Source organism: Heterodontus francisci, unplaced genomic scaffold, assembly GCF_036365525.1.
Source record: "Heterodontus francisci isolate sHetFra1 unplaced genomic scaffold, sHetFra1.hap1 HAP1_SCAFFOLD_58, whole genome shotgun sequence".
Lineage (NCBI taxonomy): Eukaryota > Metazoa > Chordata > Chondrichthyes > Heterodontiformes > Heterodontidae > Heterodontus > Heterodontus francisci.
This window is the reverse complement of record NW_027142006.1, coordinates 4,965,687-5,037,775: the sequence shown is the minus strand read 5'-3', so window position 1 is coordinate 5,037,775 and position 72,089 is coordinate 4,965,687. Positions and strand designations below refer to the sequence as shown.

At 45.9% G+C, this 72,089-nt stretch overlaps 3 protein-coding genes and 1 pseudogene across 3 annotated transcripts; 2 read left to right on the top strand and 2 right to left on the bottom strand.

Moving 5' to 3' along the window:
* Positions 1-2,417: 2,417 nt before the first annotated feature.
* LOC137365915 (U4 spliceosomal RNA) lies at positions 2,418-2,474 on the top strand (annotated as a pseudogene).
* Positions 2,475-30,040: 27,566 nt separating this feature from the next.
* Positions 30,041-30,415, top strand: LOC137365849 (histone H2B 1/2-like). The gene has a single exon (XM_068028091.1). The coding sequence runs from the start codon at positions 30,041-30,043 to the stop codon at positions 30,413-30,415; it is 375 nt and encodes a 124-aa protein (XP_067884192.1).
* Positions 30,416-30,926: 511 nt separating this feature from the next.
* LOC137365870 (histone H3-like) lies at positions 30,927-34,871 on the bottom strand. The gene is made up of 2 exons (XM_068028113.1): positions 34,404-34,871; positions 30,927-31,142 (listed from the first exon to the last, which is right to left on the bottom strand). The coding sequence occupies exons 1-2, from the start codon at positions 34,833-34,835 to the stop codon at positions 30,927-30,929; spliced, it is 648 nt and encodes a 215-aa protein (XP_067884214.1). The 5' UTR covers positions 34,836-34,871.
* A 1,003-nt stretch (positions 34,872-35,874) lies between these two features.
* On the bottom strand, positions 35,875-36,228 carry LOC137365903 (histone H2B 5-like; the record flags this gene model as incomplete). The annotated part of the gene is made up of 1 exon (XM_068028147.1): positions 35,875-36,228. A coding segment is annotated over one exon (354 nt), but the record flags the coding sequence as incomplete, so codon positions are not given.
* Positions 36,229-72,089: the final 35,861 nt, after the last annotated feature.

Genomic DNA, 72,089 nt, shown 5'->3' with positions numbered 1-72,089 from the left:
TTTCCAATATTCATACCATTCTCTCTTGCCTTGTCTCTACTCTTTGATTTACCATTGTCTTCCCAAAGTTGATCCCTTGCCCCTACTATTCCGTTTAACGCCCTCTCTACCTCCCTAGTTATGTGGCTAGTTATGTCAAGGGATACGGAGATAGTGGGGAAAAATAGTGTAGAGGTAGTTGATCAGCCACGATCTGTTTGAATGGCGGAGCAGGTGCGATGGGCCGATTGGCCTCCTGCCCCTATTTCCTATGATCCTACGAATCTCAATAATGTACGTCAGATGTTAGACCGAGCTACACATTACATAGCAGTCAAAAAGTCCCACAAAGATTAAGACTGAAAGATAAAGTATCAATTCCATTACTACAAAGTGAAGGACTTGGAGCTTGCATAGCAGCCCATGCATAAGATTGAAAGTTAAGTTTTCATTCACAATCGTTTTCACAGAGCTAAATATTGAATACCAATCCACAACTCACAATGTACAGCTATAAAATAGAGAGAGAGAGACAGAGAGATCACTCAGACAGCAGGAAGCAGCGTGAGTGGAGCAGACAGGAGCCCAGGCCATCGGAGTTTGAAAACAAAGTGAACTGTGACATAACAGGAAAGCTGCAAGGTGATTGGTTGTGAGTAACTGCTGTTAGGGATTATCAATAAATCGTTAATACACCACCGTTCGGGTGGGTGCATAAATAGTTGGGTTATAGCGTCTCAACTCTGGCAGACTAAAAAAAAAACAGTATAAATTCAATATTCATAATAATGAACAAGTGAGTAGCTGAGTGTTATTTTTTGAGTAAGGTTTATTTTAACTGGTGAACTGTATTGATTTTTAGTAGGATTTATCAGTACTGGTAAGGTTTTATTAATAATTCTAAGGTGTTGTAGTATTGGTAAGGTTTTTTTTAAGCAGTAGCAAAGGGTCAACTAATAAATAAATGAATGGTAGGGGTGCTTCAGCTTCGAGAGTGCACCTCCTGTGCTATGTGGGAGCTCCAGGATCCTTCCCGTATCCTGGAGAACCATTTGTGCAGGAAGTGTGGTCAATTGCGGCAGCTTGAGCTCTGGGTTTTGGAACTTATGCAGCAGCTGGCGACACTGCGGTTCACTTGAAAGGATGAGAGCTGCATGGATAGCATGTTCATAGATGTAGTCACCCCACAGCTTAACAGTAAGCAGGGAGAGAGGGAATGGGTGACCACCAAGCAGTCAAAAAGAATCAGGCAGGTACTGCAGGACACTGAGTGCATCTCACTCTCCAACTGGTATTCAGTTCTGAATATGGAGGACAATGATGCTTCCCTGGGGAGAGCAGTCAGAACCAAGTCATGGCACCATGGGTGGCTCAGCTGTAAAGGGGAGTACAGGGAAGACTGGAAAAGCCATAGTGATAGGCGACTCAATAGTCAAGGAAAAATGAGGCATTCCTGTGGCCGCAGATGTGAATCCAGGAATGGAGTGTTGCCTTCCTGGTGCCAGGGTCAAGGATGTCATTGAGCATCTACAGAGCATCCTGAAGGGGGAGGATGAACAGCCAGCAGTTGTGGTCCACATTGGACCCATCGACATAGTTAGAAAGAAGGATGTTGTCCTGCAGTCAGAACTTAGGCAGCTCGGTAAGAAATCAGCAAACTTGCCATCAAAAGTAGTAATCTCCAGATTATTCCCAGTGCCACGTGCAAATGAGTACAGGAATAGAAGGGTAACACAGATGAATGTGTGGCTGGAAAGATGGTGCAGGAGGGAGGGCTTCAGATTCTTGGGACAGATCGGATGGGTTGCACCTGAACAGAGCTGGGACTGAGTTCCTTGCGGGACATTTTGTCAGTGCTGTTGGAGAGGGTTTAAACTAGTTTGGCAGGGGGATGGGGACCTGAGGGTAGACTCAGATGGGACAAAAGCTGAAATGAAAATGGAAGGCAGAAAATTAATGTCTGGAAGACAGAGGAAACAAAGGTTAGAAAATTAAAAAAAAAAGTTTGGCAGTGCTCAAGGGTATCTATTTTAATGCAAGGAGTAGAGCAAATAAAGCAGATGAGCTGAAGGCACGGAGAGACACATGGCAGTATGATATCATAGCTATTACAGAAACATGGCTTAAGGAGGGACAGGAATAGCAGCTCAATGTTCCTGTTTACAGGGTTTTCAGACGCGATAGGGAGGGGGATAAGAAAGGAGGGGGAGTGGCAATTTTGGCCAAAGAAACTATTACAGCTGTGAGGAGGGATGATATGTTGTAAGGTTTATCAGATGAGACTATATGGATCGAGCTAAGGAACAAAAAAAGTGGCAATCATAGTACACTGAGTGTACTATGGACCCCCAAACAGTCAGTGGGAGATAGAACAGCAGATATGTAGGCAAATCTCTGAGAAGTGCAAGAACAATAGAGCAGTAATAGTAGGGGATTTGAGTTTTGCGCAGTGGCAATATCGTAGCTAATGAGGTTTAACCGAAGCGTGATTATGGGGAAGCTTTGAGTAAAATGGCTATAACCAATTTTCGAGCTTCGGGCCAGGGAGTGCGCAACACAGTTCGGGTGTTCGTGACGGACAAGGAAGGAGATGCACCGGTCGATCGCACCTTCTTCATCAAGAAAATTCTCTTCGATTGCTGCGGATTTCAAGCGACGGACGTCTTCTGCCTGCAGGATTTCCCCAGCAGTGGATACTTCGAAGTGACGTTCCGGAACGTGGCGGGATGCATCAAGTTCCTGAAGGCGTTCAAGGAGAAAGGGGACCGGGCTCCACTGTCGATCCTCACAGCGGAGCCGCTCTTCACGCTTCCGTCACAACGGGACCGGGTGGTGACGATTCACCTCTGCAACCCCCATGTTCCGGTGGTGGATGTACTCACCTTTCTCGCCAGGTACGTCGAGGTGGCCGGCAGCAGCACCGATGTCAAGGACCCCTTTGGGATCTGGACCAGCAAGCGGCAGGTCAAGGTGACCTTGAAGGTAGATCCCAGTGGAGCCATCATCCACCCTCCCTCCAGCTTTGCTATCGGGGGAAGTCAAGGCTTCTTGGTCTACGCTGGGCAGCCCAGAGTTTGCCGCACCTGTGGCAAATCTGGTCACATGGCAGCCAACTGCAGCACGGTTGTTTGCAAGAACTGCAAGGAGGAAGGCCATCAGACCAAGGACTGTAAGCAGACGAAGTGTTGCAACTTGTGCGGTGCGGCAGGCCATCTCTACAAGACCTGCCCCAAACGCTGTCTCAGCTATGCTCAGGCGGCAAGGTCCAAGGAATGGCCGGGCGAAGGTTCGACGAAGGCGTCCGCTGTCCGAAAGGAGACCAGCAACCTTCTCCGCAGTGAGGAACTTCAGCCTGAGAAGGAAGGGGAGGCAGCTGAAACCAACGACCCAGCACCTATCCAGCGACCGGAAACCCCTCCTCCACAGACAGAATCAATGGAGGAGGAGGCAGCAGATGGACAAACAGGTCAGTGGCAAGTGGTCCAGAGGAAAACCACAAAGAAAAAACATCCCAAAGCCACCACCCAAACCAGTGGCAAGAGGAGGCTCTCTTCTGAATCAGACTGCAACAACTCCTCTTCACTGGACGGGGAAATGCTGGAACGACAGCCCCTTCAAAAGAGGCAGCAGAACTCCGAGATGGATGATAAAGCATCCCAGCCCCCGGGCACTGGAAGCTGTGATGGGCCCAGCGTGCCCCAACCCCAATGCCCGACACGTAACGAAGAGGCCAACGCATCTCAGCTCTGCGACACCGGGAGCAAAGACACGTCTGGCACACCTGAGCTCCGGGAGACCGGGAGCTGTGATGTTTTCGAGGAGGAACAGATGGAAGCAGCTGAGGACAACCCAATCCTCTCTGCCTACAAGACCCCCCCCCCCCGATGTCACCCGAGCGGCACAAACCCTGCATGAAAAATCAGGAGGGGTTTCTGAGCCCAACCAACGTGAAACTGCTTGCGCATACGATGGGTATGCAGGAACATCCCGAAGGGGAAGGACTGGGACTAGCGAGGACAAATGGTATGGGAAGCAACAACTAATTTTTAGTAAAAAATGGGTGTAAGAATTGCTTCCATTAATGTGCGTCGCATTAAATCGACTACGCGATGTGTTTCAACCTTGGATTACCTTGCCAAGGTCAAAGCTGACCTACTGTTTCTGCAGGAGTGTGGAATACCACACCTCAGCACCTACAGGCAGTGGTCGCGATGGTGGTCCCACGGGCCATCGATCTGGTCGGGGGGTAATGACTGCCGTTCCTCCGGCCTGGGTATTCTGCTGCGGGGTGGTAACTTCACCATCTCCGAAGTTAAGGAGGTGGTGGGCGGCCGCCTCCTCGTAGCAGACGTGATGTACAACAACGCTCCGCTCCGGTTGATCAACGTGTACGCCCCGGTACAACACAGCGAGCGGCTGACCGTCTTCCAGCAGCTCCCACTGCTGCTGGCGACGTCCAGGCCGGTCATCCTAGGCGGTGACTTCAACTGCATCATCGATGCGGCTGGACGATCCGGCAGTGACGACAGCAAACTGGACGCTACGTCCAGATTCCTAGTAGAAACAATTAAGGATGCCAAACTGCACAACGTCTTCAGCAAACCTGCAGACGGAGCGCAGCGCAGATACACATGGTCAAGATCGGACGGGTCTGCCCGTTCCAGGATTGACTTCCTGTTTGTGTCCCGTGCTGTCACGGTCGGATCCACCGACGTCAAGCCGGTATTCTTCTCCGACCACTGCCTCTTACTGGCCGACTGTCACTTACAGGACGACCAGCGGGTTGGCAGAGGGACGTGGAAGCTCAATGCGACACTGCTGACCCCAGAGAACGTTGAGGAACTCAAAAGGGATTACAAAGGTTGGAGGACGGTGAAACCCCTCTTTGAGTCTCCAGTTCACTGGTGGGAAGCGATAAAGGAGAACATCAAGAGGTTCTTCATCCACAAAGGTGTTCAGAAGGCGAGAGAGAGACAGAGGGAACTGTCCCGACTCCAGAAAATTATGCAAAATCTACTCCGGTTGCAGTCAATGGGGGTCGAGGTCAAGGAGGACCTCCAAGAGGTGAAGAGCCAGCAGGCCTCGCTCTTTGCCAAGGAGGCCTCCAAGATCATCTTCCGGTCCAGAGTCCGCTCCATCGAGCAGGATGAGACGTGCTCGCGTTACTTCTTCCAAAAGGTACACAGAGAGAGCTCTGTTATCAGCAGCCTGAAGGAAGAAGATGGCTCGGTAACGACTTCGCAGTCCGACATACTAAGGATCAGCAAATCCTTTTATGCTGGGCTGTATGACGCGAAGCCCACAGACAGCAGAGCCTCCCAGTCCTTCCTGTCATCTATCACAGAGGTCCTAGATGACAGCAGGAGGGAGAGACTGGACAAGCCGCTAATTCTGGACGAGCTGACAAAGGCCGTCGAGTCTTTCGAGACGAGTAAAACCCCCGGGAGCGACGGCTTACCGGTCGAGTTGTACTCGGCCCTGTGGGACTGGGTCGGCCCGGACCTGCTGGAAGTATACGAGAGTATGCTCCTGGCCGGCAGCATGTCAGAGACCATGAGAGAAGGCATCATCACCCTCATTTACAAGCAGAAGGGTGAGAGGGCAGAAATCAGAAATTGGCGGCCCATCTCACTGCTTAATGTTGATTACAAGATTCTGTCCAAAGTCATAGCCAGTCGAGTCAAGTCTGCTCTGGAGTTGGTGATTCACCCCGATCAGACCTGTACTGTACCCAGCAGGAAGATCTCTGATAGTCTCGCGCTACTCAGGGATCCGATCGCCTACGTACGGGACAGGAGGGTGGACACCTGCCTCATCAGCCTGGACCAGGAGAAGGCTTTTGACAGGATATCGCACACCTACATGATGGACGTGCTTTCCAAAATGGGGTTTGGGGAGGGAATCTGCAATTGGATCCAACTGCTCTACACAAACATCAGTAGCGCAGTGTCAATCAACGGGTGGGAATTGGAAAGTTTCCCGATCAAATCTGGAATCAGACAGGGCTGCCCTCTGTCCCCGGTCTTGTTTGTTTGCTGTATTGAACCCTTTGCTGAGTCTATTAGGAAGGATGCGAGCATAAGAGGGGTGACAATCCCAGGCAGCGGAGGCACTCAGGTCAAAACCTCCCTGTACATGGATGACGTCGCCGTCTTCTGCTCGGATCCGCTGTCCGTGCGCAGACTGATGAGCATCTGCGACCAGTTCGAACTGGCCTCGGGAGCCAAAGTTAACCACGGCAAGAGCGAGGCCATGTTCTTTGGGAACTGGGCTGAACGATCCTTTGTCCACTTCACCGTCAGGTCAGATTACCTGAAGGTGCTGGGGAAATGGTTCGGAAGTGCCGGGGCGTGCACCAAAACATGGGAGGAGCGAGTAGCCAAGGAACGACAAAAGTTGGGCATGTGGGGGCAGCGATCTCTCTCCATTGTGGGTAAGAACCTGGTCATCAGGTGCGAGGCGCTCACGTTGTTGCTCTACGTGGCGCAGGTCTGGCCCATACCTCACTCCTGCGCCATGGCAGTCACCCGAGCCATTTTCCGCTTCGTCTGGGGATCTAAAATGGACCGGGTCCGGAGGGACACGATGTTCAAATCTCTGGACATGGGCGGGAAAAATGTACCCAACGTGGCCCTATCTGTCCCCGGTGTTGCGAAGGATGGGCCTGGTCACATTGCCGCGGAACGCACCATGCAGTTGGGCGGCGCCGTACCACCTATCCTTCGTGGAGCAGTTTCTGCGGAAAAACACCTTTGACCACCGGTCCATCAGGCAGTGGTCTGCACGGAATGCCCTCAAGGGCCTACGGGAAAAGGAAACGGTGGATCCTGTCGGATGGTTCCCCGAGCAGACCGTCAAAGTCATTTGGCGGAATGCCTCATCACCAGAACTTTCAAACAAGCACCAAGACGTAGCTTGGCTGGTGGTGAGAAGGGCCCTCCCCGTCAGATCCTTCATGCACACCCGAAATCTCGCCCCCTCCGCACAGTGCCCCCGCGTTGGCTGTGGTGGGGAAGAGACGGTCGCCCACCTCCTCCTGGAATGTGCCTTTGCAAAGCAGGTGTGGAAAGAGATGCAGTGGTTTTTGTTAAGGTTCATCCCAATCAGCTCTGCAGCACAGGAGTCTGTGCTCTACGGGCTGTTCCCAGGGACGCACACCGAGACAAACATCAATTGCTGCTGGAGGACTATCAATTCGGTGAAAGACGCCCTTTGGTCTGCCCGAAACTTGCTGGTCTTCCAGCGCAAAGAGTTGTCCACCACCGAATGTTGCAGACTGGCACATTCCAAGGTCCAGGACTACATGCTGAGGGACGCACTGAAGCTTGGGGCAGCAGCAGCAAAGGCTCAATGGGGAAAGACCACAGTGTAAGGTTCCCCCACCAAGCTGGACTGAGGGGCTGGAACCATGGGAGGCCCCTCGAACTGTATCGTTAATATTCTCAATTGCTGTAAATGTAAAACTGCAATTGACATGACAATTGTGAAACGGAAGGGTTGGGAAGAAACTCATGACATTATTGAAAGAAACTGATCTCTTTTGCAATGTTTGTATTTTTTCATGCTGTTTGGAAACTGTTTGGCAATGTAATTTTTACAGATTTTTATGAATAAAGTATATTTTGGAAATAAAAAAAAAAATAGTAGGGGATTTTAACCAACATGAACTGGGATAGTTTTAATATGAAAAGAATTGAGGGAGCAAAATTCTTGAGCTGCATTCGGGAGAACATTTTTAGCCAATATGTAGCAAGTTCAACAAGAGAGGGTGCAGTTTTAGACTTAGTTTTAGGAAATGAAGATGGGCAGGTGGAAGGAGTGGCAGTGGGAGAGCATTTTGGTGGGAGTGATCATAATTCAGTCAGTTTTAACATAACTATGGAAAGGACAAGGATACAACAGGAGTTCGAGTTCTCAATTGGGGCAAGGACAACTTTACGAAGCTGAGGAGTGATTCAGCGAAAGTGGATTGGAAACAGCTACTTGAAGGTAAATCAGTGTCAGAGCAGTGGGAAGAATTCAAACGGGAGATTCAAGGGGTTCAGAGTAAACATGTTCCCACAAAGAAAAAGGGTGGGACGGCCAAATCTAGAGCCCCATGGATGTCAAGGAGCTTATGGGTATAATAAGGCAGTAAAGGAAAGCTTATGCCCGACACAGAGAACTCAATACTGCAGAAAGCCAAGAGGAGTATAGAATGTGGAGGGGGGAAATCAAAAATGAAATTAGGAAACTGAAGAGAAAGCATGAAAGAATATTGGCAATCAAAATCAAGGTGAACCCAGAGATGTTTGATCAATACATTAAGAGTAAAAGGATAACTAAGGAAATTGTATGGCCCATAAAAGACCAGAAAGGTAACTTGTGTGTAGGGGCAGAAGATGTTGGTAATGTTCTTAATGAATACTTTGCATCTGTCTTCACAAAAGAGAGGGGACGATGCAGGTGTTGTAGTTAAGGAAGAGCGGTGTGAAGTATTGGATGTGATCAACAGAGGGAGAGAGGACATATTAATAGGATTAGTGTATTTGAAAGTTGATAAATCACCAGGGCAGGATGAAAAGTACCCCAGGCTGTTAAAAGAAGAAAGAGAGGAAACAGCAGAAGGTCTGACCATCATTTTCCAGTCCTCACTGGATACAGGTGTGGTTTTGGAGAACTGCTAACGTTGTACATCTGTTTAAAAAGGGAGTGAGGGATAGACCGAATAATTACAGGCCAGCCAGACTAACCTCAGTAGTGGGCAAATTATTGGAAACCATTCAGAGCGACAGGATAAACTGTCACTTAGAAAGGCACAGATAAATCAAGCATAGTCAGCATGGATTTGTTATGGGAAGATCCTGTCTGACCAACTTGATTGAATTTTTTGAAGAAGTAACAAGGAAGATAGACGAGGGTCGTGCAGTTGATGTAGTCTACATGGACGTAAACGTGCGGGTCACGATCCAAGAAATTTGCAGATGACACAAAGATTGGTCATCTGGTAAATAGCATGGAGGATAGCTGTAGGCTGCAGAAAGCTATTGATGGTCTGGTCAGGTGGGCAGAAAAATGGCAAATGGAATTCAACCTGGAGAAGTGTGTGGTGAAGCATTTGGGGAGGTCAAACAAGGCAAAGGAAGACACGATTAATAAGAAAATGCTGATAGGTGTAGAGAAAGTGAGGGACCTTGGAGTAAATGTCCACAGATCCCTGAAGGTAGCAGGACAGGTCGATAATGTGGTCAGAAGGTATGTGGAATCCTTTTCTTTATGAGCCGAGGTATAGAATATAAGAGCAGGGAGGTTGTGCTGTAACTGTATAAATCATTAGTCAGGCCACAACATGAGTACTGTGTGCAGTTGTGATCATCTCATTGCAGAAAGGATGTAATTGCACTAGAGAGGGTACAGAGGAGATTTACGAGGATGTTGCCGGGACTGGAAAAATGCAGCTATGAGGAAAGATTGGATAGGCTGGGGCTGTTCTCCTTGGTGCAGAGAAGACTGAAATGTACAAAATTTTGAGGGGTCTGGATAGAGTTGAGGTGAAGGGTCTATTCACCTTAGCAGAGAGATCAGTGACTAGGGGCATAGATTTAAAGTGATTGGTAGAAAGGTTACAGGAGAGAAGAGGAAATGTTTTTTCAACCAGAGGGTGGTGAGGGTCTGGAACTCACTGCCTGAAAGGGGAGTTGAGACAGAAACCTTCAACTCATTCAAAAGGAGTCTGGATATGCACCTCAAATGCCATAATCTGCAGGGCTGCGGACCAAATGTTGGAAGGTGGGATTCGAATGGGTAGAATGTTTTTCATCTGGCACAGACACAATGGGCCAAGTGGCCTCTTTCTGTGCCTTCAACTTTCTATGATTCTATAAATTACCCAGCTGCTTTAGTGGAATTTGAACTCATGTCTTTGGACCATTCGTGGAGACTTCTGGATTACTCGTCCTGTAAAGTAACCACAAAATCACCATACCTCTGAGATTTTTTACTGGTTTGTAATGTGGATTTCAGTATACACAAATGGAATTGATAATCTGTTTCACTCTGATAATGTATGAATTTTTTGACTGGTAAATAATGTGTATCTCTGTCTTTGTATTTTTCAATTCCGCAGTCTGGCTGAGTTCTGTACAGGCATCTAATTTATATCACAGTTTACACTTCATATCAGTTTTGCTCAATCTAATACTGTATGTAATTTTTGGATTGGCAATGTTTAGATCAATCTGCACTATTGGAATTTATACTGCATCTTTCAATTTCACGGTGTGGGTGAGTTCTGAACTGGTATCTAATTTGTGTCTCAGGTTACAGTATCTTTCAGCACCTTTGAAGCTTTCACTGTAAAAAATGTTGGACTTGTATGCCACTCAAGGTACACTATGGGGATATTTAAACATCCTTTATCATGGGTGTGAGCTTTGGGTATGGTATTTAATTTAAATATCAGGCTATATCATTCGGTCAGATTCTGTGCCATTCAATCAGTACCGTGGGCCAATTCTATCTGATATTTAATTGCTAGCTAAGTCTGCATTATATTTAGACTGACACATTGCATTTCAATCTGCTAGTGGGTGTGATTTTGACCTGGGATTGAGGTATCTGACTGTCAATGGGACTGAATTGGGGTGAAATGGAAACAACCTCTTTCTCTCCAGCTTTGTTTGATTGTTGGATTGAAAATGTGCCTCTGGAACTTGGGATCAATGTGAGCCTGACTACTTCTGCAGTCTGAGACTAGGGACCTGATGAACTGTCTGTGCCTCTGTACTCTGAGTGATAATGTACCTACTGTGTGAGAGAGGAGCTGGCTGTACAGTTCCTTGTGCCTCAAGTGCAGGAACCATCACAATTCCTTCAAGTATCTGCCTGCATGAAGAAAAAGTATATCTTATAACTCAAGAACAGATGCGGTGCAAAATATCAGATGAATTAAATTTCTCAATGAATAATCATTAATAACAGCCACAAATGTAGACCAGTGTCAGTATCTGCCTCCACCGAAGTACTGAAGCTCCCAGCTCCTGCATCACAAGTGTTCTGGGCAGATCCATAGAGTCATAGAGTCATACGGCATAGAAACAGGCCCTTCAGCCCACCGCGTCCATGCCGACCATAATGCCCATCCATACTAATCACACCTGCCTGCATTAATTCCATATCCCTCTATGCCTTGCTCATTCAAGTACCTGTCCGGATGCCTCTTAAATGTTGCTACTGTTCCTGCCTCCACCACCACCTCAGGCAGCTCATTCCAGATACCCACTACTCTTTGTGTGAAAAATTTACCCCTTTGATCCTCTTTAAACCTCCTCCCTCTCACGTTAAATCTATGCCGTCTAGTTTTAGTCACCCCTACCATGGGAAACAGACTCTGGCTGTCCACCCACCTATGCCTCATAATTTTATATACCTCTATCATGTCTCCTCTCAGCCTCCTTTGCTCCAGGGAAAACAGACCCAGCCTATCCAATCTCTCTTTATAACTCAAGCCCTCCAAACCAGGCAACATCCTTGTGAATCTTTTCTGCACCCTCTCTAGCTTAATCACATCTTTCCTGTCGTGTGGCGACCATAACTGCACACCGTACTCCAAATGCAGCCGAACCAACGTTTTGTACAACTGTAACATGTTGTCCCAACTCTTGTACTCAATGCCTCAGCCGATGAAGTCAAGCATGCCATATGCCTTCTTCACCATCCTGTCTACCGGTGTTGCTACTTTCAGGGAACTATGTACTTGCACCCCAAGGTCTCTCTGCTCAACAACACTCCCCAAGGCCCTGCCATTCACTATATATGTCCTGCCCTGGTTTAACTTCCCAAAATGCATCACTTCACACTTGTCTGCGTTAAATTCCATTTGCCAATCCCTTGCCCACTTTCCCAGTTTATCTATATCCTGTTGTAACATTAGACAACCTTCTTCACTGTCCACTATACCACCAATTTTGGTGTCATCTGCAAACTTACTAATCATGCCCCCAACATTCACATCTAAGTCATTAATATATATGACAAACAGAGGGCAAAGCACCGACCCCTGCGGCACACCACTGGTCACCGGCCTCCGATCGGAAAAACAACCCTCCACTACCACCTTCTGCCTCCAATCACCAAGCCAATTTTGTATCCAATTTGCTAGCTTACCCTGGATCCCATGTGTTCGAACCTTCCGGACCAGCCTATCTTGCGGGGCCTTGCTAAAGGCCTTGCTAAAGTCCATGTAGAAAACGTCCATCGCTCTGCCCTCATCAATCCTCTTGGTCACCTCCTCGAGAAACTGAATCAAATTCATTACACATGATTTCCCACGCACAAAGCCATTTTGACTATCCCTAATCAGACCATGCCTTTCCAAATGCATATAAATCCTGTCTCTCAGAATCCCTTTCAATAACTTTCCCTCCACTGATGTAAGGCTCACCGGCCTGCAGTTCCCTGGCTTATCCCTGCAGCCCTTCTTAAATAAAGGCACAACATCAGCTATCCTCCAGTCTTCCGGTACCTCAGCCGTGGCTAACGATGATACAAAAATCTCTGCCAGGGCCCCAGCAATCTCCTCCCTTGCTTCCCATAGCATCCTAGGATACACCTGGTCAGACCCTGAGGATTTATCCACCTTAATGCACTTCAAAACCTCCAACACCACCTCCTTTGTAATGTTGATATGCTCCAGGATATTGCTGTTCCCTCCCTTGAACTCACTAGATTCCATGACCTTCTCCACGGTAAATACGGACGAAAAATATTCATTTAAGACCTCGCCAATTTCCTGTGGCTCCACACATAGATTGCCACACTGATCCTTAAGGGGACCTACTGTCCCCCTAGCTACCCTCTTCCTCTTAATATACTTATAGAATCTTTTAGGATTCTCCTTTATATTATCTGCCAGGGAAATCTCATGGCCCCTTTTCAAAGAACAAAGAACAGTACAGCACAGTAACAGGCCATTCGGCCCTCCAAGCCTGCGCCGATCTTGATGCCTGCCTAAACTAAAACCTTCTGCACTTCCGGGGACCGTATCCCTCTATTCCCTTCCTATTCATGTATTTGTCAAGATGCCTCTTAAACGTCGCTATCGTACCTGCTTCCACCACTTCCCCCGGCAGCAAGTTCCAGGCACTCACCAACCTCTGTGTAAAGAACTTGCCTCGCACATCCCCTCTAAACTTTGCTCCTCTCACCTTAAATCTATGTCCCCTAGTAACTGACTCTTCCACCCTGGGAAAGAGCTTCTGACTATCCACTCTGTCCATGCCGCTTATAACTTTGAAAACCTCTATCATGTCGCCCCTCCACCTCCGTCGTTCCAGTGAAAACAATGAGTTTATCCAACCTCTCCTCATAGCTGATGCCCTCCAGACCAGGCAACATCCTGGTAAACCTCTTCTATACCCTCTCCAAAGCCCCCACGTCCTTCTGGTCATGTGGCAACCCTCCTAATTTCCTATTTCCTTCTTACGTGTCGTCCTAAATCCCCTATACTCCTCCAGGGACTCACTCGATCCCAGCTGCCTATACCTGACATGTGCCTCCTTCTTTGTCCTGACCAGACCCTCAATATCCCTCGTCAACCAAGGTTCCCTAAACTTGCCAGCCTTGCCCTTCCATCTAACAGGAACATGCTGGCCCTGAACTCTTCCTATCTCACTTTTAAAAGCCTCCCACTTGCCAGACGTCCCTTTACCTGTAAACAACCTCTCCCATTCAACTTTTGAGAATTCCTGTCTGATGCCATCAAAATTAGCCTTCCCCCAATTTATGACTTCAACCTGAGGACCAGTCCTATCCTTTTCCATAACTATCTTGAAGCTAATAGAATTATGTTCACTGGTCCCAAAGTGCTCCCCCACTGACACATCAACCACCTGCCCATCCTCATTTCCTAAGAGGAGGTCGAGTGTAGCCCCTTCTCTAGTCGGGCCATCCACATACTGCTTCAGAAAACTATCCTGGACACATTTAAAAAATTCTTCCCATCTGATCCCTTAGCACGAAGGCAGTCCCAGTCAATATGAGGGAAGTTAAAATCACCTATTATTACAACCCTATAATTCCTACACCTATCTGTGATTTCCCTACCTATATGCTCCTCCACTTCCCTCTGACTATTGGGGGGTCTATAGTATAATCCCATCAAAGGGATCACCCCTTTCTTATTTCTAAGTTCTACCCATTTGGCCTCACTGGACATTCACCCCGGGATATCCTCTCTAAGTACTGCCGTGATGACTTCCCTAATCAATATTGCAACTCCCCCTCCTCTCTTACCTCCACCTCTGTCACACCGGAAGGATCGGTACCCCAGAACATTGAGCTGCCAGTCCTGCCCATCCCTCAACTACAATTCCGTAATAGCTATAATATCACAATCCCATGTACCGATCCATGCTCTGAGTTCATCTGCCTTACCTGTAAGGCTTCTTGCATTAAAATAAATGCAGTTTATCCATCCAGACAAAACACTGCACTGGGATTGTTCCAACTGCTCTATGCTCTACATATATTTCCAACCATCTTGCTTCATATGAATGAAAGATAAATAAAGTCCGATATGTATATCTCTCAATTCCTTTCTCCCCATACACTTGTTCCACCTTCCCTGCATCGATACTATTTGCCTCAACCTCTCCCTGTGATAGCAAATCCCAGCTTCTAACCATTCACTACATAAATACATATTTCATGAATTCCTCATTGGTTTTATGAATGGCGATTTTATATTTTTGGCTCTTGTTTCACCACAAAAGTAAACATGCCTCCTTGTACTTTATAAAAGCCGTTCATTATTTCCTCACTTTTTTCATTTGTTCATGGGATGTAGGCATCACTGGCTATGCCAGCATTCATTGCCCATTCCAAATTGCCCTAAACAAAGTGGTAGTGAGCTGCCTTCTTGAGCCGCTGCAGTCCTTGAGATGTCGGAACACCAACAGTGCTGTTTGGAAGGGAGTTCCAGGATTTTTACCCAGCGACAATGAAGGAATGGCGATATAGTTCCAAGTCAGGATGGTTTGTGGCTTGCAGGGGAACGTGGTGTTCCCATGCATCTGCTACCCTTGTCCTTTTAGGTAGTAGAGGTTGCGGGTTTGGAAGGTGCTGTCGAAGGAGCGTTGGTGAGTTGCTGCAGTGCATCTTGTAGATGGTACACACTGCTGCCACTGTGCATCGGTGATGAATGTTGAAGGTGGCGGATGGGGGCAATCAAACAGGCTACTTGAGTGTTGTTGGAGCTGCACTTATCCAGACAAGTGGAGAGTATTGCATCACACTCCTGACTTGTGCCTTGTAAATGGTGGACATGTGTGGGGAGACAGGAGGTGAGTTATTCGCCACAGAGTTCCTAGCTGTTGTTCCTAGCAGACCTGCTGTTGTAGCCACAGCATTTATGTGGCTGGTCCAGTTCAGTTTCTGGTCAATGGTAACCTCCAGGATGTTGATGGTGGTGGATTCAGTGATGGTAATGCCATTGATCATCAAGGAGAGATGATTAGATTCTCTCTTGTTTGAGATGGTCATTGCCTGGCACTTATGTGGCATGAATGTTACTGCCACTCATCAGCCCAAGCCTGGATGTTGACCAGGTCTTGCTGCATCTGATCATGGGCTATCTGAGGAGTCACGAATGGTGCTGAACATTGTGAATATCGCCACTTCTGGCCTTGTGATGGAGGGAAGGTCATTGATGAAGCAGCTGAAGATGGTTGGGCCTCGAACACTAGCCTGAGGAACTCCAGCAGTAATGTCCTGTGACTGAGATGATTGACCTGAACAACCATAGCCATATTCCTTTGTGTTAGGTCTGACTCCAACCAGCGGAGAGTTTTACTCCTGATTCCCATTTACTCTAGTTTTGCTTGGGCTCCATGGTACCATACACGGACAAAGGCGGCCTTGATGTCAAAGGCAGTCACTCTCACCTCACAATGCAGTGTTGCTTTAACCCGAAAACAAAAGCAAAATTCTGCAGCTGCTGGAAATTTGAAAAAAAAACAAAAGTGCTGCAAATACTCAGGCCTTCAGGCAGCAAATGTGGAGAGTGAAACACAATTAAGGTTTCAGGTCTGTGTCCTTTCATCTTACGATATGTTTTATGTCCCGGTATGTAAGGTCAGGTGATAGGCGGGGTATAAAGAGCAGTGAGCCGAGGCCCGAGACCAGAAGCAGTGACAGTGTCGGTGGCGAGAGGAGCTGGGGTACAAAGAGCAGTGAGCCGAGGCCCGAGACCAGAAGCAGTGACAGTGTCGGTGGCGAGAGGAGCCGGGGTAGAAAGAGCGGTGAGCCGAGGCCCGAGACCAGAAGCAGTGACAGTGTCGATGGCGAGAGGAGCTGGGGTATAAAGAGCAGTGAGCCGAGGCCCGAGACCAGAAGCAGTGACAGTGTCGGTGGCGAGAGGAGCCTGGGTAAAAGAGCGGTGAGCTGAGGCCCGAGACCAGAAGCAGTGACAGTGTCGGTGGCGAGAGGAGCTGGGGTATAAAGAGCAGTGAGCCGAGGCCCGAGACCAGAAGCAGTGACAGTGTCGGTGGCGAGAGGAGCCGGGGTATAAAGAGCAGTGAGCCGAGGCCTGAGACCAGAAGCAGTGACAGTGTCGGTGGCGAGAGGAGCTGGGGTATAAAGAGCAGTGAGCCGAGGCCCGAGACCAGAAGCAGTGACAGTGTCGGTGGCGAGAGGAGCTGGGGTATAAAGAGCAGTGAGCCGAGGCCCGAGACCAGAAGCAGTGACAGTGTCGGTGGCGAGAGGAGCCGGGGTATAAAGAGCGGTGAGCCGAGGCCCGAGACCAGAAGCAGTGACAGTGTCAGTGGCGAGAGGAGCTGGGGTATAAAGAGCGGTGAGCCGAGGCCCGAGACCAGAAGCAGTGACAGTGTCGGTGGCGAGAGGAGCCAGGGTATAAAGAGCAGTGAGCCGAGGCCTGAGACCAGAAGCAGTGACAGTGTCGGTGGCGAGAGGAGCTGGGATATAAAGAGCAGTGAGCCGAGGCCCGAGACCAGAAGCTGTGACAGTGTCGGTGGCGAGAGGAGCTGGGGTATAAAGAGCAGTGAGCCGAGGCCCGAGACCAGAAGCAGTGACAGTGTCGGTGGCGAGAGGAGCTGGGGTATAAAGAGCAGTGAGCCGAGGCCCGAGACCAGAAGCAGTGACAGTGTCGGTGCCGAGAGGAGCTGGGGTATAAAGAGCAGTGAGCCGAGGCCCGAGACCAGAAGCAGTGACAGTGTCGGTGGCGAGAGGAGCTGGGGTATAAAGATCAGTGAGCCGAGGCCCGAGACCAGAAGCAGTGTCAGTGTCGGTGGCGAGAGGAGCTGGGGTATAAAGAGCAGTGAGCCGAGGCCCGAGACCAGAAGCAGTGACAATGTCGGTGGCGAGAGGAGCTGGGGTATAAAGAGCAGTGAGCCGAGGCCCGAGACCAGAAACAGTGACAGTGTCGGTGGCAAGAGCTCTGTTCAGTTCTGTGGACCTGCTAGACCAGCAATAATCGAAGTGTGACATCACAGGAGAGCCGGTAAGTGATTGGTGGGTATTTCTTCCATGTCTGTTTTGTTTTGGCCAAGTGATTTAAATCAGGAGATGTCATTACAGGTTAAGATTACAATTAAATGATTTTTTTTAAATACTGCAATCCAAATTAATTAATTAAATAGAATAGAGATGGCTGGGCAGGCGATGTGTTACAGCTGTAGTATGTGGGAGCTGGTGGACGCCGATGCAATCCACGGTGACCACATCTTCAGCAAGTGTTAGCTGATTGAGGAACTTTGGCTCAGAGTTGATGAGCTGGAGTCCGAGCTGTGGACACTGCGACGCATCAGGGAGGGCGAAAGTTACCTGGACACTGTTTCAGGAGACAGTCACACCCCTTAGATTAATTACATACAATTTGGACCATGGTCAGGGACAGGAGGGTGTGACTGCGAGTGAGGCAGGTATGGGGATCCAGAATTTAGCTTTGGAGGAGCCTCAGCCAGTGCCCTTATCCAATAGGTACGAGATTTTTGCTTCCAATGTGGATAAGGGCACAGGCTGCAGGGAGGATGAGTGAACTGACCACCCTGGTTCAGAGCGCCATTCAAGTGGGGGGAGAAAAGAGAAATATTGTAGTCATAGGGGATAGCATAGTTAGGGGAATAAATACTGTTATCCACAGCAAAGATATAGAGAGTCCCGAAGATTGTGTTGCCTACCTGGTGCCAAGGTTAAGGACATCTTTTCCGGGCGAGAGAGGAATTTGGAGTGGGAAGGAAAGGATCCAGTTGTTGTGATCCACATAGATACCAACAACATAGGTCGGACTGGGAAAGAGGTTCTGCTGAGGGACTATGAGCAGCTTGAGGCTAAATTAAAAAGCAGAACCACAAAGGTAATAATCTCCGGATTACTATCTGAGCCACGTGCAAATTGGCACAGGGTAAATAAGATTAGAGAGGTAAATGCGTGGCTCAAAGATTTTTGTGGGAGAAATGAGTTCCAATTCATGGGACACTGGCACCAGTACTGGAGAAAGAGAGAGCTGTTCCATTGGGATGGGCTGCACCTGAACCATGCTGGGACCAGTGTCCTGGCGAATCGTACAACTAGGCTTGTAGATAAGGCTTTAAACTAAATAGTGGGGTGGAGGGTTCTATTGAAGGGAAGTTTATAAAGTTGAAAAGTAACGAGAGAACAGAGGTGCAGGGTAGTGAAGGGGCATACATTAATCAGAGTGTGACCGGTAGGAACAGAGAATACAAGCATAAGAGTACAGTAGAAATTAGAACTAGAATAGGTAAAAATGGGAATAAGTCAAAGCTTCAGGCTCTTTATCTGAATGCACATCGCATTTGTAACAAGATAGATGAGCTGACGGCACACAGAGAAATAAATGAATATGATTTGATAGCTATCACTGAGACGTGGTTGCAGGATGACCAGGACTGGAATCTCAATGTTCAAGGATATTCGACGTTCCGGAAGAATAGGCAGAAAGGAAAAGGAGGTGGGGTAGCTTTGTTAAAGGAAGGGATCAGTGCAGTTGTGAGGAATGATATAGGTGTAATAGATGGTAATGTAGAATCAGTTTGGTTGGAAATAAGGAACAGCAAGGGGAAGAAATCACGGATGGGAATGGTCTATAGGCCCCTGAGGAGTTGTGCCTCTGTAGGACAAAATATTAATCAGGAAATAATGTAAGAAGAACACTGCAATTATCGTGGGTGATTTTAATCTTCATATAGACTGGACAAATCAAATTGGCAAGGGTAGCATGGAAGACGAATTTGTAGAGTGCATCAGGGATTGTTTCTTCGAACATTGCAGAACCTAGCCGGGAACAGGCTATTTTAGACTTGGTAATGTGTAATGAGGTAGGATTAATAAGATATCTCGCAGTGAAGGATCCTCTAGGGGGAAGTGATCATAACATGGTAGAATTTCAAATTCAGTTTGAGGGTGAGCAACTGGGGTCTCAAACCAGTGTCTTCAACTTGAACAAGGGCAATTACAGTGGTAGGAAGAATGAGTTGTCTAAAGCAGGCTGGGAAAATAGACTACGGGGGAAGTCAGTCGATGAGCAGTGGCAGACCTTTAAGCAGATATTTCATAACACTCAGCAAACATTTATTCCGGTCAGAAGGAAGGACTCGAGGAGAACGATGAACCACCCGAGGATAACAAAGTAAGTTAAGGAGAGTATCAAATCAAAAGCAAAGGCAGACAAAGCAGCAAAAGCTAGTGCTAGGCCAGAGGAATGGGATTTTTTTAGAAACCAGCAGTGCATGACTTAAAAAATGAATAAAGAGAGAAAATTGATTGAGAGTAAATTGGCAAGAAATATAAAAACAAACAGCAAGAGCTCGGGGGCCTATAGACCACTCCAATGCGTGATTTCTTTCCCTTGCTATTCCTTATTTTCACCCAAACTGATTCTACATCACCATCTATTACACCGATATCATTCCTCACAACTGCACTGATCCCTTCCTTTAATAACAAAGCTACCCCACCTCCTTTTCCTTTCTCCCTATTCTTCCGGAATATCGAATATCCTTGAACATAAAAAGGAAGAGAGTAGCTAAAGTACATGTGGGACCCTTAGAGGATGAGACTGGGGAATAAATAACATGGAACAGGGGAATGGCAGATAATTTAAGCCAATATTTTGCATCGGTCTTCACGGTGGAAGACACTATAAACATCCCAACAATAATAGATGAGCAAGGTGTAAATGGGAGGGAGGAACTTGTAACAATCTCTATCACGAGGGAAAAGCTGCTGGACAAACTGATGGGACTAAAGACAGACAAGTCGCCAAGACCTGATGGCCTCCATCCAAGGGTTTTAAAAGAAGTGGCTGCAGAGATAGTAGGGGCATTGGTCATAATATACCAAAATTCACTGGATTCCGTAGGGTGCCAGCGGATTGGAAAACCGCTAATGCGACGCCCTTATTCAAGAAAGGAGGGAGACAGAAGGCAGGAAACTATAGACCAGTTAGCTTAACATCTGTCATTGGGAAAATGCTAGAGTCCATTATTGAGGAAGAAATAGCAGGACATTTAGAAAAACATAATGCAATCAAACAGAGTCAACATGGTTTTATGAAAGGGAAATCATGTTTGACAAACTTGTTAGAGCTCTTTGAGGATATAACAAGCAGAGTGGATAAAGGGGAACCAGTAGATGTAGTGTATTTGGATTTTCAGAAGGCGCCACATAAAAGGTTATTGCACAAAATAGGAGCTCAGGGTATTGGGGGTAATGTGTTAGCATGGATTGAGGATTGGCTAACACACAGAAGGCAAAGTGTCGGGATTAATTGGTCTTTTTCAGGTTGGAAAGCCGTATTTAGTGTGGTGCCACAAGGATCAGTCCTAGGGCCTCAACTATTTACTATCTATATTAATGACCTGGAGGAAGGGACAGATTGTAGAGTATCCAAATTTGCTGACGATACAAAAATAGGTGGAAAGGCATGTTGTGATGAGGACACAAAGAAACTGTAAAGGGATATGTTAAGTGAGTGGGCAAAAACTTGGCAGATGGAGTTCAATGTGGGAAAGTGTGAGGTAATCCACTTTGGCAGGAAGAATAAAAAGGCAGATTATTATTTAGATGGAGAAAAACTACAAAATTCAAAATGCAGTTCAGAGGGATCTGGGTGTTCTTGTGCAGGAAACACAAAAAGTTAGCATGCAGGTGCAGCAAATAATTCGGAAGGCAAATGGAATTTTGGCCTTTATTGCTCAGGGGTGAGAGTTTAAAAATAGGAAAGTCTTATTACAACTGTACAGGGTGTTGGTGAGGCCACACGTGGAGTACTGCGTACAGTTTTGGTCACTGTATTTAAGGAAGGATATCCTAGCATTGGAGGCAGTTCAGAAAAGGTTCACTAGGCTGATTCCTGGAATGCAGGGGTTGTCTTATCAAGAACAGAATGAGAGATGATCTTATTGAAACAAATAAGATTCTAAGGGGGCTTGACAGGGTAGATGTTGAGAATATATTTCCACTGGTGGGGGAATCTCGAACTAGGGGACATTGTTACAGAATAAGGGGGCACACATTTAAAACTGAGATGTGTATGAATTTTTTTCTCTGAGGGTGGTGAATCTCTGGAATTCTCTACCTCAGAGAGTTGAGGAGGCTAGGTCACGAAATGTATTTAAGGAGGTGGTAGATAGATTTTTGAAATCTCAGGGAGTGGAGGGTTAAGCGGAGCAGGCTCAAAAGAGGAGTTGAGGCATGGGAGAGATCAGCCATGATCTTATTGAATGGCGGGCCAGGCTTGAGGGGCTGAATGGCCTGCTCCTCCTCCTACTTGTGCTCAGTTTGCAGTAATGGAAGACTATGTCTTCCATTTTTACCATTTATGAGTTTTGTGGAGTAGTGTGTAACATGTAGCTCAGTCTGCAATCTAACATTATTGAGATTAATTCTGTACTTTACTATCAGGTCCTGTTTGTCTTTCCCATCTGACATAGAATTTGTAGTTCAGGCTGCACTCTTGTGAGAATGACACAGTGCCTTGCAATCTGATAGTGGGTGTGATTTTGTGCGGAGATTGATGTATCCAGCTGGGACAGAGTTGGGGTGAAATGGAACCAACCTCAGTCTGTCCTGCGCTGTGTGACTGTTGGATTGAATAAATGTGTCTGGAACTTGGGATCAGTGCCGGTCTGACTACGTTTGCTGTCGGTGATTGTGGAACTGATGTCTCTGCTCTCTGTGAGTGATACTGTACTTACTGTGTGTGAGGAGCTGGCTGCACTTCCTCTTGTGTCGAGGAATCACGACATTTATTCTGCTTCCTTCAAGTATTTGCCTGTAGAAAGGAAATGTATTTATTATAATTCAGGAAGAGATGTGGTAGAAGATACAAAAGTGACCAAAACAATTTTTCAATTAATAATCATTATGAACAATCACAAAGGAAACCCAGCAACACAAACAGAGTCAGTGTCTGATTCCACTGCAGTCCTGCAGCCCCCAGCTACTGCATACCAGGGGCTTTGGCCATTTTACAACAATTAAATGACATCCAGAAACAATCCACTGGGCCAAGAATAGGACTGACCGACGGAGCAGGGACTTTTACACAGGTCAGATTTCCAGTTCCCGCTCCCATGGTCTAACCGTTCAAGCGAAACCAAACAGCCGCTGTTTAAAATGTGTCCTTCACACTTCTCACCTGGTGCCTATAATAGATTCTCTTTGTGTAACTCCCCACATCCCACTGTCCAATAACAAACTATGGGATTAGACTGGATTTCTGCCTTTGCATTGGTGTGGATACGATGGGTCAAATGGCCTAATTCTGTGCTGGAACTTTTTGATGTTTCTGTTTGGTGAATTCTTGCAGAAATCTGCACCTGCGCTCCCCTCCCCCATCTACCTGTCATGGGGCAGTGCAATGGTTAAAGAATGGAGGGTTTCATCAACTGGATGGTGACGTAAATTTAATATAACAGTGACGTGCTGTCTACTACACCACAGAGCCATTCACAGACAAAGCCCAACCACCAGCTCCTTCTCACACACAGTCCGTACATTATCACACACACAGCGCAGAGACACAGACAGGTCATCAGTTCCACAGTCTCAGACAGCAGAAATCGTTCCAGAGACATATTTTCAATCCATCAATCAAACAGAGCAGGAGAGACAGACGTTGTTTCCATGTCACCCCAACGCAGTACCACTGACAGGTAGATACATAAATCCCAGTCCAAATTCTCTCTCACTATCAAATTATCACTGTGTCAATCCCACAATATTGCAAGCGAATAATGCAAGGCTGGATTTCATCTATTTTAACGCAAGGCGTCTTACAAGTAAGGCAGATGAATTGAGGGCTAAAAACAAGAAATGCTCAAAATACTCAGCAGGTCTGGCAGCATCTGTGGAGAGAGAAGCAGAGTTACCATTTCAGGGCATTTGGGGCAGCACAGTGGTTAGCACCGCAGCCTCACAGCTCCAGCGACCCGGGTTCAATTCTGGGTGCTGCCTGTGTGGAGTTTGCAAGTTCTCCCTGTGTCTGCGTGGGTTTTCTCCGGGTGCTCCGGTTTCCTCCCACATGCCAAAGACTTGCAGGTTGATAGGTAAAATTGGCCATTATAAATTGCCCCTAGTATAGGTATGTGGTAGGGAAATATAGGGACAGGTGGGGATGTGGTAGGAATATGGAATTAGTGTAGGATTAGTATGGATGGGTGGTTGATGGTCGGCACAGACTCGGTGGGCCAAAGGGCCTGTTTCAGTGCTGTATCTCTAAATAAAAAAATAAAAGGTCAGTGACCCTTCTTCAGAACTCCGAAGATGAATTGAGGGCGTTGATTAACACATGGCAATATGATATTGCTATCACAGAAACATGGTTGAGGGAAGGGCAGGACTGACAGCTCAATATTCCAGGGTATAGAATCTTCAGGTGTGACAAGGACTGGAATGGGGGCAAGGGGGAGGGGGAGGGGGTGGGGTGAATGTCAAAGAGGAGGTGGCATTGCACTATTGACCAAGGAATCATTTACTACAGTAAGGAAGGATGATATATTAAAAGGTTCTTTAAATGAGGCCATATGGTTAGAACTTAAAAACAAAAATGGGGCAAGCACTTGTCTGGGAGTGTACTACAGGCCTCCAAACAGTCAGGGAGAGATAGAGGAGCAGATATGTAGGTAAATCTAAAAGGGGTGTAAAAATAATAGGGTAATAAGAGGGAATTTCAACTTCCCCAATATTAACTGGGATAGTCGTAGTGCAAAAGGTTAAAGGGGGTGGAATTCTGAAAGTGCATTCGGGAGAGCTTTTAGAGCAAGCACGTAGAGAGTCCTGCAAGAGAAAGTGGTACTGGACCTAATCTCGGGGAATGAAGCCGCACAAGTGGTAGAAGTGTCAGTGGGGGAGCATTTCATGGATAGTGACCATAACTCTAAGATTTAAGGCAGTTATGGAAAAGGACAAAAATGAACTGGAAATAAAGGTACTGTTTTGGGGGAAGGTCAATTTCAATATGATAAAACAGGATCTGGCCAAAGTGGACTGGGAGCAGCTACTTCTAGGAAAGTCTACATCAGACCAGCGGGAGTCATTGAAAAGGAGATAGTGAGAGTTCAGGGCCCACATGTTCCCGTAAAGATGAAGGGGAGGACCAACAAGTTTAGGGAACCCTGAATGTCAAGGGATATCAAGGATTGAATAAGGAAAAAAAAAAGGCTTGTGGCAGATTCAGAGGGCTGAAAACAGCAAAGGCCCTCGAGGAGTATAGAAAGTGCAGGTGGGGGTGGGTACATTAAAAAAAAAAGTAATTAAGAGAGCGAAGAGGGGGCATGAAAAAACACTGGTGGGCAAGATAAAGGAAAATCCCAAGGCATTTTATAAGTATATTAAGGGCAAGAGGATAACCAGGGAAAGAGTAGGGCCCATTAGGGACCAACGTGGCAATCTGTATGTGGAGCCGGAGGATGTAAGCGAGGTTTTGGTTGGTTACTTTTCTTCTGTGTTCACTATGGAGAAGGACGATGTTGGTGTAGAGATCATGGAGGGGGATTGTGATATACGTGAACAAATTAGCATTGAACGGGAGGAGGTGTTAGCGGTTTTAGCGGGCTCAAAAGTGGATAAATCATCAGGCCCAAATGAGATGTATTCCAGGCTGCTATGTGTGGCAAGGGAGGAGATTGCAGGGTCTCTGACACAAATTTTCAAATCCTCTCTGGCCACAGGAGAGGTGCCAGAGGACTGGAGGACGGTGAATGTGGTACCATTATTCAAGAAGGGGAGCAGGGATAAACCAGGTAATTACAGGCCAGTGAGTCTAACATCAGTGGTAAGAAAACTATTGGGAAAAAATTCTGAGGGACAGGATTAATCTCCACTTGGAGAGGCAGGGATCAATCAGGGATAGTCAGTATGGCTTTGTCAGGGGGAGATCGTGTCTAACAAATTTGATTGAATTTTGTGAGGTGGTGATTAGGCATGTAGATGAGGTTAAAGCAGTTGATGTAGTCTACATGGACTTCAGTAAGGCTTTTGATAAGGTCCCACATGGGAGATTGGTCAAGAAGGTAAGAGTCCATGGGATCCAGAGCAATTTGGCAAATTGGATCCAAAATTGGCTTATTGGCAGGAGGCAGAGGGTGATGGTCGAGGGTTGTTTTTGCGATTGAAAGCCTGTGACCAGTGGTGTACGCAGGGATTGGTGCAGGGACCCTTGCTGTTTGCAGTGTACATTAATGATTTAGATGTGAATATAGGTGATATGATTAGTAAGTTCGCAGATGACATGAAAATTGGTGGGTGTCGTAAATAGTGAGGAGGAAAGCCTTGGATTATGGACGATATAGATGGGTTGGTAAGGTGGGCAGAGCAGTGGCAGATAAAATTTAATTCTGAGAAGTGTGAGGTGATGCATTTTGGGAGGACTAACAAGGCAAGAGAATATACAATAGATGAAAGGACCACAGGAAGTACAGAGGGACATTGGTATACTTGTCCATTGAACACCGAAGGCAGCAGCACAGGTGGAAAAGGTGGTTAGGAAGACATATGGGATAGTTGCCTTTATTAGCCGAGGCATAGAATATAAGAGCAGGGAGGTTATGATGGAGTTGTATAAAATGCTCGTTCGGCCACAGCTGGAGTACTGTGTACAGTTCTGGTCGCCACACTATGGGAAGGATGTGATTGCACTGGAGAGGTTGCAGAGGAGATTCACCAGGATGTTGCCTGAGCTGGAACATTTCAGCTGTGAAGAGAGACTGGATAGGCCATGGTTGTTTTCCTTAGAACAGAGAAGGCCGAGGGGGGACCTGATTGAGGTATAAAAAATTATGAGTGGCATGGATACGGTAGATAGGAAGAAACTTTTTTTCCCTTAGCAGAGGTGTCAATAACCAGGGGGCATGGATTTAAGGTAAGGGGCAAGAGGTTGAGCGGGGAATTGAGGAAAAATCTTTTCTCCCAGAGAGGGGTTGGAATCTGGAACACACTGCTTGAAGGGGCGGTAGAGGCAGGAACCCTCACAACATTTAAGAATAATTTAGATAAGCACTTGAAATGCCATAGCATACAAGTCTACAGGCCAAGTGCTAGAAAATAGGATTAGAAAAGATAGGTGCTTGATGGCTGACATGGACACGATGGGCTGAAGGGCCTGTTTCTATGCTGTATAACTCTGACTCTATGACTAACCTCAGCTACAATTTAAATACATATAGAACTGGCACGTGGTTCCAGTTTCAAAGTTACAGAATTAACCACAATAATGTACTCTGAGATTCAGGTTAAATACCAGCTAAATATTTACACGTTATGAGTTTAGAAGTTGCAGTATTAATTCCCATAATGTATTTATTTTTATTTAGAGATTCAGCATTGAAACAGGCCTATCGGCCCACCGGGTCTGTGCCGACCAACAACCACCCATTTATATTAATCCTACATTAATCCCATACTCCCTACCACATCCCCACCATTCTCCAACCACCGACCTACACTTAGGGAAATTTACAATGGCCAATTTACTGATCAACCTGCAAGTCTTTGGCTGTGGGAGGAAACCGGAGCACGCGGCGGAAACCCACGCGGTCACAGGGTGGACTTGCAAACTCCACACAGGCAGTACCCAGAACTGAACCCGGGTCACTGGAGCTGTGAGGCTGCGGTGCTAACCACTGCATCACCCACATTTGGACACTAGTCCATATCTCAACTGCATAATCAGATTGAGAGATTATGAAAAACAGTATAACCTAAGATACAAACTCAGATTCCAGTTTAAAACTTATCTGGATTGTGGAACTAAAAGATACAATATAAATTTGATTTGTCTAGTGAGCTATAAGTTTTCTACCAGTCCAAAAACCACATATAGTGTCAGATGGAAGATACTGTACAGTTCCAGATGTATAGGGTCATTTTACATGCAAGTCCAAAATTCTCACTGTCCGACTGAATGACACTGATCAAATTGCTTCGTACAGTCTGAGTTACACTTGCACACCAATCCGGTATTAGATTGTAGGATACATTATCTTTCACTATTGTGTTCACAGTGACAGATATTTAATACTAGGCAAAACCTCAAACGTATTGTCTGCTTAAAACCGACCACATCAGTGGCCTGTTGCTGTGCTGACATTTTATGTAGAATGAATCCAGACTTGCAAACAGTCCCAGGGACAGAAGATTATATAATGAATCCCATACTCATACAGAGTACCAGACACTGCCAGATGGAGAGTGATGCTGAAACACATGCTCAGTGCCAGGTGCTGAAAGGCATCGGTTGATGACTGCACTCACTCACAATTCCTCAGCCTGAGTCATCTAAGGCAATCTAACACACAAATAGTAGCACTGAGAGATTGAGAAAGAGTCCAAAACTCACATGGAGCACTCGATGCTGACAGATACAAACTGAAGACTATACACACATGGATCTAGGATGAGCTAACTCACAGGAAACAGAGAGTGGGGATAAATTGGGCATTTTCATTTTCGCAATCTAACTAATGGAGTGCCACAGTGATCAGTGCTGGTGCCTCAACTATGTATGGTCTATATTAATAACTTACATGAAGCGATCAAGTGTATTGTTGCCAAATTTATGGATGTGACAAAGATCGATAGGAAAGAAAGTTATGAAGAGGATAAAGTGTCTGCAAAGAGATATAGATAGGTTAAGTCAATGGGCAAAAGTTTGGCAGCTGGAGTATAATGTGGGAAAATGTGAGGTTGTCTAATTTGGCAGGAAGAATAGAAAAAAAGAATATTACTTACATAGAGAGAGACTGCAGAATGCTGCTGTACCAAGGGATCTGGGTGCCAGGTACATGAATTACAAAAAGTTAGCATGAAGGTATAGCAAGTAATTAGGAAGGAAAATGGAATGTTGGCATTTTTAGCAAGGGGAATGGAGTATAAAAGTAGGGAAGTTTTACTAAAACTGTCTAGGGCATTAGTGACAACCCAACTAAAGGACTCCATACAGTTTTGGTCTCCTTACTTAAGGAGGGATATACTTGCATTGGAATCAACTCAAATAAGGTTCACTAGGCTGATTTCTGTGATGAAGGATTGCCTTATGAGACAATGTTGAGCAGGTTGGGCCTATACCCACTGTAGTTAGAAGATTGAGAGGTGATCTTATTGAAACCTATAAGATTCTCAGTGGGCTGGACAGGTAGATGCTGAGAGGATGTTTCTCCTTGTGGGGGAATGGAGGGGCGAGAGTTTCAAGCTAAGTGGTCTTCCATTCAAGAAGGAGATGAAGAGGAATTTCTTCTCTCAGAGGGTTGTTCATCTTTGGAATTCTGTTCCCCAGAGGACTGTGGAGGCTGAGTTATTGAATCAAGGCTCTGTTCGACAAATTTTTGATCTACATGGGAATCAATGGTTGGGAATCAATGGTTATGGGCGCAGGCAGGAAGGTGAAATTAAGGTCACAATCAGAAGAGCCATGATCTTATCGAATGGTCTATTTCTGCTCCTATTTCGTATCTTATTATATTCTTACACACACGTGTACACACACACACACAACCAGTGTGTGGCAGTTCCAGAATTCATCTCACTTTCATACACAATACCAGTGACTGAAAGGTACAGAATCAATCCCACAGATGCATACAGTACCACCAACAAGTACAGGATGAATCCCATGCTCACACACACCACTAGGTATTAAAAGATACATGTGATTCCCACTCGCACATGACAATATGAGACGGAGTTACAGAATGATTTCCACATTCACATAGAGCACCACTGACTGCTGATCAATTCATCCCACAATCTCACACACTACCAGAGGTTGAGAGATACAAAATTAATCCCACACTCCGATGTAGTAGCAAAGACTGACACATACAAAATCAATCACAAACACTCCTACAGTACCACTGGCAGATTCAGTAACTGCCAAAATTACCAGAGACTGACAAATAAATCGTGAACTCCTACATATTGTGAGATGCTGACACAGATAGCTTGAATTCCACACATACAGAACCACTGACAGATTCAGAGTCAGTCCCAAATTCACGTACCATCCCAGAGACTGACAGATACAGAATGGATGTCATACTCAAACACAGTACCAGAGTCTGACAGATAGATAAGGAATCCATACAGCACCAGAGACCGAGAGCTACCGAATTACATAACATGTGCAAACACAGTACCACATACTAAAAGCAGTGGAATTAATTGCACATTCACATGCAATAGCAGAGACACAACGACAGAGAATCATCAATAAGTGTCCCCCCACCAACAGCCAGGACATTTCCAGGGAGCTGTACACAGGGAGCGGCTCTTTCAATATCAACTGGGGCCGGAGGATCTTCGTGAAATATCCTTCCTGATTGCAGGAAGGGTGTTTGTGATTGGTTGCAAATGTTTATTCTGATTGGATGAGGAAAAACACCAATTAGAGAATTACAGTTAAAAAACCTTTATGACATCACTCCCAATCACCCAATCACAATCTTTACTTTCCCCCCATCCCTCATTAGCATAGAGCTGTGGGATTGTCTATTTAATCCGCACTCGGAAGGGGTTTGGTTTATTTCTGTGTCTGAAATTGAATCTGAAGATGCCTGAAAAGAAGAAAGCAGCTCCGAAGAAGGGCGCCAAGAAAGCCTTAAATAAACCGTCAGCAAAGGGCAGCAAGAAGCGGAGAAAGTCGAGGAAGGAGAGTTACTCCATCTACATCTACAAAGTGATGAAGCAGGTTCACCCCGACACCGGCATCTCCTCCAAGGCCATGAGCATCATGAACTCGTTTGTGAACGATATTTTCGAGCGCATCGCGGGTGAGGCTTCCCGCCTGGCCCATTACAACAAGCGCAGCACCATCAGCTCCCGGGAGATCCAGACCGCCGTGCGCCTGCTGCTGCCCGGGGAGCTGGCCAAGCACGCCGTGTCGGAAGGGACAAAGGCGGTGACCAAGTACACCAGCTCCAAGTAAAACTGCACAATGGACTGAAAAACAGATCAAACACAACGGCTCTTTTAAGAGCCACCCACAATCTCTCTGAAAAAGCTGCATCCGAACATCTCTATTAAATTATTTTAAAACAATGTATAACATAATAACGTTCCCACTGCTGTACCTGTGTCTTCTGTCCCATAAACTGTACACGGACACATAATCCGCTCATCCACCTTCGCTTTTTTGCTAAAAGCTGTTATTATTGCACAGCTCCTCAATGACTGCATTAACAGCTGTTTTTAGCTGTAAAGGTCAGACCTTAGTCCCTTCACTCTATTCCTGAAATGTGAACTGATTCATCGTTTCATTCACAGCAACTCGCCGGAACAGGAACAGAGCAGATTGAGCAGATCCGGCTTCCTCTTTTCAGAGGACACTGGGCTCTGATTGAAGACTAAACTGAGTGTTTTCCTTCAGGGAAATGCTATGAACAGGGATTTATTCCCAACTGGAACAGTTTGTAAACGATTGTAGAATGAACCACAATTTACACAACATTTTTAAACCGCGCTTGTGATTGGTGACGGAAAGAATTGAATAAAACAAAAAAAAGAGAAGGGATTTGAAATCTTTGACTAAGGATGACATTTATTTTAATCCGCTCTTTTCCGAGAATGAAATTGGCGGGCTTTGTGAAATTGACAAATTCTCTGCTTCTGGTAGTGTGGCGGGTAAATCCCGCCCTCTTCCGTTTGTCAGTGTCCTGATTGGTGAAGAATATAGGCAAATGAGGTGAATTAAGTACCGACCAATGAGATGAGTTCTCAGTCTATAAGTACAGTAAATGCTGCGGAAAATAACCATTCTTCGTCAAGGTATTTGTGAGATTGTTGATATCGCACACCTACATGATGGACGTGCTTTCCAAAATGGGGTTTGGGGAGGGAATCTGCAATTGGATCCAACTGCTCTACACAAACATCAGTAGCGCAGTGTCAATCAACGGGTGGGAATCTGAAAGTTTCCCGATCAAATCTGGAGTCAGACAGGGCTGTCCTCTGTCCCCGGTCTTGTATGTTTGCTGTATTGAACCCTTTGCTGAGTCTATGAGGAAGGATGCGAGTATAAGAGGGGTGACAATCCCAGGCAGCGGAGGCACTCAGGTCAAAACCTCCCTGTACATGGATGACGTCGCCGTTTTCTGCTCGGATCCGCTGTCCATGTGCAGACTGATGAGCATCTGCGACCAGTTCGAACTGGCCTCGGGAGCCAAAGTTAACCACGGCAAGAGCGAGGCCATGTTCCTTGGGAACTGGGCTGACCGATCCTTTGTCCCCTTCACCGTCAGGTCAGATTACCTGAAGGTGCTGGGGATATGGTTCGGAAGGGCCGGGGCGTGCACCAAAGCATGGGAGGAGCGAGTAGCCAAGGTACGACAAAAGTTGGGCATGTGGGGGCAGCGATCTCTCTCCATTGTGGGTAAGAACCTGGTCATCAGGTGCGAGGCGCTCACGTTGTTGCTCTACGTGGCGCAGGTCTGGCCCATACCCCACTCCTGCGCCGTGGCAGTCACCCGAGCCATTTTCCGCTTCGTCTGGGGATCTAAAATGGACCGGGTCCAGAGGGACACGATGTTCAAATCTCTGGACATGGGCGGGAAAAATGTACCCAACGTGGCCCTCATCCTGATGACCACCTTCGTGTGCAGCTGCATCAAGCTATGTGTAGATCCCCAGTACGCAAACTCCAAGTGTCACTACGTGCTGAGGTTCTATCTGTCCCCGGTGTTGCGAAGGATGGGCCTGGTCACATTGCCGCGGAACGCACCATGCAGTTGGGCGGCGCCGTACCACCTATCCTTCGTGGAGCAGTTTCTGTGGAAAAACACCTTTGACCACCGGTCCATCAGGCAGTGGTCTGCACGGAATGTCCTCAAGGCCCTACGGGAAAAGGAAACGGTGGATCCTGTCGGATGGTTCCCCGAGCAGACCGTCAAAGTCATTTGGCGGAATGCCTCATCACCAGAACTTTCAGATAAGCACCAAGACGTAGCTTGGCTGGTGGTGAGAAGGGCCCTCCCCGTCAGATCCTTCATGCACACCCGAAGTCTCGCCCCCTCCGCACAGTGCCCCCGCGTTGGCTGTGGTGGGGAAGAGACGGTCGCCCACCTCCTCCTGGAATGTGCCTTTGCAAAGCAGGTGTGGAAAGAGATGCAGTGGTTTTTTTTAAGGTTCATCCCAAGCAGCTCTGTAACACAGGAGTCTGTGCTCTACGGGCTGTTCCCAGGGACGCACACTGAGACAAACATCAACTGTTGCTGGAGGACTATCAATTCGGTGAAAGACGCCCTTTGGTCTGCCCGAAACTTGCTGGTCTTCCAGCGCAAAGAGTTGTCCACCACCGAATGTTGCAGACTGGCACATTCCAAGGTCCAGGACTACGTGCTGAGGGACGACCTAAAGCTTGGGGCAGCCGCAGCAAAGGCTCAATGGGGAAAGACCACAGTGTAAGGTTCCCCCACCAAGCTGGACTGAGGGGCTGGAACCATGGGAAGCCCCTCGAACTGTATCGTTAATATTCTCAATTGCTGTAAATGTAAAACTGTAATTGACATGACAATTGTGAAACGGAAGGGTTGGGAAGAAACTCATGACATTATTGAAAGAAACTGATCTCTTTTGCAATGTTTGTATTTTTTCGTGCTGTTTGGAAACTGTTTGGCAATGTAATTTTTACACATTTTTATGAATAAAGTATATTATGGAAATAAAAAAAAAAGTAAGAGGAAAGACCAGCGGGAAAGCTCGGGCCAAGGCCAAGTCTCGCTCCTCCCGGGCTGGACTGCAGTTCCCAGTGGGCCGTGTTCACAGACTCCTGAGAAAGGGTAACTATGCTGAGCGTGTGGGTGCCGGAGCCCCGGTCTATCTGGCTGCTGTGCTCGAGTATCTGACCGCTGAAATCCTCGAGCTGGCCGGGAACGCGGCCCGGGACAACAAGAAGAGCCGCATCATCCCCAGACACCTGCAGCTGGCCGTCCGCAACGACGAGGAGCTCAACAAGCTGCTGGGAGGAGTGACCATCGCTCAGGGTGGGGTGCTGCCTAATATCCAGGCCGTGCTGCTGCCCAAGAAAACCAGTGCTCAGAGCTCCCAGAAAAAGTAAAGCGGCCAAAATATCATCTAATAAACCAAAGGCTCTTTTCAGAGCCACCCACAGTCTCTGTGAAAGGGCTGGTTACTGTCAGGAGGGAATCAGAGATGGAGTTATTGTAACAGTGGATTGACCTGTTTCGCATGCAGACAGTTTGAATTCTGTTTTTTCTCTCTCTCCGGCTTCTCAATGAGAATTTGCTCCCGGAGCAGAGTAAATGCAGGAACAGGCCATTCTCGGGCTGTATGTTTCTCTCCTAACCTGATCTGTTCAGACCGCACTGTTCCCAGAGGACGGAATCTGAGAGTTGCTCACACACGGGAGCTGAGTCCATTGCAGCGCTTTAATATGTGCCTTCCCCCCGGCCCTCCCTATTCTCCGGACACAAAGCTGTCTACTCCCCCGGCGGCGGGAGAGTCGGGGATTCTCTCCCCGCAGTGTCAGGGTTTGCAACCCCGGGGAACTGGCGGTTCGAGTCAGTGTGACCGAGCTGCCTTACATGTCCTGTGTACCGATCTCCAAGGGATTCAACTATTAGCGAACTCATTGGGTAATGTTTGTAAATAACCCTCATGTGAACGGAGCTGGCTCCATTAATGCCTTCCAAATAAAACTGGGATCCATTTCTTTTCCCCAAATGTCAGCTAACGGATCCCAGGAGCAGGGTTGTGATTGTGCTGAACAGCAATGAGTCTCCGGTAATGCTGCTTTCTAAATTCCAGATCAGCTCTCAGTCCGACAGGCCTTTCGGGAAAGTGATGTGACAAAACAGAAACCATGTGACCGCCCCTCCAATCTAATGTGTTTGATGATGAACAGAGATGGAAGCTCTTTCCTTTGCTGATTTGGTGGCTCTGAAAAGAGCCCTTGTTACACTTGTTACTGAAGCCGGGTTTTCGGCGCGTTCCCCGCGGATGCGGCGGGCCAGCTGGATATCTTTGGGCATGATGGTGACTCGCTTGGCGTGGATGGCGCACAGGTTGGTGTCCTCAAAGAGCCCCACCAGGTAAGCCTCGCTGGCCTCCTGCAGGGCCATGACGGCCGAGCTCTGGAAGCGCAGGTCTGTCTTGAAGTCCTGAGCGATCTCTCTGACCAGGCGCTGGAAGGGCAGTTTGCGGATGAGGAGCTCAGTGGATTTCTGGTAGCGGCGGATCTCCCTCAGAGCCACACTGCCGGGTCTGTAGCGATGAGGCTTCTTTACTCCACCCGTGGCTGGAGCGCTCTTCCGGGCCGCTTTGGTAGCCAGCTGTTTGCGAGGAGCTTTCCCTCCGGTCGATTTACGCGCTGTCTGCTTTGTCCGGGCCATTTTCTCAACGGATTCTGCACAATCTGAGACACACAGACTGTTAATACTGAATCTGCTGCACATCCGCCTTTTTAAACTCTGTGAGGAACCGCCCTGAGCAGTAATTGGCTGGAACCCGACGCCCAGTCAGTTTAAACCAAACCCCGATAATAAACAGAAACACAGGAAGCTATTGCCTCCGATTGGTCGATTATTACTGATTACTCAATTTAAAAAAAAACCGCCAATATCAGTGCCGGAAACAACGGTTTTGACAAAGGAGAAATTTGCTTTAATTCATCTTATGAACATGATCAGAACATTTCAATGATATTTGTCAGCAAAGATCTTTTACAGCAAAGATTTTAAACTCTTTCTCTTGTATTATTCCACACATTGTCACAAGTTCCAGATACACTTTTCCAATCTGGTATCTATTCGGGTTTATTCTCCGTCCTTTTTGAAACAGTCTGGAAGCGGCGGCAGAAAGTCTCTTTCACAGCATTCTGCAAACGGATACATTTCAGGTCAATCTTTGTCAAGATACCGAATCACTGATTCTAGATTGAACCTATTTGTGGGAGACAAAAGCGGAGAGAAAGTGTTTTATTGTCAGGAGTTGAAATGTGAGACTGAGGTTTCCTACAACAGCGGGGTTTCCAGATAATGTACTTATTAATTATTGAGGCCAAGCTTGAACAAGGGAAACAAGTGACTGAGAACTGATCTGTCAGCTTTTATTAGCGGAATACAGGAAAGGGGCCGAATATGAACGCGTCTGAAATCAAAGCGCACTTGCGGTCAGTGGTCAGTAATTAATTTACATGGCATCATTAAGTAGAGACACAAAGATCTCACAGACAGTGAAAGTGAATCACCCAAATATACCTGGGATAAAACAGAGATCACAAAGGCAATTAGAAAGTTCCAGACTTTTCATATATAAGAAACAAAACAAATCGATACCATAGAGATGAAGTTGTAGCTTTTTCAGAGAGATTGTGGGAGGCTCTTAAAAGAGCCGTTGTGTTTGGGATATCTTTCAGTCCATTGTGCAGTTTTACTTGGAGCTGGTGTACTTGGTCACCGCCTTTGTCCCTTCCGACACGGCGTGCTTGGCCAGCTCCCCGGGCAGCAGCAGGCGCACGGCGGTCTGGGTCTCCCGGGAGCTGATGGTTCTGCTCTTGTTGCAATGGGCCAGGCGGGAAGCCTCACCCGCGATGCGCCCGAAAATATCGTTCACAAAGGAGTTCATGATGCTCATGGCCTTGGAGGAGATGCCGGTGTCGGGGTGAACCTGCTTCATCACTTTGTAGATGTAGATGGAGTAACTGTCCTTCCTCGACTTTCTCCGCCTCTTGCCGCCCTTTGCTGATGGTTTACTTAAGGTTTTCTTGGCGCCCTTCTTAGGAGCTGCTTTCTTCTTTCTTTTTTCCAAAATATACTTTATTCATAAAAATCTGTAAAAATTACATTGCCAAACAGTTTCCAAACAGCACCAAAAAATACAAACATTGCAAGGGAGATCAGTTTCCTTCAATACTGTCATGAGTTTCTTCCCAACCCTTCCGTTTCACAATTGTCATGTCAATTACAGTTTTACATTTACAGCAATTGAGAATATTAACGATACAGTTCGAGGGGTTTCCCATTGATCCAGCTCCTCAGTCCAGCTTGGTGGGGGAACCTTACACTGTGGTCTTTCCCCATTGAGCCTTTGCTGCGGCTGCCCCAAGCTTCAGTGCGTCCCTCAGCACGTCGTCCTGGACCTTGGAATGTGCCAGTCTGCAACATTCGGTGGTGGACAACTCTTTGCGCTGGAAGACCAGCAAGTTTCGGGCAGACCAAAGGGCGTCTTTCACCGAATTGATAGTCCTCCAGCAGCAGATGATGTTTGTCTCGGTGTGCGTCCCTGGGAACAGCCCGCAGAGCACAGACTCCTGTGTTACAGAGGTGCTTGGGATGAACCTTGACAAAAACCACTGCATCTCTTTCCACACCTGCTTTGCAAAGTCACATTCCAGGAGGAGGTGGGCGACCGTCTCTTCCACACCACAGCCTACGCGGGGGCACTGTGCGGAGGGGGCGAGACTTCGGGTGTGCATGAAGGATCTGACGGGGAGGGCCCTTCTCACCACCAGCCAAGCTACGTCTTGGTGCTTGTTTGAAAGTTCTGGTGATGAGGCATTCCGCCAAATGACTTTGACGGTCTGCTCGGGGAACCATCCGACAGGATCCACCGTTTCCTTTTCCCGTAGGGCCTTGAGGACATTCCGTGCAGACCACTGCCTGATGGACCGGTGGTCAAAGGTGTTTTTCCGCAGAAACTGCTCCACGAAGGATAGGTGGTACGGCGCCGCCCAACTGCATGGTGCGTTCCGCGGCAATGTGACCAGGCCCATCCTTCGCAACACCGGGGACAGATAGAACCTCAGCACGTAGTGACACTTGGAGTTTGTGTACTGGGGATCTACACACAGCTTGATGCAGCCGCACACGAAGGTGGTCATCAGGATGAGGGCCACGTTGGGTACATTTTTCCCGCCCTTGTCCAGAGATTTGAACATCGTGTCCCTCCGGACCCGGTCCATTTTAGATCCCCAGACGAAGCGGAAAATGGCTCGGGTGACTGCCACGGCGCAGGAGTGGGGTATAGGCCAGACCTGCGCCATGTAGAGCAACAACGTGAGCGCCTCGCACCTGATGACCAGGTTCTTACCCACAATGGAGAGAGATCGCTGCCCCCACATGCCCAACGTTTGTCGTACCTTGGCTACTCGCTCCTCCCATGTTTTGGTGCACGCCCCGGCACTTCCAAACCATATCCCCAGCACCTTCAGGTAATCTGACCTGACGGTGAAGGGGACAAAGGATCGGTCAGCCCAGTTGCCAAAGAACATGGCCTCGCTCTTGCCGTGGTTAACTTTGGCTCCCGAGGCCAGTTCGAACTGGTCGCAGATGCTCATTAGTCTGCGCACGGACAGCGGATCCGAGCAGAAAACGGCGACGTCATCCATGTACAGGGAGGTTTTGACCTGAGTGCCTCCGCTGCCTGGGATTGTCACCCATCTTATGCTCGCATCCTTCCTCATCGACTCAGCAAAGTGTTCAATACAGCAAACAAACTAGACCGGGGACAGAGGACAGCCCTGTCTGACTCCAGATTTGATCGGGAAACTTTCAGATTCCCACCCGTTGATTGAGACTGCGCTACTGATGTTTGTGTAGAGCTTTCCTCTTCTCCTCAACCATCTTCAGTTCCAATTTCAGACACAGAAATAAACCAAACCCCTTCCGAGTGCGGATTAAATAGACAATCCCACAACTCTATGCTATTGACGGATGGGGGAAAGTAAAGATTGTGATTGGGTGATTGGAAGTGATGTCACAAAGGTTTTATATTGTAATTCTCTAATTGGTGTCTTTCCCCATCCAATCAGATTAAAGATTTGCAACCAGTCACAAACACCCTACCTGCAATCAGGAAGTATATTTCATAAAGACTCTCTCCAAACCCAGTTTATATTGAAAGAGCCGCTGCCCGTGTAAACCTCCCTGGAAATGTCCTGGCTGTTGTTGGGAGGACACTTATGTGTCCTTGTGTCTCTGCTATTGTAGGTGAGTGTGCAGTTAATTCAATTATTTTACTCTCTTCTTTTGTGTTTGAGAGTGTTCTGTCATTCGGTAGCTCTCAGTGTCTGGTGCTGTATGGATTCATTCTGTATCTCTCAGACTCTGGTACTGTGTGTGAGTTTGACATCCATTCTGTCTCTCAGTCTCTGGTCATGTGAGTGTGAGGAGATGAGGTGGAGTGTTGTGGCGAGGATGATAGAAAAGAGCATTGGTGTGGTGACACAGCCTTGCTTGAGCCCATTTTTTATTAGCATTGGTTCAGTGGTAGGGCTGTTGGGAAGGATTACAGCTTGCATGTCCTCATGCAGTCATCGGAGGATGGTGACGAATTTCTCCAGGCAGCCAAATTTGAGGAGGACGTTCCATAATCCCTCCCAGTTGGTCGAGTCGAAGGCCTTTGTCAGGACAGAGAAGGCCATTTATAAAGGTTGCTGCTGCTCCCTACATTTTCTTGAAGTTGTCTTGCTGTGAAGATTATGTTCACTGTTTCTGTTGATGGACAGAATCCACATTGTGATTCCAGTAGGACGTCTTCAGCCACGGGGAGGAGGCAGTTGAGAAGGACTCTTGTGATGACCTTCCCTGTGGTGGACAGCAGGGATACCCCTCTGTAGTTAACACAGTCTGTCTTGTCACCTTTTTTTGAAGATGATCACAATTCCGGCATCTCAGAGATCCCCTGTCATGCTCTCTTCCTTCCAGATGAGAGAAATGAGACCATGTATTTGTGTCAAGAGTGCTTCTCTGCCGTATTTTAGAATTTCGGCGGGAATTCCATATACGCAAGCGGCCTTATGGATTTTTAGCTGTCAGTTTGCCTTTTCAGTCTCTGTCAGTCAGGAATTGTGCTGACAGCACGGTGGGTACCATGCATTGGAATGTAGTCAAGGACGGGGGCCCGTCATTTTACTTTAATTTTTAGTTCTTTTTTCTTTTTTACATATTTTACAATTTTCTTTCTTTTGTTCATTTCATTTCATTGTAGTTTGTTCAGTTTGCTTACCCACTGTTTTTTTCATGTTTGTACTTGCTGCTGTTCAATCGTCAGTTCGTTAACACCCTATCTGTACTAATGCTTCGTCTTTCAACACACCATTAACATATTGTTTGCCTTTGCTCCATGACCTCTTGGTCAGCTATGTGGCCTTGTCCAATCTACTCCTTCTCCTTTGTTATCTCTTGCCCCACCCCCGACTTACTTGCTTATAACCTTTGACATTTCTAATATTTGCCAGTTCCGAAGAAGTGTCACTGACCTGAAACGTTAACTCTGCTTCTCTTTCCACAGATGCTGCAAGACCTGCTGGGAAACGATTTAACATATGTTGCCTCCAGTCCAGATGCAAGGCTATTCCAACCTCTGTCATCGAGCTGCAGTATGCTGATGACGCTGGCATATGCACACCCTCAGAGGCCAAGCTTCAAACCCTTATCGATGCATTCACAGAGGCATATGAAATAATTGGCCTTAAGCTAAACCTCCAGAAGACAAAGGTCCTCTACCAACCTGCTCCCTGACACTGCCCCCCGACTATCAAGATCCACGGCGAACCACTGGACAATGTGGATCACTGTTCATACCTTGGGGGCCTCCTGTCACCAAGGACAGATATCGACAATGACACTCAGCATCACCTCCAGTGTGTCAGGGCAGATTTCAGTCATCTGAGGAAAAGAATGTTTGATGACAAAGACCTCAAATCAGACACCAAGCTCTTGGTTGACATGGCTGCAGTGTTACCTGCCCTCCTGTATGTGTCAGAAACATAGATACTGTACAGCAGACATCCCAAAACCCTGGAGAGATATCACCAGTGGTGCCTCCGCAAGATCCTGCAAATTCAGTTGCAGGACAGGCGCTCCAATATCAGTGTCCTCTCTCAGGCCAACATCCTCAGTAACCAGACACTGGTCATGGTGAGTCAGTTATGTTGGGCAGGCTACATTATCCGCATGCCCGACACCAGAGTCCCAAAACAAGCTTTCTACTCTGAGCTCCGTCAGGGCAAGAGGCTACTAGGAGGGCAGAGCAAACGTTACAAGAATTTCCTTTCAACACTCCCTGAAAAAACGTGACATCTGCACTGATTCATGGGCATCTCTTGCCTGAGACCACCCAAACTGGAGAAGAAGCATCCGCGAAGGTGCCAGCCAGTTCAAAATTCGTCGACATGCCCAGTAAGCAACCAAATGCAAACAGTGGAAGGAGTACTTGGAAATTGGAGAATCCCATTATCCCAACTCACCAAGCACCATCTGCCCCACCTGTGGCCGAGTGTCTGGATCCAGAATTGGACTATTCAGTTACCTAAGAACCCACAACCCTGGAGTGGAAGGAAGTCATCCTCCTTACCGAGGGATTGCCTAAGAAGAAGTTTAGTGTGACATCCATTCTGCATCTGTCAGTCTCTGGTATTGAGTATGAGTGTGGGATTCATTCATTATCTGTCGGTATCTGGTACTGTGTTTGAGTGCAGTTTTCAGGCTGTATCTATTGGTATCTTGTGTGTGAGTTTTGTATTCATCTGTATCTTTTAGCCTCTAACACATTATTTGAGTTTTGCAGTTATTCTGAACTGACCCTTGGTAATGTATGTGTGTTTGAGGTTGTTGGTTTACCTGTTAATCTGTTGTACTGCACATGAGTGTGAGATTCATTCTGTATAACTCTATCTCTGTTCCTGTTATGTGTGTGTGATTCATTCTGTATGCTCCATCACTGGTATCACATATGTGTGTGGTATCAATTCCATTTCTGTTATTTCTGGTACTGTATGTGAGTGTTTATTTCATTCTGTAACGATCAGTCTCTGGCACTGTCTGCACGTTCTGGATCCATTTTGTAACGATCAGTCTCTCGCAGAGTGTGGATGTGGAATTAATTTTGTATCTCTCCATCTCTAGTGTCATGTGTAAATTTGGAATTCTTTCTGAATTGGTCATTGGCACTGGATCTGCCATTCTCTAGTACAGTTTGTGAATTTGGGATTCATTCTGTACCTGTCACTCACTAGTACTTTGTGAAAGTGAACGATACATTCTGTATCTGCCAGCCTCCGGTAGTGTGTGTGATTGTGGGATGAATTAATTAGCAGTCAGTGGTGCTCTATGTGAATGTGGAAATCATTCTGTAACTCAGTCTGATATTGTTCTGTGAGGGTGGGAATCACATGTATCTTTCAATTCCTGATGCTGTATGTGAGCATGGGATTCATTCTGTCCCTGTCGGTGGCACTGTATATAGCTGTGGGATTAATTCTGTACCTTTCAGTCTCTGGTATTTTGTACGAAAGTGGGATTAATTCTAGATCCGCCACACACTGGTTGAGTGTGTGTGTGTAAGAAGATAATAAGAGACAAAATAGGAACAGGAGAAGGCCATTTGGCCCATCGAGCCTGCTGCGCCATTCAGTAAGATCATAGCTGTTCTGATTGTGGCCTTAATTCCACTTTCCTGCCTGCGCCCATGACCATTGACTCCCTTGTAGGTCAAAAATCTATCTATCACAGCCTTGAATATATTCAATGACCCAGCCTCCACAATCCTCTGGAGAGCAGAATTCCAAAGATGAACAACCCTCTGAGAGAAGAAATTCCTCCTCATCTCCTTCTTGAATGGGAGACCACTTATCTTGAAACTGTGGCCCTTAATTCTACATTCCCCACAAGGAGAAACATCCTCTCAGCATCTACCTGTCCAGCAACTGAGAATCTTATAGGTTTCAAAAAGATCACCTCTCAATCTTCTAAACTCCAGTGAGTTTTGGCCCAACCTGCTCAACCTTTTCACATAAGATGGCACAGTAGCGGCGCAGTGGCCCAACCTGCTCAACCTTTTCACATAAGACGGCACAGCGGCATATAGGGCGGCACAGTGGTGCAGTGGTTAGCACCGCAGCCTCACAGTTCCAGGGACCAGGGTTCAATTCTGGGTACTGCCTGTGTGGAGTTTGCAAGTTCTCCCTGTGTCTGCGTGGGTTTCCTCCCACATGCCAAAGACTTGCAGGTTGATAGGTAAATTGGCCGTTAAAAATTGCCCCTAGTATAGGTATGTGGTAGGGAAATATAGGGACAGGTGGGGATGTGGTAGGAATATGGAATTAGTGTAGGATTAGTATGGATGGGTGGTTGATGGTCGGCACAGACTCAGTGGGCCGAAGGGCCTGTTTCAGTGCTGTATCTCTAAACTAAACTAAAAATGTCACTCAGCATCACCTCCAGTGTGTCAGCACAGCCTTGAGTTGTCTGAGGAAAAGAATGTTTGATGACAAAGACCTCAAATCAGACACAAACTCATGGTTGACATGGCTGCAGTGTTACCTGCCCTCCTGTATGTGTCGGAAACATCAACACTGTTCAGCAGACATCTCAAAACCCCGGAGAGATATCACCAGCGGTGCTTCCGCAAGATCCTGCAAATTCAGTGGCAGGACAGGCGCTTCCAATATCAGTGTCCTCTCTCAGGCCAACAACCCCAGTATCGAGACACTGTTCATGGCTAGTCAGTTATGTTGGGTGGGCCACATTATCCGCATGCCTGACACCAGACTTCCAAATCAAGCTTTTTACTCTGAGGTCCGTCAGGGCAAGAGACTACCAGGAGGGCAGAGGAAACGTTACAAGAATTTCCTTAAAGACTCCCTGAAAAATAAGTAACATCTCCACTGATTCGTGGGCATCTCTTACCTGAGACCACCCAAAATGGTGAAGAAGCAACCGTGAAGGTGCCAGCCAGTTTGAACAACGTCGGCATGCCCAGGTAGCAACCAAACGCAAACAGTGGAAGGAGTATTTGGAAATTCAAGTATCCCATTCATCCACCTCACCAAACACCATCTGCCCCACCTGTAGCCGAGTGTGTGGATCAAGAATTGGACTATTCAGTTACTTAAGGACACACAACCCTGTAGTGGAAGAAAGTCATCCTTGTTCCCAAGGGACTGCCTAAGAAGAAGTTTGAGTGTGACATCCATTCTGCATCTGTCAGTCTCTGGAATTATGTGCGAGTGTGGGATTCATTCTGTATCTGTTGGTCTCCAGTACTGTGTTTGAGTGTGGCTTTCAGGCTGTATCTTGTGTTTGAGCTTTGTATTTATCTGTATCTTTCAGCCTCTAACACATTAATTGAGTTTGTTAGTCATTCTGAACTGACCCTTGGTAATGTATGTGTGTTTGAGGTTGATATTTTACCTGTTAATCTGTTGTACTGTACATGAGTGTGAGATTCATACTGTATAACTCTATCTCTGTTCCAGAATGTGATTCATTCTGTATGCTCCATCGCTGGTATCACATATGTGTGTGTTATCAATTCCATTTCAGTCATCTCTGGTACTGTATGAGAGTGTTTAATTCATTCTGTAATTGTCAGTCTCAGGCACTGTCTGCAAGTTCTGGATCCACTTTGTAACTATCAGTCTCTCGCGGAGTGTGAATGTGGAATTAATTTTGTATCGGTCCATCTCGAATTTCATGTGTAAATTTGGGATTAATTCTGAATTGTCATTGGTACTGTATCTGTTATTCTCTCGGACAGTTTATGAATTTGGGATTCATTCTGTACCTGTCACTCAATTTGTGAAAGTGTGAGATAGATTCTGTATCTGTCAGCCTCTGTAATGTGTGTGATTGTGGGATGAATTAATTAGCCGTCAGTGGTGCACTATGTGAATGTGGAAATCATTCTGTAACTCAGTCTGATATTGTTCTGTGAGGGTGGGAATCACATGTATTTTTCAATCCCTGTTGCTGTGTGTGAGCATGGGATTCATTCTGCACCTTTCAGTGGTACTGCGTGCATCTGTGGGATTAATTCTATACCTTTCAGTCACTGCAATTGTGGATGAAAGTGGGATTCATTCTCGGTCCACCACACACTGGTTGAATGTGTGTGTGCAAGAAGAAAAGAAGATACAAAATAGGAGCAGGGGAAGACCATTTGGCCCATCGAGCCTGCCCCGCCATTCAATAAGATCATAGCTGTTCTGATTGTGGCCTAAATTCCACTTTCCTGCCTGCGCCCAGAACCATTGACTCCCTTGTAGATCAAAAATCTGTCTGTCACAGCCTTGAATATATTCAATGACCCAGCCTCCACAGTCCTCTGGGGAACAGAATTCCAAAGATGAACAACCCTCTGAGAGAAGAAAATCCTCCTCATCTCCTTCTTGAATGGGAGACCACTTATCTTGAAACTGTGGTCCCTAATTCTACTTTTCCCCACAAGTAGAAATATCTTCTCAGCATCTCCCCGGCCAGCAACTGAGAATCTTGTAGGTTTCCAGAAGATCAACTCTCAATGTTCTAAACTCCAGTGAGTATAGGCCCAACTTGCTCAACTTTTTCTCATATGACAATCCAACATCCCAGGAATCAGCCTAGTGAACCTTATCTGAACTGATTCCAATGCAAGTATATCCCTCCTTAAGTAAGGAGACCAAAACTGTGTGGAGTTGGGATGTCACTAATGTCCTGTAAAGTTATAGCAAAACTTCCTTACTTTGATACTCCATTCCCCTTGCTAAAAATACCAACATTCCATTTGCCTTCCTAATTACTTGCTATACCTTCATGCTAACTTTTTTGTAATTCATGTACCTGGACACCCAGATTCCTTGGTACAGCAGCATTCTGCAGTCTGTCACTGTGCAAATAATATTCTGTTTTCTATTCTACCTGCCTAAGTAGACAATCTCACATTTTCCCATATTATACTCCATCTGCCAAACGTTTGCCCACTGACTTAACCTATCTATATCTCTTTGCAGACACATTGTGTCCTCCTCACAACTTGCTTTCCTACCTATCTTTGTACCATCCATAAATTTGGCAACAGTACACTCAGTCCCTTCATGCAAGTTATTAATATAGATCATAAATAGTTGAGGCCCCAGCACTGTACCTGTGGCACTCCATTAGTTACAGTTTGCCAATCTGAAAATGCCCCATTTATCCCCACTCTGTTTTCTGTGAGTTAGCCAATCCTATATCCATGTGCGTGCAGTTTTCAGTTTGTATCTGTCAGTGTCTGGTACTCTATGTGAGTTTTGGACTCTTTCTCAATGTCTCAGTGCTACTATTTGTGTGTTAGATTGCTTTAGATGACTCAGGCTGCGATACTGTGAGTGAGTGCAGCAATCAACCTATACCTTTCAGCATCTGGCACTGAGCATGTGTATCAGAATCACTCTGTATCTGTCAGTATCTGGTACTCTGTGTGAGTGTGGGATTCATTATATAACCTTCCGTCCCTGGGACTGTTTGCAAGTCTGGATTCATTCTACATAAAATGTCAGCAATGCAACAGGCCACAGATGTGATAGGTTTTAAGCAGACAGTATGTTTGAGGTTTTACCTGATATTAAATATCTGTCACTGTAAACACAATAGTGAAAAATAATGTATCCTTCAATCTGATACAGGATTGGTGTGCAAGTGTAACTCAGGCTGTACGAATCAATTTGATCAGTGCCATTCAGTCTGAGGGAGAATCTTGGACTTGCATGTAAAATGAACTCAGTCTGGAATTGTACAGTATCTTCCAACTGACACAGTATGAGGTTTTAGGACTGGTATGTTATTTATAGCTCAGACTACACAAATCAAATTTATATTGTAACTTTTATTTTCATAATCCAGATGAGTTTTAATGTATATGTCTGGACACATTATGGCAATTATTACTCATAAACTCAGAACGTGTTGGGCTGGTATTTAACTTGAATCTCAGAGTATATTTTTATATTATTTAGAGATACAGCATTGAAACAGGCCCTTCGGCCCACTGAGTCTGTGCCAACCAACAACCACCCATTTATCCTAATCCTACATTAATCCCATATTCTCTACCACATCCCCACCATTCTCCTACCACCTACCTACACTGGGGGCAATTTACAATGGCCAATTAATCTATCAACCTGCAAGTCTTTGGAGGTGGGAGGAAACCGGAGCAGCCGGCGGAAACCCACGCAGACACAGGGAGAACTCGCAAACTCCACACAGGCAGTACCCAGAACTGAACCCGGGGGTCGCTGGAACTGTGAGGCTGCGATGATAACCACTGTGCCGCCCATAAACACACATAATGCCTCCATTATTGAGGTTAATTCTGTAACTTTGAAACGGGAACCATAATTTGTAGCTGAGGTTGCACGATCGTGGGATTGGCACAGTGATAATTTGATAGTCGGTGAGAATTTGGACTGGGATTTATGAGTTGGGGTGACATGGAAACAACGTCTGTCTCTCCTGCTCTGTTTGATTGAGGGATTGAAAATGTGTCTCTGGATCTATTTCTGCTATCTGAGACTGTGGAACTGATGACCTGTCTGCGCGTCTGCGCTCTGTGAGTGATAATGTACGGACTGTATGAGAAGGAGCTGGTGACACTCTTCCTTGTAACTTGGGTGGAGGAAACATCACATTTATTCCGGTTCATTCAATTATTTGCCTGTTTGAACAAAAGTATGTTTATAACTGAAATACAGGGAAGGTAGAACATACAGGATTTTAAAGAATTTAATCTCTCAAATAATAATGAACGCCCACAAAGGAAGCCCAGCCATACAAATATTATCATTGTTTGACTGCACTGCAGTAACAGGTTCTTCCCATTCCGTCTCCTTTCCCTGTCCACACACAGCCCGAAAATGGCCTCTCCCTTCCCCCACTCACTCCATGTTCCGGGACCAGTTACTGCTCCATTCCACCTCTTACAAACAGCCCCCGCCTCCGCCTGAACTTGCCCCGGACTCGATGCTGATCTCTGAGTCTATCTGCGGACACGCTCCCAAAGCGATGTGTTGCTGGAAGGAGGCTGCTGTTTGCTCCCTTCCCCCGGGACTGGGATCTCTCCATTCGCGGCTGTTTTCAACCATCTTCTTCCGCTCACAGGCAGTGCTGGGGGAGGGGAGCGCAGGCGCAGATTTCTGCAACAATTCAGCAAACAGAAACATGGAAAATTTCCGGCGCAGAATGAGGCCATTCGGCCCATCATGTCCGTGCCAGCGCAAAGAGAGCGATCCAGCCTCATCCCACAGTTTCTTGTTATTGGACAGTGAAGTGTGGAAACAGATGCGGACAGTCAGGATGTGGGGAGTTACACAAAGAGAATCTATTATCGGCACCAGGTGAGAAGTGTGAAGGACACATTTTAAACAGCGGCTGTTTGGTTTCGCTTGAACGGTTAGACCATGGGAGCGGGAACTGGAAATCTGACCTGTGTAAAAGTTCCTGTTCCGTCGGTCAGTCCCATTCATGTCCCAGTGGATTGTTTCTGGATGTCATTTAATTGTTGTAAAATGGCCAAAGCCCCTGGTATGCAGTAGCTGGGGGCTGCAGGACTGCAGTGGAATCAGACACTGACTCTGTTTGCATTGCTGGGTTTCCTTTGTGATTGTTCACAATGATTATTAATTGAAAAATTGTTTTGGTCACTTTTGTATCTTCTACCACATCTCTTCCTGAATTATAATAAATACTTTTTTCTTTCCATAGGCAAATACTTGAAGGAAGCAGAATAAATGCAGTGATTCCTCGACACAAGAGGAAGTGCAGCCAGCTCCTCACACACAGTAAGTACAGTATCACTCACAGAGAGCAGAGACATCAATTCCACAATTACCGCCAGCAGAAGTAGTCAGACCGGCACTGATCCCAAGTTCCAGAAACATTTATTCAATCCAACAGTCACTCAGAGCAGGAAAGACTGAAGTTGTCTCCATTTCACCCCAACTGACCAGGAGATACATCAATCCCCGTCCAAAATCACACCCACTATCAGATTGCAAGGCACTGTGTCACTCTCACAAGAGTGCAGCCTGAACTACAAATTCAATGTCAGATACAGCAGACAAACAGAACCTGATTGTAAAGTACAGAATTTATCCCAATAATGTACCCAGACTGCAGACTGAGCTCCATGTTACACATCACTCCACAAATCTCACAAATGGTCAGAGCGGAAGACACAGTATTAATTCCATTACTGCAAACTGAATGAACTTGACCATTACATACCAGGACATAAAACATATTGTAAGATGAAAGGACACAGACGTGAAATGTTAATTCTGTTTCTCTCTCCACATACGCTGCCTGAACTGCTAAGTATTTCCAGCAATTTTGTTTTTTTTAATTTCAGATTTGCAGCATCTGCAGAATTTTGCTTTTATTTTAGAGTTAAAGAAACATTGCCTTGTGAGGTGAGAGTGACTGCCCTTGATATCAAGGCAGCTATTGACCATGTATGGCATCAAGGAGCCCAAGCAAAACTGGAGTAAATGGGAATTGGGCAAAACTCTCTGCTGGTTGGAGTCATACCTAGCACAAAGGAAGATGGCTGTGGTTGTTCAGGTCAATCATCTCAGTCTCAGGACATTACAGCTGGAATTCCTCAGGCTCATGTTCTGGGCCCAACCATCTTCAGCTGCTTCATCAATGACCTTCCCTCCATCACAAGGCTGAAAGTGGGGATGTTCACTGATGATTGTGCAATGTTCAGCACCATTCATGACTCCTCAGATACTGAAGCAGCCCGAACCCAGATGCAGCAAGACCTGGACAACATCCAGGCTGAGGCTGATAAGTGTCAAGTAACATTCACGTCACATAACAAATGAAAAAAGTGAGGAAATAGTGAAGGGCTTTTATGGAATACACGGAGACATGTTTCCACTTGTGGTGGTGTCTGAAACAAGAGCCAAAAATATAAAATCATCATTCCTAAAGCCAATGAGGAATTCATGAAAATTGTATTTACGCAGTGAATGGATAGAATCTGGAATTTTCTATCACATGGAGAGATTGAGGTGAATAGTATTGATGCACGTAAGGGGAGGTGGAACAAGTGAGCAAGTGTATGGGGAGAAATGAATTGAGCAATATACATATCAGGCTTTATTTTTCTTTATTTATGCAAATGATGCAGGATGGCTGGAAATATTGTGTAGAGCATAGAGCAGTTGGGACGATCCCAGTGCAGTGTTTTGTCTGGATGGATCTGCCCAGAACACTTGTGATGCAGGAGCTGGGAGCTTCAGTACTTCAGTGGAGGCAGATACTGACATGGGTTTTCAATTGTGTGTGTTCTTAATAATTATTAATTCAGAAAGTAAATTCACATCTTTGATATTTTGCACCTCACCTGTTCTTGAGTTATAAGATATATTTTTTCTTCATACAGGCAAATACTTGACGGAATCATGATGAATGTGATGGTTGCTGCACTCGAGGCACAAGGAACAGTGCAGCCAGCTCCTCTCACACACAAGAGGTACATTATCACTCAGACTACAGAGGTACAGATGATTCATCAATTCCCTAGTCTCAGACCGCAGAAGTAGTCAGGCCCACATGGATCCCAAGTTCCAGAGACACATTTTCAATCCAAAAATCAAACAAAGCAGGAGAGAAAGAAGTTGTTTCCATTTCACCCAATTCAGTCCCACTGACAGTCACATACATCAATCCCAGGTCAAAATCACACCCACTAGCAGATTGAAATGCAATGTGTCAATCTAAATATAATGCAGACTTAGCTAGCAATTAAATATCAGATAGAATTGGTACACGTTACTGTTTGTTATTGATACCATCAATATCGGCGACCACACTCTGGAAGTGGTTCAAGAGTTCACCTACCTAGGCTCAACTATCACTAGTAACCTATCTCTCGATGCAGAAATCAACAAGCGCATGGGAAAGGCATCTGCTGCTATATCCAGACTGGCCAAGAGGGTGTGGGAAAATGATGCACTGACACAGAACACAAAAGTCCAAGTTTATCAAGCCTGTGTCCTCAGTACCTTGCTCTGCAGCAGCAAGGCTAGACAACGTCCGTCAGCCAAGACTGACATCTCAACTCATTCCATATTTGCTGCCACCGTAGAATCCTTGGCATCAGGTGGCAGGACTGTATCTCCAATGCAGAAGTCCTCGTGACGGTCAGCATTCCCAGCATATACACCCTACTGAGCCAGCGGCGCTTGAGATGGCTTGGCCATGTGAGCCACATGGAAGATGACAGGATCCCCATCTCGCATTGTGCAGGGAACTCGTCACTGGTATCAGACCCACCGGCCATCCATGTCTCCGCTTTAAGGACATGTGCAAACGCGACATGCAGTCCTGTGACATTGACCACAAGTCATGGGAGTCAGTTGCCAGAGATTGCCAGAGCTGGCGGGCAGCCATAAAAGCGGGGCTAAAGAGTGGCGAGTCGAAGAGATTTAGCAGATGGCAGGAAAAAAGACAGAAGCACAAGGAGAGAGCCAACTGTGTAACAGCCCCGACAACCAATTTTATCTGCAGTGCCTGTGGAAGAGTTTGTCACTCGAGAATTGGCCTTTCTAGCCACTCCAGGAGCTGCTTCACAAACCACTGACTGCCTCTGGGCAATTACCCATTGTCTCTCGAGACAACGAGGCCAAAGAAGAAGAAGACTGATTGATTGGCACAGAATCTAACCTAATGATGTACCCTGAGATTTAAATTAAATACCATACCCAAAGCTCACACCCATTGATTATAAAGGATGTTGAAACATCCCCATGGTGTACCCTGAGATACAAGTCGCAAACAAGTCCAACATTCATTACAGTGAAAGTTTCAAAGGTGCTGAAAGATATTGTAAGCTGAGACACAAATTAGATACCAGTTCAGAACTCACCCACACTGTGAAATGGAAAGATACGGAATCAATTCCATTAGTGTAGTTTGGTCTAAACATTATCTACCATTCTAAAAACTCATACAATACCAAACTGAAATACAGTATCAATACTATTCATGCAGATTGATCTAAACATTGTATACCATTCTAAAAACACACAGTATCAATTCTATTAGTGCAGATTGATCTAAACATTACATACCATTCTAAAAACTGATACAATATCAAACTGAAATACAGTATCAATTCCATTACTGTAAATTTATCTAAACATTGCCAGTCCAAAAATCACATACAGTATCAGACTGAGCAATGCTGATACGAAGTGTAAACTGTGATGTAAATTAGATGCCTGGGTAGAACTCACCCAGACTGCAGAATTGAAAAATACAGTTGACTGTGATCCACATTATTTACCAGCCAAAAACATCTCATACATGATCAGAGTGAAATAGATTATCAATTCCATTTGTGCAGACTGAACTCCACATGACAAACCAGTAAAAACTCTCATACAGAGGTATGGTGATTTTGTGGTTACATTAAAGGACGAGTAATCCAAAAGTCTCCACTAATGGTCCAGAGACATGAGTTCAAATTCCACTGCAGCAGCTGGATAATTATTGAATCAAAGCAAGTTTATGGCACAGCAAGAGGCCATTTGGCCCATCATGTCTGTGCCAGATGAAAAAATTTCCACCCATTCTAATCCCACATTTCAGCATTTGGTCGGTACCCCTGCAGATTACGGCATTTGAAGTGTATATCCAGACTCCTTTTGAATGAGTTGAGGGTTTCTGCCTCAACTACCCTTTCAGGCAGTGAGTTCCAGACACCCACCACCCTCTGGCTGAATTTTTTTTTCCTCATCTCCCCTGTAATCTTTCTGCCAATCACTGAAAATCTATTCCCCGAGTCACTGATTTCTTTGCTAAGGTAAACAGGCCCTTCACTTCAACTCTATCCAGAATCCACAAAATTTTGTTCATTTCAGTCAGATCTCCCCTCAGCCTTCTCTGTGCCAAGGGGAACCGCCCCAGCCTATCCAATCTTTCCTCACAGCTGCGTTGTTCCAGTCCCAGCAACATCCTCGTAAATCTCCTCTGTACTCTCTCTAGGGCAATTACATCCTTTCTGTAATGAGGTGCTCAGAACTGCACACATTACTCAAGTTGTGGCCTAACTAATGATTTATACGGTTCCAGCATAACCTCTCTGCTCTTATATCTATCCCTCGGCTAATAAAGGAAAGGATTCCCTATGCCTTCTTACCACCTTATCGACCTGCCCTGCTACCTTCAGGGATCTGTGGACATTTACCCCAAGGTCCCTCACTTTCTCTACACCTTTCAGCATTTTCCTATTAATTGTGTATTCCTTTGCCTTGTTTGACCTCCCCAAATGCATCAGCTCACACTTCTCTGGATTGAATTCCATTTGCCATTTTTCTGCCCATCTGGCCAAACCATGAAGATCTTCCTGCAGCCTACAGTTATCCTCCTTGCTATTTACCACATGGCCAATCTTTGTGTCATCTGCAAACTTCTTGATCATGCTTCCTACATTTACATCCATGTAGACTACATCAGCTGCACTGCCCTCAACTATCTTCCTTTTTAATTCTTCAAAATTTTGATCAAGTTGGTCAGACAAGATCTTCCCTTAACAAATCCATGCTGGACTATCCTTGATTAATCTGTGCCTTTCTAAGTGACATTTTATCCTGTCTCTCTGAATAGATTCCAATAATTTTCCCACTACTGAGGTCAGACTGACTGTCCTGTAATTATTCGGTCTATCCCTCACTCCCTTTTTAAACAGAGGTACAATGTTAGCAGTCCTCCAATCCTCCAGCATCACACCTGTATCCAGTGAGGTCTGAAAAACGATGGTCAGACCTTCCGCTATTTCCTCTCTTGCTTTTGAAGAGCCTGGGGTTCATTTCATCCGGCCCTGGTGATTTATCAATTTTCAAATAAGCTAATTCCATTAATATGTCCTCTCTCCCTCTGTTGATCACGTCTAATACTTCACACCCCTCTTCGTTATCCACAGTATCTGCATCGTCCCCCTCTTTTGTGAAGACAGATGCAAATTATTCATTAAGAACAATGCCAGCATCTTCTGCCTCTACACATAGGTTGCCTTTTTGGTCTTTTCTGTGCCCAACTCTTTCCTTAGTTATCCTTTTACTCTTAATGCATTGATAAAACATTTTTGTGTTCACCTTGATTTTGATTACCAATATTCTTCCATGCCCGCTCTTAGTTTCCCTAATTTCGATGTTGATTCCGCATCCCCCCCCCCCACCCCCCACCCCGCTCCACTCCTCATTCTATACCCCTCTCGGCTTTCTGTAGTATTGAGTTCTCTATGTCGGGCATAATTTTTCATTTACTGCCTTATCATACCCATAAGCTCCTTGACATCCATGGGGCTCTAGATTTGGCCTTCCCACCCTTTTTCTTTGTGGGAACATGTTGACTCCGAACCCCTTGAATCTTCCCTTTGAATTCTTCCCACTGCTCTGACACTGATTTACCTTCAAGTACCTGTTTCCAGTCCACTTTTGCTAAATCACTCTTCAGCTTAGTAAAGTTGTCCTTGCCCCAACTGAGAACTTTAACTCCTGTTCTATCCTTGTCCTTTAATAATTATGTTAACTCTGACTGAATTATGATCACTACCACCAAAATGCTCTCCCACTGCCACTCCTTCCACCTGCCCATCTTCATTTCCTAAAACTACATCTAAAACTTCACCCTCTCTTGTTGCAAAAAAGTTCTCCTGAATGCATCACAAGAATTCTGCTCCCTCAATTCCTTTCACACTAAAAGTATCCCAGTTCATGTTGGGGTGGTTAAAATCCCCTCCTGTTACTGCCCTATTGTTCTTGCACTTCTTAGAGATTTGCCTACATATCTGCTCTTCTATCTCCCTCTGACTGTTTGGGGGTCTTTAGTACACTCCCAGCAGTGTGATTGCCCCTTTTTTTTTCCTTAGCTCAATCTATACGGCCTCATTTGATAAACCTTCCAACATATCATTCCTCCTCACAGCTGGATTAGTTTCTTTGACCAAAATTGCCACTCTCCCTCCTTTGTTATCCTCCTCCCTATCGTGTCTGAAAACCCTGTAACCAGTAATGTTGAGCTGCCATTCCTGTCCCTCCTTAAGCCATGTTTCTGTAATAGCTATGATATCATACTGCTACGTGTCCATCTGTGCCCTCAGCTCATCTGCTTCGTTTTCTATACTCCTTGCGTTGAAATTGATACTCTTGAGCACTGCCAAACTTTAAAAAAAATTCTAACCTTTGTTTCCTCTGTCTTCCAGACTCATCCATTAATTTTCTGCCTTCCATTTTCATTTTTAATTTTGTCCCATCTGAGTCTACCTTCCAGTCCCCACCCCCCTGCCAAATGAGTTTAAACCCTCCCCAACAGTACTAGCAAATGTCCCACAAGGAACTCCATCCCGGCTCTGTTCAGGTGTAACCCATCCGAGCTGTCCCAAGAATCTAAAGCCCTCCCTCCTGCACCATCTTTCCAGCCAGGCATTTATCTGTCTTATCCTTCTATTCTTGTACTCATTTTTGCCTGGCACTGGGAGTAATCCGGAGAATACTGCTTTTGATGCTAATTTCTTACCGAGCTCCCTAAATTCTGACTGGAGGACAACATCCTTCTTTCAACTTTGTCATTGGTTCCGATGTGGACCACAGCTGCTGGCTGTTCACCCTCCCCCTTTAGGATGCTCTGTAACTGCTTAATGACATCCTTGACCCTGGCAGCAGGGAGGCACCACAGTATTCTGGGATTCACGTCTACAGCCACAGAAATGCCTGATTGTTCCCTTGACTATTGAATCATCTATCACTATGGCTTTTCCAGTCTTCCCTGTACTCCCCTTTGCAGCTGAGCCACCCGTGGTGCCATGGATTTGGCTCTGGCTGCACTCCCCAACTGAAGCATCACTGTCCTCTGTGTTCAGAACCTGTCGGAGAGTGTGATGCACTCAGGGTGTCCTGCATACCTGCCTGATTCTCTTTGTCTGCCTAGTGGTCACCCATTCCCTCTCTCCCTGCATACTCTTAATCTGTGGGTTGACCACATCTATAAACATACTATCCATATAACTCACTTCTCACGAATGCACCGCAGTTTCACCAGCTGCCGCTTAAGTTCCAAACCCAGAGTTTAAGCAGCTGCAATTGACAATACTTCCTGGCACAAATGGTTCTCCAGGATACGGGAAGCATCCTGGAGCTCCCACATAGCACAAGAGGTGCATTCTCGAGGTTGAAGCACCCCTGCCATTCCTTTATGTTAGCCCTTTTTCTGCTGCCACAGATCATGATGGGCCAAGTGGCCTCTTTCTCTGCCTTAAACCTTCTATGATTCTATCATGTTCACTAACATTATCCCCCTTCATATACAGCACCGCAGAGAATAAGTCCGACCATTCCTAACAGTGTGCCCATATCACACTGTATTACACATTCATATGTATCATCAGAGACAGTATCAGTAACACAATAAAGTGCACACGTATCACACTCAATAACTTTGATAACAATAATGTATCCCAAACATATGTGCAGCATTTAGAGAGGAAGAGAGACAGTATCAATAGTGCATTTTCTATCAGTATGTCCATGTCACACCAAATAACTGGATCCCACGTTTATATAGAGCACGAGAGACAGAGGTGATAGTGAAAAATTGAGAGAGACGGGGGCGGGGTGGAAACGGGCGGGGGGTGATGAGAGGTGAGACAGAGAGAGATCCCCATCAGCAGTTACAGGCTGACCTGGAAGCCTCATTTTATTTTGAAAGATCCCCTGGGAGACAGACGGTGCAGTCTCATCTCTAACTGATACTGTGTCATAAACAGACACATTATTATTCCTCGACTCTGTGAAACAGTTCGTGAGGTGAACAATGTTCCAGATTTAACGCTCTTGGCCCTGTTGATCTCTGTAATCTTTCAGCTCACACCGTTCGATATGACTGTCAGTGAGGGACAGTTTCAATGTGATGACATTAATCTGGGACTGTTACTGACAGATATTAACTCCTGCGCGATCGCAGCAAACACAGCGACTCCCTCGGAGGATTGCTTTGAGAAGACGGGTGAATGAAGAGCAAACACACTGCAGGGAATGATCTCAAACTGAGCTTCAGAAAGGGGGAATCCCCCAGCTTGAAACGTTCTCTGACCTTTCCCCACAGCCCCAGTTCCTTTGCTCAAACTCGGAGAAAACTGAACTGGGGAAAGTTCCAATTCATTTTTATTTTCTGAATGAGTGGGGAAAGAAGCGCATGCGCGATGCAATCCCACCCGCCCCACTGTTCAGGAGCAGAAGAGCGCATGCGCTCTCCCCTCCCCTCGCAGTGTCCTTTCGCGTCATTTACTCTGTGAGCGGAAGAAGTTTGTTTGAAACAGATGGGAGTCCCGGTGTAAGCGAGTAAACAGCAGTCTCCTTCCAGCAGCACGTTGTTTTGGGAGCCTGTCCGCAGAGGGGCTCAGAGATCAACATTGACTCTGGAGCAAGTTCGCGGGCTGTTTGTAAGAGGCGGAGTGGAGCAGGAACTGGTCCCGGAACATGGAGTGAGCGCGGAAGGAGAAGCCTTTCTCAGGCGATTTGTGGACAAGGTAAGGGAGACAGAACGGGAAGAAGCTGCTGTTGAAAATAATTGTTGTTTTCTATCCTCAAACCTGTAATGCATGTTCCTGGTTTAGCTCCAGTTTCACACTGTTTGTTGTTATTGAGCAGTGAATAGAGGGAACAGAGCCGGACAGTAGGGATGGGGACAGTTATGCAAACGACACCTATGGCTGGCACCAGGTGAGAAGTGTTAAGGGTTTGAACAGCGGCTGTCGGTTTCGGTTGAATGGTTGGTGGAATGAGAAACAAGTAAATGGCAGAGACTTTGAACAAGAATTTTGTATGTCTTCACTGAAGACACTAAAAGCATCCCAAGAATAGTAGAAAATCAAGGCAGAAAAGGAGGGAGGAATTTGAAACAATCACTATCACTAGAGAAAATGTACGAAGAAAACTAATGGGACTAATGGCTGACGGGTCCCCTGGACCTGATGGCTTGCATCGGTTTAAAAGAAGTGGCTACAGAGATAGTGGATGCATTGGTTGTAATCTTCTTAAATTCCCTAGATTCTGGAACAGTCCCAGTGGATATTAAAACCACAAATGTAACGTCCCTATTCAGGAAAGGAGGAAGAGAGAAAGCAGGCAATGACAGGCCTGCTAGCCTAATGGGTGTCATTGGGAAAATGCTGGAATCCATGATGAAGTAAAGAGCAAAAGAACATTTATAATACAATCATGCAGATTCAACATGGATTTATGAAAGGGAAATCATGTTTGACAAAATTAGTAGAGTTCTTTGAGGATGTAACAAGCAGGGTAGATGCAGGGGAACCAGTAGATGTAGTGTATTTGGACTTTTAAAAGGTATTTGCTAAAGTGCCCTGTATAAGATTACAACACAAGGTAAGAGCTCATGGTATAGAGGGGTAATATATCAGCATGGACAGAGGATTGACTATTGAACAAGAAACAGAACTGGGATAAATGGGTCATTTTCAGGTTGGCAAACTGTAACTAGTGGGGTGCCACAGGGATCAGTGCTGGGGCCTCAACTACTTACAATCTATATTAATGATTTTGATGAAGGGACCGAGTGTGAAAAGGAGTTCAGTCACCCTCTGTCCATAATAGACCACACGAGACTCAAGCTCTTTGTTCACCGGTTTATTGCAAGCATCTGCAAGGGAGACCGTACCCATTCGAGATGGTGTACGAACTCCCCAAATAGTTCCAAAAACATCATTTTTATACCATTTTACAGATAGCAGCTCATTTACATTTACCAATCATTCTGTTACACAGTCTTGTCTCTTATCTCAATCCAGTTGTGTCTACTTGTACATAGCTAGGTTACCCAATTACATTCTAAGCAGGTATACATTATACTATCCAATCATTAGCAAGGCACGAACGCATGAAACTTTCACCCTTGTCTGGTTTATGTCAGACATGACTACTCGTGGTTCACCAGGCCTTCTCCTTTGTTCACTGTTACATGTCCTTTTCCCTTTCACCTCCCCCTTCAGAATGTATTGTAACTAAATTTACTGATACAAAGATAGGTGGGAAAGCAAGTTGTGAGGAGGACACAAAGAGTCTGCAAAGGGATAAAGACAGGTTAAATGTGTGGGCAAAAATTTGGCAAATTAAGTATAGTGTGGGGAAAATGTGAGGTTATCCACTTTGGTAGACTGTATAGAAAAGCAGAATATTATTTAAATGGAGAGCGACTGCAGAATGCTGTGGTACAGAGGGATCTGGGTGTCCTTGTGTATGCATCCCAAAAAGTTAGCATGAAAGTACCGCAAGTAATTAGGAAGGCTAATGGAATGTTGGCCGTTATTGCAAGGGGGATGTGGTATAAATGTAGGAAAGTCTTGCTGCAACTGAACAGGGTGTTGGTGAGACCACACCTTGAGTGTTGCCTACAGTTTTGGTCTCCTTATTTAAGGAGGAATATATTTGCATTGGAGGTAGTTCAGGCAAGTGTCACTAGGTTGATTCCTGGGATGAATGGTTGTCTTGTGAGGAAAGGTTGACCTGGTTGTGCTACACTCATTGGAGTTCAGAAGAATGAGAGGTGATCTTTTGAAACATATAGGATACTGAGGGGCTTGATGATGTTGAGATGATGTTTCCCCTCATGAGGGGAAACAAGAACTCGGGGGAACAGTTTCAACATAAGGGATCTCCCATTTTCGATGGAATTGAGGAGGAATTTCTTCTCTCAAAGGGTTGTTGTTCTTTGGAATTCTCTACCCAAGAGGATGGTGGAAGCTGGTCATTGAATATATTCAAGGCTGAGTTAGACTGACTTTTGATTTACAAGGGAGTGAAGTGTTATTGGGACAGGCAGGATAGTGGAGTTGAGACTATGATCAGATCTGCCATGATCTGATTGAATGGTGGAACAGACTCGACTGGCAGATGGCCTAATCCTGCTCCTAGTTCTTGCATTATAATGCCAGGTGGAATTAAAAATCTGACTTGTGCAAATATCCCTGCTCCAGCAGGTATTCCCATTCATGGAGCAGTGCAGATGTTGGGTTGTTCCTGGATGTCACTAAATTGTTATAAAACTACCAAAGAAAACCTGATCAGCAGAAGCTGAGTGCTGCAGTGGAATCAGACACTGACATTCTTTGTATTACTGATCATCCTTTGTGGTTGGTCATAATGATTATTAATTGAAATATTACATTCATGTCTTTTCTAGTTTCCACCTCAATTGATCTTGAGTTACAAGAGATATTTTTCTTTCTTTCTCTCGGCAAATACTTGAAGGAACCAGAAGGATTGTGATGATTCCCCAGCACAAGGATATGTACAGTCCACTCCTTCTAACACAGAGTAGGTACATTATCACTCCCAGAGCTCAGAGACACAGACAGGCCATGAGTTCCACAGTCACAGAGAGCAGAAGCAGTCAGACTCACACTGATCCCAAGTTCCAGAGACACATTTTCAATCCAGCAGACAATCAAACAAAGCAGGAGAGGCAGAAGTTGTTTCCAATTCACCCCAACTCAGTACTGCTCAAAGGTAGATCCATCAATCTCAGTTCACAATCACACCCACTATCAGATTGAAAGGCACCGGATCAATCCCACAAGAGTGCAGCCTAAGCTACAAATTAAATATGAGGTAGAGCAGCAGATGGAAAGGTACAGAATGAATCCGAATAAGTTAGCACAGACCCACAGCAATGTGGTTAACTCTTACATGCCCTCTGAAATGGCCCAGCAAGCCACTCAGTTGTACCTAACCGCTACGAAGTCAATAAAAAGTAATGAAACTGGACGGACCACCCGGCATCGACCCAGGCACCGGAAGCGACAATGGCAAACCCAGCCCTGTCGACCCTGCAAAGTCCTCCTTACTAACATCTGGGGGCTTGTACCAAAGTTGGGAGAGCTGTCCCACTGACTAGTCAAGCAACAGCATGACATAGTCATACTCACGGAATCATACCTGACAGACAGTGTCCCAGACACTGCCATCACCATCCCCGTGTATGTCCTGTCCCACCGGCAGGACAGACCCACCAGAGGTGGCGGCATAGTGGTATACAGTAGGGAGGGAGTTGCTCTGGGAGTCCTCAACATTGACTCTGGACCCCATGAAGTCTCATGGCATCAGATCAAACATGGACAAGGAAACCTCCTGCTGATTACCACCTACTGCCCTCCCTCAGCTGATGAGTCAGTACTCCTCCATGTTGAACAGCACTTGGAGGAAGCACTGAGGGTGGCGAGGGCACAGAATGTACTCTGGGTGGTGACCTCAATGTCCATCACCAACAGTGGCTCGGTAGCACCACTACGGACCGAGCTGGCCGAGTCCAAAAGGACATATCTGCTAGACTGGGTATGTGGCAGGTGGTGAGGGAACCAACAAGAGGGGAAAACATACTTGACTTCGTCCTGACCAATCTGCCTGCTGCAGATGCATCTGTTCATGACTGTATTGATAGGAGTGACCACTGCACAGTCCTTGTGGAGACAAAGTCCCGCCTTCACATTGAGGATACCGTCCACCGTGTTGTGTGGCACTATCACCGTGCTAAATGGGATTGATTTTGAACAGATCTAGCAATGCAAAACTGGGCATCCATGAGGCGCTGTGGGCCATCAGCAGCAGCAGAATTGTACTCAACCACAATCTGTAACCTCATGGCCCGGCATATCCCCCACTCTACTCCATCAAGCCAGGAGACCAACCCTAATTCAATGAAGAGTGCAGGAGGGCATGCCAGGAGCAGCACCAGGCATACCTCAAAATGAGGTGTCAACCTGGTGAAACTACAACACAGGACTATCTGCGTGCCAAACTGCGTAAGCAGCATGCAATAGACAGAGCTAAGTGATCCCATAACCAACGGATCAGATCTAAGCTCTGCAGTCCTGCCACATGCAGCCATGAATGGTGGTGGACAACTAAACAACTAACTGGAGGAGGTGGCTCCACAAATATCCCCATCCTCAATGATGCAGGAGCCCAGCACATCAGTGTGAAAGATAAGGCTGAAGCATTTGCAACAATCCTCAGCCAGAAGTGCCGAGTTGATGATCCATCTCGGCCTCCTCCTGAAGTCCCCAGCATCACGGATGCCAGACTTCAGCCAATTCGATTCACTCCACATGATATCAAGAAACGACTGAAGGCACTGGATACGGAAGACACGTAAATCTCAATGGAGAAAAGACTGCTACATCAGAACCTGTGCCCCAACAAATTGCAAGACCTATCGACAACCAAAGACTCCACATTGAACTTAAAGGACTGTAACTACCAGATATTGCCTCAAACATTTCCCATTTATTCCTTCTACTTTTTCTGTCTCTAGCTGCGTGTGTTTATCGTATATGCATGCTAGCCTGGTCGCATCGCATGTTCATAATCGTTAACCTGATTAGAGGTTAAGATTAATAAACTTTTACCTTGTTTAAATCTAAGGAAACCTATTTGATTTCTTTGCCTTACAATTGGAGCAGTGAACAAAGATTCACTAAGGGGGAGCTAAAAACACAGTGTTTTAAAAATTAACCCCTGTTTCAGTTAAACCAGGCAAAGGCTGAGAGGGAACCCCTCGACCCCTTCTCACCTAGTCATAAGAGAAATTTGGGGGCGAGCATCTGAGATTTTACCCATAGACAAAAGGGAAATTGGAAGTGGGAAGCCAATATTTTCCCAATCAACAAAGAGAAAAGATTTCAATACAGGTTTTCTCGTGGTTGTGTGTGCTGGAATACTAACATGTCTGCGATGGAAGCTAGTAGCTCCCCAAGCCAGGGGGAAGTAACTTGGAATAAGTTAAAAGCACTGACTATGGAGGAGTTGAGGAAAATGGCTGAGTAGTGTGGGATCACTGTACGTGACAAGGTGAGGAAGTCTGAACTCCTAAGACCAGTGGCCAATCATTTTTCCCTTGAATCTGAAGAAGCAGAAACAGGGTTAGAAGTAGACTCTGACAGGGTATTGCTAGCAAAGGTACAATTGGAACAGAGGAAACTTGAATTAGAAGACAGGGAAAGAGAGAGAGAGGAGAGGGAAAGAGAAAGAACCTTCCAGAAAGAATGCAAAGAAAGAGAGCTGAGATGGATTGAGTTAACTCAGGGGCGACAGAGTAACCACAGTGAAAGCATGGCCAATATGGAGGAACACAATTCAGGGCTGGGTACAGGATTGTTAAAACTTTCCCAACTGATCCCAAAATTCAATGAGGGAGACATGGAAGCATTTTCTGTGTCTTTTGAAAAACTGATAAGGCAGTTAAAGTGACCAGCTGAGGCTTGGACTCTGTTGTTACAGAGCAAATTAGTGGGAAAAGCTGATGAGGTTTATTCCATGTTGCCAGATGAGAGTTCATGAAATTATGAACTGACAAAAAATGCTATCTTCGGGGCATATGAGTTAGTACCAGAAGCCTATCGCCAAATATTTAGACCCTCAAAAACAAGCTGATCAAAATTACCTGGAGTTTGAGAGAAATAAGCAGGTGGCTTTTGACCAGTGGCTGAGGGCTCTTAAAGTACAGCTATGAAAATCTCAGAGAAGTAATTTTGTTAGAGGAATTTAAAAACTCTCTCCTGCTCTCCATAAAGACACATGTGGAGGAACAAAAGGCTCATAAAGCACAGCAGGCAGCAGTCCTGGCCGATGAGTTTGCTCTCATTTATAAATCAGTTTCCCAGGGGAAAACCTTTCCTAATCACCCCTACAAATCCGAAAAGGACAGAGGGTGGGAAGGTGATAGAAGCCCAAGCAATCCTGGGAGGGGAAGAAAAGCAGGAGACACAGGGGACCCTCCTTCAGCCAAAAAGGAAAGTGCTGTAAGTAGGAGTGAGACCCGGAGACCTGTGTGCTTCCATTTGTAATAAAGCAGGGCATTTAAGAGCTGACTGCTGGAAACTAAAAGGAAAACCTGTCGGGTTAATCAGGGCACACGCGCTCAGTGAAGAAAGGACCCTGATGGAAAGCACAGCAGAACAAGTTATGGCTTTAACTGCAGTAAGAGTGAGACCCAGGAAGTCTACCGTTGCAAGTGCAGGAAAATTTAATAGGATTCCTGAAGGTTATCACGGTTGTGTGTCTGAAGGAAGAGTAACCCCATACCACTGGAGTGGGGCCAGCAAGCCCATAGTAATTCTCAGGGACACAGGGTCACTAGATCCCTTTTACTGGGAAAAGGCCTGACCTTTGCCCCAGAGAGTGCAGTAAACTACAGAATAGTGGTAAATGGTATTGGAGGGCAGCGTATGCCTGTACCTTTGCACCAGGTGCACTTGGAGTGCGACCTATTTTTAGGACCGGTGACCATAGGGATTGTCCCTAGTTTGCCTGTGGATGGGGTTGACCTGCTCCTAGGTAATGATCGGGCAGGGACAAAGGTGGTAGCTTCCCCAGTAGTGAAAGAGAGACCGCAGGAGGTGAGAGAGACAGGGCAGTGGCGGGAGATGGTCCTCTGCAGTTTCTCTGAATGTAATGAGTGAGGCCATGATCAAACCAGCTCCCCCAGAGGAGACTGAATTGGCAATGCAGGCAGATGACCATGAGGTCTGCCTGTCCGAGACTTTCTTTGGAAAGTTAGAAGACCCAGGGAATCAGTTAAATAGATCTTCCCTAGCTGAGGCTCAGCGAGCTGACCCAGTATTGAGAGAGTTAGCACAGGCTACCTATTCTGAAATTGAAGCAGAGGGAGTCCCTGATTGCTACTGTTTAAAGAATGAGGTACTGATGAAGAAGTGGAGTTCTCGTCACAGACCTGAGAGCAAGGAGTGGACAGTGGTTCACCAGTTAGTGCTGCCACAGAGGGACCGGAGAGAAATATTAAGAATGGCCCACGGGACTACAGTGGCTGTATATGTCGGTGTACAAAAACCCAGAGCCCACATAGCACAGCGGTTTGACTGGCTAAAACTCTACAAAGATGTAGTGGAGTACTGTAGGAGTTTCCACATGTGCCAGATTGAGGGGAAACCCCAGCCTGCAGTGAAATCTACACCTCTAAGTCCTGTATCGGTGTTTGGAGGCCCCGACAGCAGAAGGCTGGTGAACTGTAAGGGACTCCTGCTGAGAACAAAAGGGAATAGGCCAGGCATCAGGCTGGCAAAAGGTGAGAAAGGAACGGGGAAAAAGGGACCAAGAGGGCAGGTTAAAGGAAGTCTGGAAAGAATCCCGGATGAAACCCCCACTGTCCAGTCAGCAAACCCCAAAATGTTTGAAAAATTAAACACCACATCCTCCTATGTAAATGCAGACACTAGAAGCACCCCACCAGAGTTGCTAGCAGCATTTGCAGGCACCTGCAGAGACAAATAAAGTTCTCAAGAGGCAGAGAAACATTGCAGGTGATGCCTCACCTAGTCGAAGTAACGCAGGGGATTGCAGCAGAAATTGGACAAATACCTGCAGGCAGGATTGTCCCAGAGGAGAATGGGGGGGATTAGCAAACAATCCACCCCCACAGTCAGGAAAAAAGGGAATCAGCCGTTCCCTGAGTGAAGAGCCCTTGCATGACTCATCAAAGCACCGAAAGAGAATTCAGAGTGGAACTGCCCACTGCCCCCACCCCTGAGCAGAACTCTCACCGAGGTATACTTAAACCTAACCCTCCCCTCTGCAGACCTCAACATAAAGGCCTGCTCAGATAACAAAAAAAAACCCAACCCGAACCCGACAGAATCACATTGGACCCAACCCGGCCTGAGTTCCCTCCATTTTCCCCCCGAGCCCAGCCCGACCCGACCCAACCCCCGCAATGTTCTCTTTACTTACCTTCCAACTCCCAATCTTCAGGAAGCTGCAGCACAAGCGTGATGACGTCATAAAGATGCTCCCTGCGCAGATTCAGAGTTTCCCTGCTTGACATTCTGGACTCGCAGCTCAGGTACGTTTTTAACTCTTAATACTTACCTGCAATTCTTGCAGTGTGCGTCCGGCCCGAAGGCGGACCCGGAAGAGCGGCCTGACCCGAACCCGACACGTCATCGGGTCCCGTCAGGTTCGGGTTGGGTAGCAGGCTTTTACCTCAATTGGGACAAAGACACCTTAGACAATCTTGGAAATATGTAAACTGTAAAAAATAACTTCCCCAAAATCCACATGTTTATTGGGATGTCAGAAAATGCCGTTTAAAGCAGCACTGCTACCAAGAAAAGACAGCCTGTAACAATCGTTAGGGTTCTGAATGAGTGTGAGAGATGAGTGTATGTGTTCCATTCCTAATTTTCTCTCCAGTCCCTTTTAATGAAATGCACTTTAAAAACAATTTGCATTTCATTTCGCTGGCCCCCACCTGCCAAGAATGAGGCATATTACTTTTGTCAAATGAACATTGATTTTAAACTGTTGCTGGAATGAAGAAATAACTTGCTTGAAGATCACCAGACACTGGGCTGGAAGGTTATTTACATACTAAGAGATGCTGCATGTGGAGATAAAGGACTGTTTCCCTGCTCTAATTAACCCCAAATGGATTTTGATCACCAGACATTGAAGGTGTAAGGAAGCACATTCCAGGCCCTGCTAAGATGATGCAATTCACAGAGCCAGGACCGGTTAAACCAGCTGGTCACATGACTAACTGGCTGGTCCAGGTTTTTTGAACTTGCCACAGGACAGTTTGAATTCAGAAGGCGGTGTGCAACTGTAGTTGAAACAAACAAGTCTCTCGCCTGGCTCTCCTCCTTTCACCCAAGCCACCGGACCCACAGAAGACACATAAACCTCAAGAGAGAAAAGACTCCTACATCGGAACAAGTTGAAGTGTGAAATCAGCCCCAACGAATTGCAAGACTTACTGGCAACCAAAGACTCCATGTTGAACCTAAAGGACTGTAAATACCAGATATTGCCTCAAACTGTTCCCCCTTTATTCCTTCTATGTATTCTGTCTCTATCTGCACCTGTGTTTATCGGGTATGCTAGCCTGGTCACTTCGCGTATTCATAGTCGTTAACCAGATTAGAGTTTAAGGTTAATAAACTTCTAACTTTCTTGTTTAAATCTAAGGAAATCTGTTTGATTTCTTTGCCTTACAACTGGAGCAATGAACAAGGATTCACTAAGGGGGAGCTAAAAGCACGGTATTTTAAAAATTGAACCCTGTTACGATTAAACCAGGCAAAGACTGAGAGGGAACCCCTGGACCCCTTCTCACCTGGTCGTAACAGAATAAACAACCAATTTAGTCAGCTCTCATCATAGTACAACACTCTAATCTCCGGAATCAATCGAGTGAATATTCATTTCACCATCTCCAATGCAAGTATATCCTTCCTTAAATATGGAAACCAGGAAGAGTACACACAGCTGCATGTGTGGTCTCATCAAAACCCTCCACAATTGTAGCAAGTCTTCCTTATGCTTGGACTCCAATGTCCTTTTAATAAAGGCTAACATGCCATCTGCCTTCCTAATTGTTTGCAGTATTTGCAAGCTGACTTTGTGTTCCTTGTACGACTGCACCCAAGACTCTGAACTTCAAGATTTAAAAGTTTCACAAAGAGTAACAGAGACTGTCAGACACAGAAATAAATCCCACAAAACATGCAGTAGCAGTGAGTGACAGTTGGAGAATAAATCTCATATTGACATACATCACCACAGATTGACAGAGATACAAAATGAATGACTAATTAACATACAATAGCACAGAAGAACATTTGGAAAAATGTGACAGACTCTCATACAGCACATTGCGGACAAGCACAGATTCAATTTCATACTAACGTACAGCACTGGAGACTATGTTGTACAGAATTAATCTAACTCTCACACAGTACGAGAGACTCACAATTACATATTCACACATTCACATGTCGTACCAGAGACTGACAGATTAAAATTAATCCCACAATGGCACATAGCAGTACGGACTGGCAAATATAAAAATATTCACACTCTGACACACATTAACACAGAAAGACACAGAATAGATCAAGATCAAGCGACTGACTGACACTTAATGAATCTCACAAACACAAACTGCCTCAATGAGTATCAGATATAGAACTGTGACAGTTATCAAACAACTGAAAGCTGAGTTGGTATTTAATGGACAGAAATTGTGGTAGTAATTCACAATTAAAAATCTGAAAATTAGCAGGATTCTGTGAATGTAATTGAATTTTAGATATTTTGACAAATGCAAGAGTTAGAAATAGGTGAGGGGTTGGGTGTAGATGTGGTTGGTGTTCTGGTCATTGAAAGTAAATACTAAACACACAGACACACACAGAAGCAATCATTTAAATGAGACTAACAGATATAGATTAAAATAAACATGCCCACATCAGGGACTGACAGATACAGAGGAGTTTAACTGAGACACACATTCCAAGGTGAAGATACAAGATTTGTACACAATAAAACGCACACTTATCTACTGGAAACTGACAGATACAGTGTGAAAAGCACATTAAAAAGTATTTGAAAAGTTTAAATAAAGATTAAAATCCTCACTCACAAAACAGAAACTGACATGTACAGTGAATAAAATAAACCACTCATATACCAGAGACTGCCAGATACAGAATAAACCAGATTCCCAAAACAAAGATGGACAGTTACAATGTAAAACACACAGACATATACCAAAAACAGAGAGGTCCAGAGTGGAATCAATTCCTCTATAACAAAAATTGAAAGGTAAGAATGACACGCAGACGTTGATAGCTACAGAAAAACACATACACATGAATCAGAAACTGAAAGATGCAAATTAAAACACACAGTCACATACCAGAAACCAACAGATACAGAGAAGAGCTGCTACTCATATGCTAGAGATTGAATGATACAGAATAAACCCATGCTCACATACCCAAAACCTGCAGATACAGATTAAAACTGATACTCAGATACCAGAAAAATGACAGGTACAGATTAAAATAGCAGACACGTACCAGAACCTGGCAGATACAGATTGAAACCCAGACTCACATACCAGAAACAGGCAGTAAAATCGACATTTGCATCCCAGAAAATGAGAGATACAGAATAAAACATTTACACACTGACAGATGCAGAGTGAAATCCATACTGAAATACTGGAAATTGACAGGTATAGAGTGAAAATCTCTCATACATACCAGAACCTGCCATGTACAAAGAAAACCCTATTCTCACACTTCAGACTCTGACAGATACAGAGTAAAACCCACACACAATTAAGCAGATTTATATACCAGATACAGACTACAACTTGCACTCACATATTAGAAACTGACAGGTATGGAATAAAATCTACAGTCCAATACCAGAGAATGAAATGTATGGAGTAAAAATCACACCAACATGTCAGAAACTGGGACACAATGATTAAAAATCACAATCACATCCTGGACAATAAGAGATATGGTGTAAAATCCACACACATACAAGAATAAAACCCCTACTCCCATCAGAGAATGACATGCACAGATTAAAAATCACACCCACACATTAGAAGTGGACGGGTACTGGTCAAAATTCAAAATCCAGACAATAAAAGATAAAAAGTGAATCCCCACTCATAAACCAGAAATGAAAAATAAAGAGTTAGACACATACTCATACCAGAAACTGACCAGGACAGAGTACAAGCCATAAACACACATCAGAAGCTGAAAGATACAGAATAAGACCTTTCTCACAAAATAGAATTTGACAGGTACAGATAACACCGCACTTAAAATCAGAAACTGACAGATATAGAGAAGCTGTAGACCAGAGATTGAGAGATATGGAGTGAAACACACACCCACAGACCAGAAATTGAATGATAACAGTAGAAAAAGAAAGAAAACATAACTCACCTCCCAGAAAAGTATAAAACCATGCTGACATACCAGAAACTGACCGGGATGAAGCAAAACCCACACCCATTGCAGAAAGTGACAGGTACGGAACAAAATACACATTTACAAAAACTGACAGGTCCAGACAAAATACACATTTATATACCAGAAACTGACAGGTACGAGTACAACCCATATCTACATACTAGAAACTGACAGGTACAGAGTAAAATTTATACTCATATTCCAGAGACTGACAGATACAGAGTGAGCCCACAATTGATTAGCAGGAGTTGGCAGATCCAGTGTAAAAGCTGTAAAACTCTATGACTCTCATCCACATCCATACAGTAAGGTCTTCTTCTTCTTTGGCCTCCTTGTCTCTGGAGACAATGGGTAAGCGCCTGGAGGTGGTCAGTGGTTTGTGGAGCAGCGCCTTGGAGTGGCTATAAAGGCCAATACTCGAGTGACAGACTCTTCCACAGGTGCTACAGAAAAAATTGGTTGTCGGGGCTGTTACACAGTTGGCTCTCCCCTTGCGCTTCTGTCTTTTTTCCTGCCAACTGCTAAGTCTCTTCGACTCACCACACTTTAGCCCCGCCTTTCTGGCTGCCCGCCAGCTCTGGCAAACGCCGGCAACTGACTCCCACGACTTGTGATCAATGTCACAGGACTTCATGTCGCGTTTGCAGACTTCTTTAAAGCAGAGACATGGACGGCTGGTAGGTCTGATACCAGTGGCGAGCTCGCTGTACAATGTGTGCTTGGGGATCCTGCCATCTTCCATGCGGCTCACATAGCCAAGCCATCTCAAGCGCCGCTGACTCAGTAGTGTGTATAAGTTGGGGATGTTGGCCGCCTCGAGGACTTCTGTGTTGGAGATGCGGTCCTGCCACCTGATGCCAAGGATTCTCCGGAGGCTGCGAAGATGGAATGAATTGAGACGTCGCTCTTGGCTGACATACGTTGTCCGGGCCTCGCTGCCATAGAGCAAGGTACTGAGGACACAGACTTGATACACTCGGACTTTTGTGTTCCGTGTCAGTGCGCCATTTTCCCACACTCTCTTGGCCAGTCTGGACATAGCAGTGGAAGCCTTTCCCATGCACTTGTTGATTTCTGCATCGAGAGACAGGTTACTGGTGATATTTGAGCCTAGGTAGGTGAACTCTTGAACCACTTCCAGAGCGTGGTCGCTGATATTGATGGATGGAGCATTTCTGACGTCCTGTCCCATGATGTTCGTTTTCTTGAGGCTGATGGTTAGGCCAAATTTGTTGCAGGCAGCCTCAAACCTGTCGATGAGACTCTGCAGACACTCTTCAGTGTGAGATGTTAATGCAGCATCGTCAGCAAAGAGGAGTTCCCTGATGAGGACTTTCTGTACTTTGGTCTTCGTTCTTAGGTGTGCAAGTTTGAACAACCTGCCACCTGATCTTGTGTGGAGGAAAATTCCTTCTTCTGAAGACTTGAACGCATGTGAGAGCAGCAGGGAGAAGAAAATCCCAAACAGTGTAGGTGCGGGAACACAGCCCTGTTTCACGCCACTCAGGATAGGAAAGGGGTCTGATGAGGCGCCACTATGCTGAATTGTGCCTTTCATATTGTCATGTAATCAGGTGATGATACTTAGTAGCTTTGGTGGACATCCGATCTTTGCTAGTAGTCTGAAGAGACCACGTCTGCTGATGAGATCAAAGGCTTTGATGACATCAATGAAAGCAATGTAGAGGGGCATCTGTTGTTCGCGGCATTTCTCCTGTAGCTGACGAAGGGAGAACAGCATGTCAATGGTTGATCTCTCTGCTTGAAAGCCACACTGTGCCTCAGGGTAGACATGCTGGGCCAGCTTCTGGAGTCTGTTTAAAGCAACTCGAGTGAAGACTTTCCCCACTATGCTGAACAGGGAGATTCCACGGTAATTGTTGCAGTCACCGCGGTTACCTTTGTTTTTATAGAGGGTGATGATATTGGCATCGCGCATGTCCTGTGTACTGCTCCCTCGTCCCAGCACAGGCAAAGCAGTTCATAGAGTGCTGAAAGTATGGCAGGCTTAGCACTCTTGATTATTTCAGGGGTAATGCCGTCCTTCCCAGGGGCTTTTCCGCTGGCTAGAGAATCAATGGATTCACTGAGTTCCGATTTTGTTGGCTGTAAGGTACAAAGGAAAAAAGGCTCACAAAGAACAAAAAGAACAAAGAACAGTACATTCGGCCCTCCAAGCCTGCGCCGATGTTGATGCCTGCTGAAACTAACACCTTCTGCACTTCCGGGGCCCATATCCCTCTATTTCCTTCCGATTCATATATTTGTCAAGATGTCTCTTAAACGTCTCTATCGTATCTGCTTCCACCACCTCCCCTGGCAGCAAGTTCCAGGCACTCACCACCCTCTGTGTAAAAAACTTGCCTCTCACATCCCCTCTAAACTTTGCCCCTCGCACCTTAAACCTATGTCCCCTAGTAACTGACTCTTCCACCCTGGGAAAAAGCTTCTGACTATCCACTCTGTCCATGCCGCTCATATCTTTGTAAAACTCTATCATGTCGCCCCTCCACCTCCGTCGTTCCAGTGAAAACAATCCGAGTTTTTCCAACCTCTCCTCATAGCTAATGCCCTCCAGACCAGGCAACATCCTTGTAAACCTCCTCTTTACCCTCTCCAAAGCCTCCACATCCTTCTGGACGTGTGGCGACCAGAATTGCACGCAATATTCTAAGTATGGCCTAACTAAGGTTCTGTACAGCTGCCACATGACTTGCCAATTTTTATACTCTATGCCCCGACCGATGAAGGCAAGCATGCCGAATGCCTTCTTGACTACCTTATCCACCTGCGTTGCCACTTTCAGTGACCTGTGGACCTGTACGCCCAGATCTCTCTGCCTGTCAATACTCCTAAGGGTTCTGCCATTTACTGTATACCTCCCACCTGCATTAGACCTTCCAAAATGCATTACCTCACATTTGTCCGGATTAAACTCCATCTGCCATTTCTCCGCCCAAGTCTCCAACCGATCTATATAGACACTTCAGAGACAGACAGATACAGAGCAAAACCCAGACTCATGTACC

Excerpts from the sequence above, each read along its gene's own strand:
- LOC137365849 (XM_068028091.1), top strand. The coding sequence starts at position 30,041 with ATGCCTGAAAAGAAGAAAGCAGCTCCGAAGAAGGGCGCCAAGAAAGCC.
- LOC137365870 (XM_068028113.1), bottom strand. The coding sequence starts at position 34,835 with ATGGCCCGGACAAAGCAGACAGCGCGTAAATCGACCGGAGGGAAAGCT. Across the intron at positions 31,143-34,403 it reads ACCCGGCTTCAGTAACAAGT|GACACTGACAAACGGAAGAG; the intron begins GTAACAAGGGCT and ends TTCACCAATCAG.